The following is a 61,816-nucleotide window of genomic DNA, read 5'->3' on the forward strand; positions in this document are numbered from 1 at the left end:
AAGCACAAGCGACTGAGAGTAGGCTCGCTATAATATACTTTGCCATTGACATGAAGTGAAAAAAGGGAGAGAAAAATTCTCCTTGCAAAACAACAGAGGCTTTAACTCTAAGGGCCCTATAGTTTGGGTCTAGAAGAGCTTTTTTGGTAGACTTCTTTTAAGTTATAGTGTTGTATGACAATGTAATGATGTATGCACTATGTTCCCGAGGGAAACAACATTCATTTCGTCTACTTTGTTCCTCAGGGACTGGGCGTTCCCCATGATCACTGAGCGCAGAGGAATCTGGGTGAGCTGGTATTTTTCTTAAACGTAGATGGCAATGAGACACAGGGACGGATCTGCCAACCGAACCCGTTCCTTTGTCCAAACGCACATCGCATAACGCATCTGCAGCCATAAGGCTGAAACACACCAAACGCGTTTTTAAAACGGCAGACGCTTCAAAAACATCTTGGCAAAGTGCGGCGGGCAAAACAGCCGCAGGGGCACTAGGCTGTTTTGCCCGGCGCCTAGGAAGCGGAGCTGCGTGCGCAACCTGCCTGGGCCGAGTGTGACATTGAATAGTTCAACTTAGGGCCGAAACACACCAAATGCGTTTTTAAAAACGTGACACTAGCAAAACCATTGTTTCCTATGGTACGGCGCGCCTTGCGTGTGCGGCTTTTTTTGCGTCTTTCTAGGGTTTTTTAGGTGCGCTTAAAAGTTGAAATATTCTCAATTTTTCAGCGCAAGGCAAGGAGGCGCACACCGCTCATCAATGTCACACTCGGCCAAGGCAGGTTGCGCACGCAGCTCCGCTTCGTAAGGCGCCGGGAAAAACAGCCTGTTGCCCCTGCAGCTGTTTTGCCCGCCGCACTTTGCCAAGGCGATTTTGAAGCGTATACGTTTTTAGAAACGCGTTTGGTGTGTTTCAGCTCATAGGGCTCAGTCCTCCGCGTTCCAAATGCGGCACGAATCCGCTTACCAGATATCAGCCAGCTCTGACGGCTTCATCAAAGGCATTTTAAATCATTTACTATGCTGGCCAAATATTAACATTATGTTCCCAATAGCTCAATTTGTAGGACAATGTAGACAGAAATACTTCAGTCTTAATTTTTGTATGTGGTTATCGGATTTGGGCTGAATCTGTAAGCCAACAGAAATACCGCACTCTTGGGATGTTTCAGCTGAAACCTCTATCTGGAACGGATCTGGCCCATACTCAGAAACCGTGTGTGAGCTACAGACGAATCTAAAAGCTTTCGTGCGGATTCAGCCCAAAGACAATTGCTATCTGTGACGCCTCTTCGCTTACCCCGCCAAATGTTTCCATTTGTCAAATCAGTGTCACGTCAGTTATATACCGCTCAACAATGTAATAATGCAGCAAGAAGAACAATTAGGCTACAATACAACAACCACACCAAACTAAAAGACCTACTACAACTGCAACTGAGAAATGGAGGTGGTTAGGCTACTAAACACAGATCTCATCATGAGATTAAAATATATCAGCGCAACTCACCAGCGATTGTTCAAGACCCGTCCAAGAAGTCTGTGTGCAGACTGTGCAGTTCCTCTCTGTGTATCCCTCACTCTTATATATAAGGCACTTGCTTCGATTCAGTTTCACTTTTGCTTTTACATTCGTGTAGAACATGGCCTTAAGTCTTTGTAAGATACTCCGTTATCGGGGAACCCCTGAATCTTCGTGGAAATGAACAAGTCAGCACAACACTTTGAAGCTGTGTTTAGGAACACATTATCTGTATTGTTTGCTTTTTGTATGTTACGTTTGTTAATATCAGTAAATCAATTCAGTTAATAGTAGTTTATTCGAATCAAGACTCCCTTTGCTTGTCCGGGACGGCAAGAGTAGCTTATGAATCAATCAATCAATCAATCAATGAAGCACCATGTATTAGCTACGAGTATCATAGAAGTTTTAGGATGATATTGCAATGTAATTCGTTTATATTCATCAATGCGAGCATAATAGTTCACAGAAGACAGTTAAGTTAAGAGGACCTAGTTTGCCCGCGGCCAGGTTGAGGTCGGCGTTCAGCACGCCTTGGGTGGATTTAGATTAAATAAATAATACAAATAAATAAAATGCATCTAGAACAGCTTTTTGGTATACTTCTTTTAAATGAACGTGGTGTATGACAATGCAATGGTGCATGCACTATGTTCCCTCCGAAAGATGTGAGGTGTGAAAGAAAAAAAGGTATGGTCGAATCATTGTGATTTGCTGCTAAAGAATGAGTTGATTGCCATACCCACTAATTAAACCCACTCAAACCAATTATGTTTGATTGCGCAGTATCCTCGCCTATTCTCACGGCGCAGTTACTGCTGCATGAAGCCTGTTTGCAGTGCTTGTTGCTTGTTGTTCTGTCGAATTGTTTTCTCAGGTCAGCACTAACCACAAGCGACCGAGAGTAGGCTAGCTATAATTCACGTTGTCATTGTGACATGAAGTGAAAAAAGGGAGAAAAAAATGATCCTTGCAAAAAAAAAAACAGAGGCTATAACTCCAGGTCCTAATTTGCGTCTAGAAGAGCTTGTTCCACGAGGGTTACAACATTCATTTCGTCCACTTTGTTCCTCACTGGACTGGGCGTTCCCCCATGACCAACGAGGGCAGTTGGGCAGCGCGCTTTAAATAGCACTCCACAATGAGAAAAAAAACACACAAGAGCGGTTTTGAGTAGAATATATATATAAAAAAACTAAGATTTATTTCATGAAACCACAGTGCTCAACACTGTCCATTAACAACTCTGAAAAAACTGTAAAATTGGGCATGAGAGGTTTAGAGCAGAACGGTTTAAGAAACATTGGGTTGGGTTCCAGAGGTTTAAACATTGGGTAGTAGAGGTTTAGAGTAGACTAGATTCAGAAACATTGTGTACAATAAGTTTAAAACAGAGTAGATAAAAAAAAACACAGGGTTTAGAGCAGAATAGAGTGATAAAGACTGGATGATACCAGTGGTTTAAAGCTGAATAGATTCAGAAACACTGGATTATACTAGAGGTTTAGAGCAGAATAGATTCAGAAACACTGGATGATACTACATGTTTTCGAATGCCAATTCGGTACCCTTCGTCCAACTGCTCTGCAATACTCAGTCTTCCAAAGAGGTTTAGCTTCAGTCTGTGATTTAGATGGCTAAGGCCAGATTCATGCTTTTACATTTTTCAGTAAAGTGCTTTAGATCCCTTATTCCCGTTGTAATCCAGAGTGTTTCAGACCCAGGACTTTGGAACAACAAGACAGGGGAACCAAAAAAAAGCATTACTAACTGAACAACCAGCTAACCAACTCTGCTTAGCATAGCCTACAGGTTTGACGAGAAGCTCCGGGTGCTATCAGTGGTCTGCTGCTGAATGTTTATGTAATGATTTTTGACATGTCTTTTTTATTTTTTCATCTCAAAATGTTAAGAGGGGCGGCGCCCTAGCGCCCTGTATTGACGCACCGCCACAGTTTACAGTAGAACTCGGTGTTGACAGTCTGACCATGGGTGACGCGCAAGTGACCTGAACTGTGGCACGCTGGCATTTGCAAGCAACAGTTTTCGCTTCAATACCTACCTCCAAAGTTGTAAATGTATTCCCTTAAACGAATTTAGATCATTAAATTGAATATGTAGCCTATGGTTTATTATGCTTGTTTGGACATTTTACATTCTAGTCCAAATATATTCTCCAGAATGTAGGTATATGTGAGGCGTCATTTACATCTAGATGCTTGGGACATGTCCCAACCACTTTTTGCATTTTGCATTTTGTGTATTCCTATATCATACATTCCATATCATGATATTTATTTTGTTTATCTGGCATTTCACATAATCTTTCATCTTAGAAGACTTCCAGAACCTTGTATGTTTATGGCTCTCAACATCCTTAAGTGAAAGGACTGCATATTTACCTACTTTACCTGGGACTTCATGTTCTGAATCATCGATCTCAATGATCTCAAGATGATTGGTCCTTGACTCTGGTTCCTCCACAATATCTTGCACCCCTTTTACTTCTGAATGATGTCAAAAGTAATTGCATTATTTAATTTTTCACCACAAAAAAACAACGATGAATTAACGTTTCAAATTATGATTTTTTGTTTTTGTTATTCATTCAACATGTAAAAACAACGGAGTGGAATGTCTGTTTGTGTTTCGGCCTCTGTGATTCTGCCCACTGCCCATTTCTGCAGTACCATTTTGACACCCTGGGTTGCCAGATAAGAACGGGAACAGCGTGCAACCTCCATGTAAGTAAGCAAATTAACTTGACCAACAGAGATACTATTTGATTCTACCTGACCAAAAAAACTGCATGACCAGAGATGCATTTGAAAGATAAGCTCTTTCAGAACTATACAGATAGCTGATACATCTGGTGTGGTGTAGGTGAAACCGGGGTTATTACATTAAGTTAATTAAATCAGTCTCATAAAATGTAATAATCATTAAATTTAGTATTTAATATTTTATAATTAAATTACTAAACAATGGAAAGTTCTAGTTGTATCACTATGCTACAATCTATGTATGGTATCACAATACTAAAGTACTACAATATCACTACACAGTCTATAACACTTTATGAAACAACTAGAAAAGTGAAGGCATTTGAAGTACTTGATTGGCGGAAAATGGCATTCAGTGTAATATTGGAACAATAACAGGCAGGACAATTGTTTAAGTATAATATAAACAATTTATTAAAAGTAATAAACGGTGATTAACAGTAATATAAAATCAGGTATAATCACAATACACTGCAGTAACAAAACGAGCAAGGCAAAAAGTGGAGTTGTGAAACGAGGTACGCTGTTTCAGCAAGGCTGAGGAGAGTGCGTTGGCTTCCTCGTCTCTGTCTGTGTGTGTGTGTGTGTGTGTGAGCGGATGCGTGCGTGTGTGAGCGGGTGCGTGTGTGGGTATGCGCAGTTGCGAGTAAACGCGGTCGCGCGCTCAATGGAGAGATGGGGGAAATGAGAGGAAGGCTATGCGCAAGCGCACAGGTGAGAGATGCTCTGTGCGCGAAGTCAATCGTGTCTCCGGCTTCAACTAGAGTTACGATAGTCACCGGATGCGGCTGCGGGTCCGAGACAGGAAACTTTAGTTTGCTTAGGCGCAACTTTAGTTGGGGGGAGGTACACGAGTATGGAATGCCTAGAACAAAGGATTTTGCCTTAAGGACAAATCCTGGCTGGGCCTTAATTCAAATACTAAGACCTTCGACAACACGGAGATTGCAATGTGTGCGTGTATATGTTCGTGTGGTGATGCAAAAGGGAGTTAGAGAGAGAGAGAAAGAGATAGAGAGATAGTGCATGCACAATCCTATCTAATTAACTAGCAAAAGAACTAAGCAAGATTATTAACGGTCAAAGACCGGGTAGCTTGTGAAATTACAGTTTGCATTTAGATCTTAAACGAAATCAAATAACAAAACTTATCACACAGATTAAAACATACAGGTAAAACTAAATTCTGCCCAGATATCAGCCTTACTTCGATCGCTCTTGCGTGGCGACCAAGATGTTTCTGCGGGTTTCCTGGGAGCAGCGTGGAACGCAGGCTTCTGGAAATGCCGGGTTTCTTCCTTCTTAATCAGTCCGTCGACTGGATTCTGGTACGGCCTGGTGAGGGTCGGGGTGAGTCGTGAAGGGGATGAAGAATTCTTTCCGTCGAATTGAATAGCAGGGAGGAGGGATCCGGTCGCCTTCTCCTATTCAATTAAACTGCGGGGCTGCAGCGTATTATATCGATATACTCAGGGTTTTAACTAGCGATTTCAAATAGATTAGAACTTTGATCAGAAGTCCTATAAGCTATGAGTCGTCGTGTCGTCCTTTGTCCTGATGAAGGGTCATCTGCAGGGAGGGGTGTCTCTATAAGATGGATGGACTTCACTGCAGCGAATCCAAACGAGAGAGAACGAGTTTTGGGTTTGCCGCGGTGATAAAGGGCAAAAACGCGTCACCAGTTTTATGACCTTGTTTGCGGCCAATACCGAGTCAGTGAAAGGTAGATAATGAATGAAAGGTGATAAGGGATCTCTGGGTAATGTAGTCTATGGTTAGACCACCTACAGTAGTCACGGAGCAAACAGGTTTTTCTGGAGTTCTTCTTGTTTGGTTGATTTAAGGGCATGCGATTTTCGCCACACTTTTCAGCCTAGTTTTCATTGAGCTAATAATCAAGCTAATATTGCTAGCTGCGTTTTCTACACGGTCTCATCACATTCGCCTTGCTTCGTGTCAAGTCTAGTGTCAAGTTATAATAGCAGTGCATTTTCACTTTACTAAAGTGAGACTTGTTTCTTTGTTAACAGATTTTCAAGAGAACTTTGAGAACACACAACTGGTAAGAATATTTTTGTTTAGCCGAACTGAACAAAATGGTTGTCGTCCATATGATATTTAATTATTAATGATATGTGAACCAACAGACTCTGAAATAAAAAATACTACGCAAAATAACAAATTAATTGAAAGTGGGTGTTTGGTTCATCAGCTCCTTAGTAAAGTAACCTAGAGTGGTGTCAAATGGCCCTCTGATACGTTTATTGCAGGGTCATCACTTGCACTGTGTCAGAAAGGCTGTTTACTTAAGAGGGCAAACTGAGGACACTACAGATCCCCAGGAAAAACAAAACATTGCACAGCATCACATCGAGGTGTGATCTGTAAACATGTGATGTTCACATAATATTGAGTGTCTTATCATACCATAGGTGCTGGAAAATGAGTCAGTTATAGGCTCTCAGGCACCTTACATATGAATGCTGGAGATAATATAGTCTGGCCATATGATATGTGTACCATATCCCACTGATCGAAATACTTATCAGACAGTAACTTAGCGATCACTTAGGCCTACACATAAGGATGCTATCACTTTAAATAGGTACGCTCCTGGGTTGTAGGGAAGCAGGTGAACGCACAAAAGGGGGAGGTTTGTTTTCCTCACGGTGGTGTGTTAAATGGAGAAGTGGCGGCAACCTACGTTTTTGTTATGTAAATAATCACACACTGAAAAACAGGAACAAAGACAGTATATGTGTAACCTAGACCAGACTGAAGCTTGGTAAGAATCAGAAGTGGCTAGGACAAGGGGGTCTTGGACCCGGTATTCCCCACTGTGGGTTATTCAATTAAATGAATGAGGAAAGCAGGCGGCATATGAAAATAATGCACTTTATTTTCTGATATATAAATAGATGCTTATCAATACATACTTAAGTTCAGTGTGGCAATAAATAGCTTGCATATAAATAGTGATACAATATTGCACAATTCTCATAAAGTGCTTACACAAGCCACTAATACCAAGCCAGAGCTGTGGTTAGGCTACTATGGCTGCTACAAACTTAACAGGATAAAGAAAGGACACGAATGTCTCAATAGTCACAGAGCCATCAAATCATAATTAATCCCACCAAAAGAGAGCACCCTCACTGCAACGGAATGAAAAGAAAGAGTAGGCTCAGCCAAACACAACAAATAAATACATAAATAAATAAATAAATAACCAAACACAACTTGGAGGTGGTTTCACACACACACACACAGAGTCAAAAGGCACACGTTGTAGCAGAACATAACCGCCAATGCAAGCCTTGAGCTTGGAACAGCAAATGTGGTGTAAATGTTCCACCCCACTAATTTCGTATTCGATCTAAATCTAAGGTAGGGAAAAACAGTGGCTACAAATGACTCCTGCAAGTAATAAACACCACATTAGCCACATGCCCATCAAACGTACTTGATTTACATGTTAATCGTTTAAGAATTCATTCAATTAGTACCTGTACGTCTGTGCTGTTGCATAGAATGTAGACCAGAACAAAGTATTTTAAGCACGGTGCACTACAAAGACAATAAGTGCATATTCAATACAGAGCAGTACATACATTTCCCATTTACATCCCACAATTTACAATGTGTAATACACATCACATTTACCGTCATAAAATCCCATTTAAAACACAAACACCGGTAAGCATAGGCTACATGTTAATTGAGCTATGCATAACCTCTTTAAAAGAAAGCTTCTCCTTACCCGCTTCACGTTAAAATCACCACCGGCAGAATTCCCATTCCAACAGTGCTCTCACCACTGCGTTTGCCGCGCTCCTAATTCAAACAACAGAATTAACTCGCGGTGTGCTATTTTACCTGCGTTTCTTCTGGCCACATGAAGTGAGTGTCGGGTGACTCCTAGGCTTTGTCACGTGAAACAGAAACAGGTGACTCACTTATCCCACTCCCACCCGTCACATATGTACTGTATTATTTCTGTGTATGTGTGTCTGCATTAACTGCTATTACTTCATTTAAATTAAGAAACATGCTTATGTGCATAAATGGTCCCTTAGCATGACTCTGATTTCAGAAATGAGTGCACAGATTTTCAGAAAATGCCAGTCTGATTAACATAATTCTCTCAGTTTTTGATACAAATGACTTAGGTAATCTGCATTTAAACAACTATCTCACCAAACTTTTGTGTCTTTATGACTGTATTACCTATGTACATTTGAAGTTGTACACACAGAAATTACAACATCTTCAGCAGGTCTACTGCAAATCTGATCAAACAGTAATTTGGAAAATACTGGCTTATTGTATTTACTGGTATTCGAGCAGTTTCAGAGGAGATATCAGTGTTGTAATTGTTTACGGATGACAGGTGTGGCACAACCACATTGTCTGGGCGTTTTTCAGACAGCAAGATCTCTCACATCAGAGCACTTGGCTTGCAACGTCGTTATGTATTCGCAAAGCTGTACAATGTCATTCTGTTATGTTAGATTTGGTGAAGGAGAATACCTGGTATGTAAAAGGATTTTAAATTCACTGTAGGCCTTCACTATACCCTGCTGATAGTGTGCATTTTAGATATATATTCTTCTACCAGCTTAAAATGGTTCACAAAAGACTTTTCAAATGCAGAGGGGGGACTCTGCAAAAGTATCCACAGTTTAGTTCACATAGTCTACTGATATGCTGAATGTGTGAAAAAGGTCCATGTTTGTGTCACGTCTTACTTGTTTCTACAGGAGTGTTTTATTGTTCTTGTATGTTTGGGTTGCCTTGTCTTTACAGTTTTTCTCGATTGCTTTGGCACATTTTTCCAATCACTGTTTACTTTTTCAAAACAGCTCACACACAGCCCATAACAGAAGATGAAATAACCAAAACACTATTTGATGTTTGCAGAATGACACCACCTTCTCAAAACTTATCACACACCCATCAAAACCAAACATTTCCATAAAAACCTACAATTTGTGCTCAATTGAAAATGTATGTTTTCTCATTTATTTAACAATGGATAACAAAATTCAAACTACAGCTATCAAAATCAACCTCTGAATCCATCACTTCAACTTTTGTGCAACACCCTCACAGCATTGACTATTTTACCACTGACAACATACTACAATTTGGGTTTTGTACTGAGCACTCTTGACAATATACTGTCAGAAAGTATTTGAAATCTGATAATTTGTATACATAAAATATTGTAGTTCTGTTTTTGTATTGCTAAATACTGTAAATATATTCTAAACAAGGACCTGTCAACACCATTGATTTTACATTTGTTCTACTGTGTACAAAATGGCAAAGATTCTGACAGAAATATTTATTGCAGTCATTTTTCCACATTAGATTGGATACTGTAAGAAGTCAAAATGACAGGTTTCAATATACAGTAAAAAGGTCAAATCTGTTCTGCAGTGAACAGTCTCCCCCTGCCACCAGTGTGGGCCAGTGTGTACCTCAGCAAGAACTAGGACGAGGACAAGGAAGAGGCCATAGTAGAAATAGAGGGGCCCCTGTGTGGCATTCATGTAAGATGCTCTAATGAAATTAGGGCAACAGTCATTGATCACGTAGTCAATCATGACCTCTCCATGAGAGAGGCTGGCCAAAGGGTTCAGCCAAACCTGAGCCGTCATACTGTGGCATCAATTGTTTGTACGTTCGGCAATGACAATGACACAACCATTTCTATACTTTTGTAAAGTGTATTGCCACAATACAATGTAGTACTGTAGTTTCACTAAAGTAATTTACAACATATACGGTAGAATTCTGATTACTGTATATTTACAGTATTTACAGCCTATTGCACTATTTTTGGTGGCGGCCTCCTCGATCCAAGCTTGGTATCAAAATCAATCTATTGACCTCTTTTAGAGGTTGAGAACTACTTGATTAGTTGTGCACAGAGAGTTCACACAGGTGCTGACGATATTTAGAATATAGAGAGCAGTTTCAGTAGGCTGCTACTAAGTGTCTGCAATGTGTTGACATGGTTATTCAATAAGGTTCTGTGTCTTTCTCTGAGAAGTGTGTTAACTGTTTTGAAAAGTGTGTTAAAACTCAAAGAAATTTGTGTGAAAGCAATGAGAAATAGTTAACCCATTCGCCAGAGAAGACTCTTGCTGTGCAAAGAAGATGTGAGCATTAGATTAAGTTGACCCATGATTCGCTAAATGTGTCTAAGCAATCGAGAAAAACTGTAATTAGGACTACTCATTGTTGGAACTCTCTGTCAGGCACCGCCCTCTTGAGGATATCCCCTTAGGATTCATTAAGTTGTCGCGCGGAAGTCAGAGTCTGCTCAACGAGATCCCTGTTCTTAGTTTGTCCGCTGTTTCACCATCAGACAGCGGCCCAGGGGAGCTACGTTGAGCAAAGACTGAGGATTGTCTGTCTTGTCTGTCTCTCTCTCTCTGTCTCTCTCTCTCTCTCTCTCTCCTGCAGTGGATGCTGACGGTCTGATCAGGAATTACACTGTGGACTGTGCTCCATTCTGCTGTGGTTGTAAATGGACTTTAGATAGATAGATGGTGTACCTTTACAGTTTTTCTCAATTGCTTACACACATTTTTTTTAAGCATACCTCATTTTCTCAAAACTCTAAACACATATCCAAAAACCACACACATAGAATGCAAAACCCTCCATATCTCCTGCAAAATGCTACTTTGCCTTCAAAACAATATTATGTCTCCTCAAAATGGTATTTTGTGTTCAAATGACACACACAGACCATCATATGTGTAGACATTTCTCCTCCTCGTCCTCATATTACTCCTTTGCCTATCTGATCACCTCTCACTTCAATGTTGCCATCCATTGTTCTCCAAAACAGGAGCTCACCTGTGGCCCTTATATTGCTAAAGCAATACACAAGGAGATTTGGCATTGATTAAGTGTGCAAAATAGAGAGGATTGTGTGTAGTGTTTTGAAGAAAGTGTGGTTTAGAAATGAAATCTGGGTCTAAAGCAGGAAATGTGTTTATAGTTCAGCAGAATTGGTTTAGGGAGTTAGCACATGAGTTACAGGTTGTGGTCATTGTGTCATAAGTTCCAGTTTTTGTGTATAAACAATTGAGAAAAACTATAAACACTCACTCTGATATAAGTAAAAAGTAAAGGCAACTTTACATTTGAGACTTGACCATGACTTGTAATGTCTGTCCACAAAGCTACATTTACAGTTTTTCACAATTGTTAACACACGTTTTTCAAAACAATAGCGGCTTTCTCAAAACTGCACACAGAAAACTGAAAACCTCACACACAAAATGCTAAACCTGACACTCCCTATGCAAGACGACTCTTTGCCATCAAATCTCTTAACTGTTCACAAAATGGAACTCGTGTTTTCATTTGGTACACACAGCCATATTTTCAAAAGACACACACATACATTCATTGAGTACACACAACTAAGCATTTGCTGTACACTACCAAGCATTTACAGCACACTGAAGTGCAAAATTGAAAACACAATCATCGAAATGGAACACACTATATGAATGAGCCATTTCTCCTTTTGTAAAATGTCTCAGTGTAGGCCTACTTTTTTCATAGTCAAACATAAAACAGCACACAAATATGCAGCAAAAAAAGTTTTATTTCGGTAAACACAGAGAACAGTACAGTACTGTAAACCGTGTGATACCGTTGTTCTCACAAACCATTTTTACAATTTCAGTCTCCTGTTCGGCGGTGAAAGTGTGTGTTCTTTCTCCACGGTGTGGTTCTCTTTCAGTCCTGCAAAATACAAATACTGTGAGCACACTGTATTATATTGATATGCAGTATTACAGTACACAAGGCAAATATATTTTGTACCTGTTCTCCATCCTGAAGGTTCTAATGATGGCAGCAACTGTGAAGCGGCTGAGAATTGGTTGGACACTCTGGCCCAGCCTCCCTCATGCTCAAACCATGGTTGAGCACATGGTCTACCACAGCGGCCCAAATCTCATTAGATTACCATTCTTCTTCTTCTTTCTCCTCCTCCTCCTCCTTCTTTTCCTTGTCCTTCCCATCCTCTTCCTCCTCCTTGTCCTCCTCCTCCTCCTCCTCCTTGTCCTCCTACTCCTCCTCCCCCTTGTCCCCGTCCTTCTTGTCCTCCTCTTCCTCCTCCTCTCACTCTTACCCCTCTCCTTCTCTGGTTGTTGATCTCTTCAAAGTTCTCCATTGTTTACCAAACAAAACAGAGGCTCAAGGCACTTTTATGCTGCAGTCCTCATTGCAAATTGCTCAACCGACCTGAATGTTTAGAGATTTTACTATTTGTGTGTTGTAGGTTGATGCTTTGAGATTTTACTTGAGAAGTGTGTGCAACAACTGAACATTGTGTGTAGTGTTTTGACAACAAGGTGATGTGTAATTGACATCAGAGTGTAAACAAGGAATATCAGAGTCCAATGCAGATAAGGGAGTGTGAAGTAGTGCCAAATTGGGTTGAGAGATTGGTACATGAAGTGAAGGTTGTGCAAATTGTGCTGAATTTTCGCTTTTTGTGTGTTAACAACTGTGGAAAACTGTAAGTGAAATAAAATCAAACCAAGCACACTGATAAAAACACTAATGTAGTGACCTGATAAAGCATGGTTTATATTTGGACTAAAACTGTAAAATGGTAAATGGATTGCATATGTTATACCTTTTCTACTTTATATTATATGAATGTACTGTCATCCCTAACTAATGTCTTTATTGTTGGTTATATTCAGATATTTGTACATGTCTGTTTTTTCTTCTTCTTTCTCAAACTAGTCTGTCATACTTCAGACCATTAGACAAGTACAACCTCTCAGATGATACAGTACATAGATGTGGAACTCCTGCCCTGGCTTTTTGTTCCTGTTTTAAAGATGAAATCATGTTTATGCATCTAACCACATTTCTATGAAGGATGCTAGGCTGCGATGGCAGTAGACATTTTTCTTCTTGCCAATATTAACATTGTCATGTTATGAACTTCTGACAATTAAGGGGTCTGTTTGTTGTTTAAATGCACAATACAAAAAAGCTTTCCAACTTTTTCCCATGCTAGCTCCATAAAAGATACATTTTCACCTAGATGTGAAATGTCATATTTTCCATCACCACTAGATGGCAGCACCAATTAGGGGGAAGTGTATTGCTCACAGAAACAACAGCATTCTAATAATGTACCACCCTGATGATGTTGGCATTGAATAAATAAATGACAAGCAACATGTGTGCCTAACATTGGATTGAGTGTCACTGGCATCAACTAGCATTAGGATATTCTGGTGCAACGAGCCAAAGCTTACAGTAACATCCACCAATGAAGGGGGAAGAGGTTAGTTGGGTAAACTGCTCCAGGACACCAAAGTGCATGTCCGTAGTGTAGAATATTTGTATTTTTAATTTATTTGTACCTACATTTCCCTCGGAATTAATAAAGTCTCCATCTATCTATCTATCTATCTATCTATTTTCTAAGGAGTTGCAAATCATGTGAAATCTTCCCCCACAAGAATGTATCACCTCAATTAACACACAAATGGTCAGCAAGACGCTCCCTGTCTGACCTTCACACCTTTCATATCTAGGCAGACCCCATATTGTTGCCTTTCCTTACATGCCCCCACCTTACACCTTGACCTAGACCCCCAGACACACCCATTCCCCATCACATTATGACCAAACGAGGTCCTTCCTTATGACCAAATAAGGTTATTACCATGACCATGCATGCATACACCTTCACACCCATCACGTTGTGACCTACTATGCCATTATGTAAATATGTTAATTCTGTAGCCCTATAATAGTTACGGAATTCTGTTACCATTCGGTGAAGAATATTCTCAGTAATAATCCCTACCTATACAATCTGAGTTTATTGAGCTGTGCGTTGGAGATACTGAGAACATCACATTGTGAAGACATCGTTGTGTGCTAAGCTTTGCTAAACCTTGTCATTTGGAAAAAACAGATCTTTCATCATCCGACTTCCTAAGTCTTTGCTTACTCCATCTAAGATCAGCTAACTTGAATTGAATCAAGCAATACAGCTTTGGTGTTTCATCAGGGATTCACCAGAAACTCTTTCAGTAGGTTAAGGTCATTGGGAGGCATGGGAAAATGTGAAATGTGAAACTAACCCACGCTTTTGTCCTTGTTACAATTCAGTTTTTTTCTGTTGCTGTGGTTGTGTCCCCTGCACCACTAGTCAGCCTCACCACACCTCACGTCACGGGGGTGAAGAGTTCATCCTCCCAGACGTCAACGGCTCTAACCTCGGCCTTAACCTCTCACTGACGAGAACTTGGAGTACGTGACGCCACACTCATCTTCACTTCACTGTGTCTAAAAAACCACAGCGCAAAAAGGAAAGCATTTTATCAGCATTTTGGTAAACAGTCACACGTCCTTGTCAATCTTTTTGTCAAAGTTGCCGGTAGTGAGAATTTTGCAGACGCCTCACCGTTACAAGGTAGGTGCATATCCATTCATGTATAGTCATAATTATGACAGAGATGCCTTTATTTGAGAGACAGTTCTTTGTTTTATTCTGAAGTTTCACTAATTTCACTATGAATTCCTCTGTTAGCATGTTTGTTTCTGCACGGATAGAAACCCATGTCATTTTTGTAGAGACCTTTCTACTCTTAACTCTGTGCCCTCTCTGTATATTACATTTTGGAAGGACAAATAATAGCATGTCATGTAGATTGTCAGACTGTTGCAGAGCAGGGTACAGTTGCCATGTTTCATGCTGCTCACATTTGAAGTAAAATATCAATCACGTTAATTTTCTTCTGAAGAGTTAAGAGGTTTTTTTTCTCTCTTTTATACATATAGCATTTTGTTCTGTTGTATTTATGGTATCAGAGTGTCCTTTACTCTCCTGTAAGCATGCATGCTAGACTTTTCACTATTCTGACTGAAGTCCAGTGTGTAGTAGTTGCTTCCACCTTTTCTGATGTGAAAGTTACACTGAACCCTCCTGATACTAGTAACAGATCAAAACCTCATTACATTTTCTAAAATCTGCCTATAATTGAACAGTGTGAGTATGTGATGTTTTAATAATGCAGGGAAAGTGAGAAACTGGAATGCTGTTATTTGAGAGCATTACATTTTCCACCTAAATGGTGCTACCATCTACTGGTGATGAAAGATATGACATTCCACATCCATGTGAAAATTAATCTTGCATGGTAAAGTTAGGAACGCTGGTGGCTATGCTTGGTGGCTAACAGTCATTGTGTATTTAAACAACACACAGACCTATAAGTTATCAGGGGTTCATAACATGACAATGTTTATATTGGCATGAAGAAGAATGTCTACTGACACCGCAGCCTAGCATCCTTCATAGAAATGTGGTTACATAAAGATGATTTCATCTTTAAAACAGGACCAAAAGCCAGGGCAGGGGTTCCACATATATTTACTGTATTATATGAGAGGATGTGCCTGTATAAAGGTCTGACAGACTAATGACAGAGTATGACTGACTAATTTGAGAGAGAAGAAGAAAAAGAGAAACACAGAAAAACAGGACCATCACACCATAGCCCTGGCTGCACATTTAAATATGCACTAATGTGGCATACAGTGTGTGAGACACCAGCAATTAAGACATTAGTGAGGAATTTCTGTAAATTAATAGAATATGAAGTAAAAAGGTGGGGGATATGCAATCCATTTACCATTTTACAGTTTTAGTCCAAATATAACACGTTTCTTCAGAGGACACTAAATTGGTGTTCTTATCGGAATTTCCAGATTTTCAATGTGCTTGGCTTGATTTTATTTCACTTAAATGTAGCTTTGTGGACACATTTTGCACATGGTCAAGTCTCAAGTGTAAAGTTGGCTGAACTCGTTACTTATATATGAGTAAGTGTTTAACATCCACCCATAAAGGGGGAAAGAGGTTAGTTAAGTAAGCGTTGTCTTTATCCATAGTCAGTTCATACCAAATTGTTACTCTATATTTATTTTGATAAACAACTTTTGCAACTTCTATGCACTATTATGTGCCTGCATTTTTTTTTATCTCACACAATCTCATGAAATTAACCCACAATTTAATCCTTGTTATGTTTCAGTTTATTTTCATGCTGATGTGGTTGTGTCCCCTGCACCACCCCTCACCTCACTTGGGTGAAGAGTTTATCCTCCCAGACGTCAACTGCTCTAACCTCGACCCTGATAGAAATACACTGAGAGCAAATTGGAGTACGTGACGCAACGCTCATCTTCCTTTCACAGTGTAAAAACCCACAGTGCAAAAAGGAAAGCATTTTATCAGCATTTTGTTTCAACAGTCACACGTCCTTTTCAGTCTTTTTGTTGAAGTTGCCATTAGTGAGAATTTGACAGACGCCTCTCCGTGAGAAGGTAGGTGCCTTATCTGTTCATGTATAGTCATAACTATGACAATGATGCCTTTATTTGCTTTGTAGTTTCAATGGTGATTTTTAGCTTTCTTTCTCTTGATCAGATTAGGTGGACTTCATCCAACGCAACTATGAACAGTGATACCTTTATTTGAGAGACAGTTCTATTTTGATGTTTCACTAATTTCACCATGAATTCCTATGTTAGCATGTTAGTTTCTGCACAGATAGAAACACATGTACATTTTGTAGAGACCTTTCTATTCTAAACTCTGTGCCCTCTCTGAATATTCAACTTTGGAAGGACAAATAATAGCATGTCATGTACATTGTTAGACTGTTGCAGAGCAGGGTACAGGTGCTATGGTTAATACAACTTACATTTTAAAGGAAAATATCAATTCACATTTTTAACATTCATTTTCTTCTTAATAGTTGAGTTAATACTTAAATATTTGTTTTCTGTTTTATACATAGCATTTAGTTCTGTTGTATTCATGGCATCATGGTAAATGTGTCCGTTACTCTCCTGTAAGCATGCATGCTAGACTTTTCTCTATTCTTACTAGAGTCCAGTGTGTGGTAGTTGCTTCCACCTTTCCTGATGTGAGTGTGAAAGTTACACTGAACACTACTGATACTAGTAATAAAGTAATAGTAGAGTAAGGATATCCAGACAGCAACCTAAACTCTTTAAGATCCTCTCTGTTCTTAATGTATCTTCCTTAATCAAAATCCAATACTTTTTCTAAACTCTGCCTATAAAAATTGAACAGTGTGAGTGTGTTTTATTATTGCAGGGAAAGTGGGAAATGTGTTTTAAAAGCATGCTCATGTTGACGGCAATATTTCTCCTGAGGCTGTCAGGTACAGTGGACATAATATAATACTTCCAGGATATGCTAGGATGATATGGCCTATGAATGTGTGTATTTAATAAATGTATACTATTATTTGGAATCATGTAATAATATATACTGTAACAGTGTTATTTTAACATATTTATTTGACACTCCCAAACTCCCCACACACGGCCCTCAGAAATTATAATTACGATACTTGATCAGTGCGAGGAATATACTCTTCTCAAAGCTGTCTGCATTTCAATCTTTCATCCAAATTGATCCTTCAGTGTGACTGTGTTTCAGGTGTTCAGTGTGGAGGGAGTGTGACCTACCCCTCCACAGGAGTCTGTGGCCTTAAAGGGGCATCAGTGGTCCTGCCCTGCACATATGATTATTCTTGGGTTGGATATTATAAAGGTGGAGAGTGGTATAAAGAGAAAAGAGGGAGAGTCAGAGAACACAGTAACTCTGATTATCCTGACTGCAGTCTGACGATAGACAAACTTTCAGATGATCACTCTGGTGTTTATTACTTTCGGTTTTACACATTTCTTCACCCGAGTTGGATAACAGGCCTCACGTCTCAAGTTACAGTCTCAATTACACGTAATGATAAACATATACAACTCACAATTTGTTTTCTTTTTTCTGATCATAATGGAAATGATATTCAAGGTTGAAGCCACAATGACTTCTAACCTCTCTTCTCAGACCTGCAGGTGAAGGAGGGTGCTGTTGATGGGAAACAGACTCAGACTGAACTGACCTGCAGCACCTCCTGCAGCTTGAGCTCTAACACTCAGTATGTCTGGTACAAGAATGGGCAGCTTCAACAAGACAAAACCACAGCCTCTATATTACTGGACTCAAGCAGGCCATCAGAAGAGGGAAACTATTCCTGTGTTGTGAGAGGTTATGAGGCTCACCATTCCCCTGCAGTGTGTGAGTAGGGATGTAACTCAAGAACATTGCATGACTATTTCATAACATTTACAAAGGATACTTGGATCTAAAGTTCACTTTTATTCAGATTCATCAAAAAGCATATTTTTTCTAGTTTTACAACTTGATTTTTTATATACAGATAACCACATAGATGTCTTTCTCACAATCATAATGTGCATGTGTACGTTGATATATATGGTGTTTAATACTCATATTTTACACTTGGCCATAGGTGCTCCATCTAAACAGTGTTGGGGTGTGACCTACTGTGTATTGAATGGTTCATCGGTGGATATTTCTGGATCACATGGAGTCAACATCTCTGTTACAGGTAAGCCCTTTAACTATTTTGATAATGAAATGTGTGTACACGTAGCACTGTGTCCCCTACACATAATATATTCTCCAGTTCTGCAGGTGTTGATAACTCCTGAAGCAGTGAAAGAGGGAGAGAGAGTGACACTCACCTGTAATACAACCTGTATTCTGAGTAACAACCCCACCTTCATCTGGTACAAGAACGGAGAGCCTGTGACCTTGAACCACACAACCAGAGATAACAGGCTGCATCTGAACCCAGTCAGCAGTGAGGATGTGGGCAGTTACTCCTGTGCTGTCAGAAGACACGAGAGTCTCTTCTCCACTGATGTGTTTCTCAAAGTCCGATGTAAGTTACTACAACTGACTGTTAATGTGTACAGATGTGTACAAATATGGTTAAAAACATATTGCATATAAAATATATTGTGTCTTTTTGTCTATTTGTAGGTCTATATGTTCTAAATGCTACCAAAATCAGACACATCAATGAATTGTCTTAATTTGTCACATGATTGCTATTGGTATTTATTAAGATAAAACTTGTACACATCTTAACAGACAAGCCAAAGAATGTCTCAGTGTCTATCAGTCCTGGGGAAATAGTGGAGGGCAGTTATGTGACTCTGACCTGCAGCAGTGATGCCAACCCACCAGTGCACAACTACACCTGGTATATGAAGACTGGAGCTGAATCTCTTATTAGGGGCACAGGTGACAGCATCAGCTTCAATGTGACCTCTGATTCCAGTGGACTTTACTACTGTGAGGCAGAGAATGAAGTTGGCTCTCAGACCTCTACTGGAGTTGCAGTTCCTACAGAAGGTCAGTGTCGTGTAGTTTTATGAGAATACTAAAAATGTATCTCTGCCTGTTCAAATTCCGCTGTTTGTTTACAAAATTCTGGCGAAGAAGTGATTTAATGCTTGTGTTGATGATTAGAAGGAGGAGATTCAATACAGCTTTGACTGTTGTCATCATCTTGCCACATGATGGCAAGTCAGTTAGCTCTGCCTGCAAACTATCACCTACAGCCCTTTTAATAATGTTGCATGCATTTACTGTTTCATTATAAAGTCTTTCATTTTCCCTCAGCAGTGGCTGGCATCATCCTGGTAGCTATTATCACCATAATCATCATTCTTGCTGTCCTGCTGTTATTTGGAATTGTGTATATGAGGTGATTTTTTTTCCTCATATACATAATGAAAAATGAAATAATGTTGTGCAAAAACAGGCATGCCCTTCATATTGCTAACTGCATATTATTTCTATGAATGAATACAGTATATATAATGTTCTTTCTTTGGACTAATCTGACAGGGCAATGCAGAATGTTCATCCCTAAACTGTAGTTTCATCATAGGAGCACTGACAGCAGATTGTATGAGGCTTACTCTGTTTCTTTATTCAGTAAACATGAAGGAGCTGAGAGTAACAGCAGAATAAACCAAAGGGTAATAAGAACCTTTTAAAATCCCTCAGATAAACATTCAAAAAGCAACATGCTTGGTGACAGTGATTTGGCTTTGTCAAGCTTTAGAATCATCTCCTTCTACCAATATTTTCATAGGCTGTCCATTCTGATGCCCACGATGAGACATACACAGCTCTCAACCCCAGGAGCACATCCTCTGAGTATGACAATCTGCAGGTAAGTCATCATAGATAGATGTTATCAGCCTTATCATGTTTGTTAGTTAAATCAGTAATAGCACTGCCCTATATAAAACCTTAACCACCATCTATCAAAAGTGTTCAGTCATGACATTGACAATGTCTTCTGTGTGTTAACATATTTCAGAACGTGAGGAATGTGAGTGACACCTACATACCCTTTCAGAGAAGAGCTCAGGCCTCAGTGTATGAGGTGGAGCTGAAGGATCTCGGGATGAGATGCCAACACCAACCATGACTTCTGGACTCTCCATCTCATACTTACTGCTGCCACAGTCTTACATTGATAAGGGATCTTATTAATCGGTCCTAACTCTTCCCTTGATTCCCATGTTAAAGATATTTAAGGTTTCTCCATTGGTGTAGGTTTCTTTGACTCTCATCATCATTTAGCACCAGTAAACCTCTAATCTAATCTTTCTTTTGCTTTGGGTAACGTATGCATTGTGGAAGTTACATGTCTGTTTATTTTTTTATTGTCTTTTAACTTACACACCCTTAGTTTACCCATGTGGTTTAGTTTAGAATGTGGATTATCTGCATTATTTGTCAGGAACTGTGATGTCGCTGTCTCTGGATTCTTATTTGATTTTCTTTTCTTTAATGTAGTATATCAGGTATATTACAATTCTAGTCTATTTGTGTATTTGATTCTATTTATTGTTCATTTTATATTTTAAATGAGTCTTGTTTTTTTGTAAATATAAACTTTGAAATGAAAGTGCTTCATGCTGAGATATTTTGTTAATAATTCTCAGTATCTTAATATAATAATTAAATATAATAATAAAAAAAGAATGTTGTGGCCATAATGTTGTAAATGTCCTTTGTTGAGGGGCGAGTGGACTTTATATTTATGGGGCCTTTAAGGGGGGATTCAACTTGTGTACAGATCAAACAATATACAATTCAATTCATTAATGCTGTAGCATAAAGATAGCAGAAATCCTTAGACTGGCAGTTAGTTAGGGTTCCCTGTATTCTTTTGAACATGTATTTTCCAATTACAGGGGACCAAAATGTTTCTGTTTTTTTGTGTAGATATCACAAAACAACACCTTGTGGTAATTTATCAATAGCATAAGAAAACATGACAGACATAAGGTATCAGAAATGTAACATGTCTGTGTGTATATTTTGGATCAAGTCTTCAGCTTTGGTGTGTCCTAATGCCAGTTTATTGCCACTGACACTCAATCCAATGTTAGGCACACATGTTGCTTGTCATTTACTTCTACAATGCCAACATCATCAGGATGCTTCATTATTGGAATGCTGTTGTTTCTGAGAGCAATACATTGTCCTTTTAATTGGTTCTGCCATCTAGTGGTGATGGAAGAATTGACATTCCATATCCATGTCAAAATGAATCTTGCATGGAAAAAAGTAGGAAAGCTGGTGGCTATGCTTGGTGGCTGACAGTCATTGTGTATTTAAACAACACACAGACCTATCAGTCCTCAGGGGTTCTTAACATGTTAATATCGGCATGAAGAAGAATGTCTACTGCCACCACAGTCTAGCATCCTTCATAGAAATGTGGTTAAATGTATAAACATGATTTAATCTTTAAAGCAGTACCAAAAGCCAGAACAGGGCTTCCACTTATATTTACTGTATCATCTGAGTGGTTGTACTTGTCTAATGTTGCGAAGTATGACTGACTAGTTTGAGAGAGAAGAAGAAAAAGAGAAACACAGAAAAACAGGACCATCACACCACAGCCCTGGTTGCACATTCAAATATGCACTTATGTGGCATACAGTGTGTGAGACACCAGCAATTAAGACATTAGTTAGGAATTTCAGTAAATTTAATAGAATATGAAATAAAAAGGTATAACATATGCAATCCATTTACCATTTTTCAGGTTTGGTCCAAATATAAATCGTGCTTTATCAGGTCAATACATTAGTGTTTTTATCAGTGTGCTTGGCTTGATTTTATTTCACTTAAATGTAGCTTTGTGGACACAGATTGCACATGGTCAAGTCTCAAGTGTAAAGTTGCCTTTACTTGTTACTTATATTAGAGTGAGTGTTTAACATCCACCCATAAAGGGGGAAAGAGGTTAGTAAACGTTGTTTTTAATCCATAGTCAGTTCATACCAAATTCTCTATATTTAATTTGATGAAGAACTTTTGCAACTTCTGTGCACTATATTGTGACACAAAGCCTGTATTCTTTTCTCTCTCTCCCTCTCATGAAGTGATCCCATGCTTTTGTACTTGTTACGTTTCAGTTTATTTGTCTGTTGCTGTGGTTGTGTCCCCTGCACCACTAGTCAGCCTCACCACACCTCACCTCACAGGGGTGAAGAGTTCATCCTCCCAGACGTCAACTGCTCTAACCTCGGCCCTCATAGAAATACACTGACAACAAATTGGAGTACGTGACACAACGCTCATCTTCATTTCACAGTGTAAAAACCAACAGTGCAAAAAGGAAAGCATTTTATCAGCATTTTGTTTCAACAGTCACACGTCCTTTTCAGTCTTTTCAGTTTCAAGTTGCAGTTAGTGAGAATTTGGCAGACGACTCTCTGTTAGAAGGTAGGTGCCTACATGTTCATGTATAATCATAACTATGACAGTGATGCCTTTATTTGAGAGATAGTTCTTTGTTATTCTGATGTTTCACTAATTTGACCTTTAATCCCTATGGTGGAATGTTTGTTTCGGCACGGATGGAAACCCATGCTATTTGACCTTTATAGACCTTCCTACCTTAAACTCTGTGCCCTCTCTGTATATTCGACTTTGGAAGGACAAATAATAGCATGTCATGTAGATTGTCAGACTGTTGCAGAGCAGGGTACAGGTGCCATGTTTCATGTCGCTCACATTTTAAAGTAAAATACCAATCACTTTCTTCAGTTAAGAGTTTTTTTCTCTCTTTTATACATATAGCATTTTGTTCTATTGTCTTTACTGCATCGTAGTAAATGTGTCCTTTGCTCTCCTGTAAGCATGCATGCTAGACTTTTCTCTATTCTTACTGAGGTCCAGTGTGTAGTAGTTGCCTCCACCTTTTCTGATGTGAGTGTGAAAGTTACACTGAACACTACTGAGACTAGTAATAAAGTAATAGTAGAGTAAGGATATCAAGACAGCAACCTAAACTCTTTAGATCCTCTCTGTTCTTAATGTGTCCTCGTTATTAAAAACCCATACATTTACTAAACTCTGCCTATATAAATTGAACAGTGTGAGTGTGTGATGTTTTATGATTTCAGGGAAAGTGAGAAATGTCTTTTAAGAGCATGCTCATGTTGACTGCCATGTTTCTGCTGAGGCTGCCAGGTACAGTGGACATAATGTAACACTTCGAAAATATGCTAGGATGATATGGCCAATACACAATGCATTTATAAATGTGTGTATGTAATAAACGTATACTATTATTTGAAATCATATCATAAGATATATTAACAGTGTTATTTTAACATATTTATTTGACACTCCCAAACTCCCCAAACACGGCCATCATAATTTATAATTACAATACCTGTTCAGTGCCAGAAAAATACTCTTCTCAAAGCTTTTTAAATGTAAGTATTTTATCCAAATTGAGTCTTCATTGTGACTGTGTTTCAGGTGTTCAGTGTGGAGTGAGTGTGACCTACTCATCCACACAAGTCTGTGGCCTTAAAGGGGCATCAGTGGTCCTGCCTTGCACATATTACTATTCTTGGGGTGATACATATTGGAAAGGAGAGTGGAATAAAGAAAGAAAAGGGAGAATCGGAGGACACAGTAACTCTAAATATCCTGACTGCAGTCTGAAAATAGATAAACTTTCAAATGATCACTCTGGTGTTTATCACTTTCGGTTTTATACAACCCTACACTGGAGTTGGATAACTGGATCTGGTGTTACAGTCTCCGTTACACGTAATGATGAACATATACAACTTATAATTTGTTGATTTTTTTCTGATCATAATGGAAATGATATTCAAGGTTGAAGCCACAATGACTTCTATCCTCTCTTCTCAGACCTGCAGGTGAAGGAGGGTGCTGTTGTAGGGAAACAGAATCAGACTGAACTGACCTGCAGCACCTCCTGCAGCTTGAGCTCTAACGCTCAGTATGTCTGGTTCAAGAATGGACAGCTTCTACAAGACAAAACCACAGCCTCCATATTACTGGACTCAAGCAGGCCATCAAAAGAGGGAAACTACTCCTGTGTTGTGAGAGGTTATGAGGCTCACCATTCCCCTGCAGTGTGTGAGTAGGGATGGAACTCAAGAACATTACATGACTATTTCATATAATTTACAAAGGATACTTGGATCTAAAGTTCACTTTTATTCAGATTCAACTAAAAACATATTTTTTTCTGGTTTTACAACTTGTTTTTTTCTATACAGATAACCACATAGATGTCTTTGTCACAATCATAATGTGCATGTGTAGACTGATAGATATGGTGTTTAATACTCATATTTTATACCTGGCCGTAGGTGCTCCATCTAAACAGTGTTGGGATGTGACCTACTCATCTAACAGCATCTGTGTATTGAATGGTTCACCAGTGGATATTTCTGGATTACCTGGAGTCAACATCTCTGTTACAGGTAGGCCCTTTAACTATTTTGATAATGAAATGTGTGTACACGTAGCACTGTGACCCCCTACACATAATATATCCTCCAGTTCTACAGGTGTTGATAACTCCTGAAGCAGTGAAAGAGGGAGAGAAAGTAACACTCACCTGTAATACAACCTGTATTCTGAATAACAACCCCACCTTCATCTGGTACAAGAACAGACAGCCTGTGACCTTTAAACACACAACCAGATACAACAGGCTGCATCTAAACCCAGTCAGCAGTGAGGATATGGGCAGTTACTCCTGTGCTGTTAGAAGACACAAGAGTCTCTTCTCCACTGATGTGTTTCTCAAAGTCCGATGTAAGTTACCCCAACTGACTATAAATGTGTACAAATGTCGTTCAAAACATTTTGCATATAAAATATATTGTGTCCTGTTGTCTATTTGTAGGTCTATAAGTTCTAACTGGTACCGAAATCAGACATATCAATGAAATATCTTCATTTGTCACATTTGTTATTTATAAAGATAAAACTTACACACATTTTAACAGACAAGCCAAAGAATGTCTCAGTGTCTATCAGTCCCGGGGAAATAGTGGAGGGCAGTTCTGTGACTCTGACCTGCAGCAGTGATGCCAACCCACCAGTACACAACTACACCTGGTATATGAGGACTGGAGCTGAATCTCTTATTAGGGGCACAGGTGACAGCATCAGCTTCTATGTGACCTCTGATTCCACTGGACTTTACTACTGTGAGGCAGAGAATGAAGTTGGCTCTCAGAACTCTACTGGAGTTGCAGTTCCTACAGAAGGTCAGTGTCAGTGTTGCGTCTGAACGCGTTCATTGAACGTACTCTATTACTGTCTGATGAACGATACTGTGAACGCATTCATTCTGGTGTCTGTGAATGGCACGTTCACTCTTTTTAATTTCGTTCAATAAGGTGCCAGATTTCTAGAGACTTCCAGGTGAAAAACACACCGTTAACAGTCCTGTATCCAGGGTTGCCCAACCAGTCAATCGCTGCGTGTGCTTTCTTCAACTGTCTATGGGCCGAAACACACCAAACGCGTTTTTAAAAACGGGACGCTAGCAAATGCATTGTTTCCTATGGTACGGCGCGCCTTGCGTGTGCGCCTTTTCTCCGCCACGCGTTGTGTCTTTCTGGCGTTTTTTAGATGCGCTTAAAAGTTGAACTATTCTCAACTTTCCAGCGCAAGGCGCGGAGGCGCACCGCTCATCAATGTCACACTCGGCCCAGGCAGGTTGCGCACGCAGCTCCGCTTCCTAGGCGCCGGGCAAAACAGCCTGGTGATCCTGCGAATGTTTTGCCCGCCGCACTTTGCCAAGGCGTTTTTGAAGCGTCTGCCGTTTTAAAAACACGTTTGGTGTGTTTCAGCCCTATGCCTGGCAAGTGTGAGAGCGCCGAAGTTGCATAGAGGCCGAGAGCGGTATCGCAGACAGATAGAGATTTCAATCTGGCAGCGGCAGCCACCAGTGTCGCACCGCCGCATGCAACAACAAGCTTGCAACATATTGAAAAAAATAACTGAACTAGTTCATTTTTTGGAGCTGTGAACTTAGTTCAAAATTCTGAATTATGCACTATGAACTGAACTAGAGTATTTTAAAATTTGTGAACTATGAATTGAACTAGTTCATGTAGAAAGTGAATTTTCCCAACACTGGTCAGTGTCATGTATGAGAATACTAAAATGTATCTCTGCCTGTTCAAATTCTGCTGTTTCTTTACAAAACTCTGGTGAACATGTGATATAATGCTTCTGTTGATGATTAGAAGGAGGAGATTTAATACAGCTTTGACTGTTGTCATCATCTTGCCACATGATGACATTCAGAATGTAAACCCAGTTAACTTTTCCTGCAAACTATCGCATATAGCACTGTTGAAAATATTGCATGTATTTACTGTTTCATGATCGAGTCTTTCATTTTCCCTTAGAAGTGGCTGGCATCATCCTGCCAGCTATTATCACCATAATCATCATTCTTGCTGTCCTGTTGTTACTTGGAATTGTCTGCTTGAGGTGATTCAGTGAAGTTTGCTTCCTCTGAAATAATGTTGTGCATAAACTGGCATGCCATGTATATTGCTAACTGCATATTATTTCTGTATATGAAATTATATAACTTAACCTCTTTAACTAAACATTCATATGTCCCATCTGCAAAACAGAAAGAAGAATGCTGAAATTACTGCAGATACAAGGAACACAATTACTGACATACAGGTTTGGAACTTGGTGCTCAAAGTCTTCAGCTGTAGTCTGTTGTGCAATGATTGCGCATGTACGTATCTCCCCATGTGAAATATCTGACACCATCCAAACCTAAATAACCTTAGGAACTCTTGCACCTGAAATCAGAGTTGTATGTCATAATTGCGTCTTATTGTCTGTTCACTTCTGCATCAATCATGATGTAATCTCTTATTTTTCCTGATTAGAACGACTCAAGTCTCGTGTACAGCACCGTCACAGCAAGAGCCACGACCTCTGACCCCGCACAGAGAGTGCCCACACCTGATCAAAATGACGTTCACTATGCCAGCGTTCAGATAAATTGCTCCAAAACACAGGAAGTACCTCTATACGCCACCGTCCATAAGCCTCAAACCTCCACGCAGGACGGCGATGAGTCAGTCCAGTTTCTCAGAGGAAGTCATTCTACCAGGTGGGCATTTCTACTCATTATAACAAATCATGCAGCTTCTAATCCATCTACAGCCTCTGCATGGTACATTATGTGCTCAGGCTAGGAGACGTTAATAGTGTTTCTCAGAAGTATTAATTCCCAGGCATCCCTAACATTGCCCAGAATCCAGCATTTAGCTTCAGTCGATGCTGTGCACCAGTTGCTCACAGACAAATACAATGTTGCTGGTCATGTTGACATGCTAGCTGTCTTAATGCTCAGTAGTCAAATTGTAGCAATGCAGTCACCTCTCACATATCATACTGAAGACGTTGCTGCTTTCAGTCACAATCCAACCCTTATTCCTCAGACTAGAGGTGTAATAGTAACAGTTGTGTGTTTACAGGGCTGAGATTGACGTGATCTACAGTGCAGTCATCAAACCCTGACAGGCCCGTGAAACAGCAGAACAGAATTACCCTCAGGTTATCAACGCTGTCCATCAGAACAAGACACGCTCAGTCCTTACAAGAAATAATTTTTCAGTATTTCCTTTAGTGTGAAATTTGTTAGTGTAAATTTATATGTTTTTTATGTTTTTACTGCCAAAAGCCATAGAGCATTGCATTTTGTCTTTGTTACAATAGTCATTCAGAATCTCTTTAAATGTTCCATAGATTTTGAATATAACGTTTTATTTTATATATACAGATATTAGATATTCCTCAGATGTTAGATTTTCCTTAATTTCCTCACTGATCCCCCTATTACATGTTACATTGAGAAACATTCAAAACCACCTCATCTCACATAAAAGAAGAGAGGATAAGTTAACGTCATGGACGGAAGCAACTTTATTTTCTATGATGTATACAGAATCTGAACCAATGGGCAACAACATTTACATAATACCTTAAAGCTGAGAACTTAGAAACTGAAAGACATTGACATGGACACAAACAGTTACTATTGAATGAAGAAAGAACTTCAAGACTTTAACAGGCTTCATTGCTGTGTAGAAACCTTACCTGGAAAATGTACAGCTATATTCTAACCCTCTCATTTTAGATAAATAAAAGATTATTTTAGCACACTGTGTGTTCCTCATACTTCAGCCTTCCTTCACTAAATAGAGGATCATATGTATCTCTTCAACATCTGTCTCTGTCATCAGGGAAATGTATAAACTACCTGTCCACTTTCTATTAAACTTGGTGGAGGGGTGTAGCATGGGCCAAGGAAGAACCAATTATATTTAGGAGCGGGTCCAGGAAGATTGTAAGATAGGGCATTTGGCCTTGGCAGAGATCTGCATTCTCTGAGTGTGACCTTGAGACTGAGTGCCCCTGTAGTTTGTTATGAAACACTTCATGCTCAAATCATCTTTAAATTAAAATCACTATAATGTCTACTATGAGTGTGGTCTGGAAAAAAAGCACTACCTACTGGGTGATGCCCTTAAGCTCCACTGCAGAATGGTGGGTCAGTGCTCACCTCTGAGTGTTCATATGGTGGGAAGGTGGTGATAAACCCCTCACACAACACAGAAAATACTTAGAGGTACATAGACATGAGGGAACAAAAAGCATAGGCCTAGTAACACAAAGCATCATAACATAAATCACTTCAGTGGAAACACAAACAGGTAGCGTCTGACGCAAACACTGAAAACAAATATTTAAAACCACAAACAAAACAAACAACTCTGATATAACTGTCACTGATAACACTACCAGTGTAATATCAGCAAATAACACCGAAGGTTAAACTCCACACACTTGTTCTAGTTATGAAAGGCACAGTGCTTGGTGTGCTTATACCAACCTGTAATGAGTGAAAATTAGTACTGTTGAGAGAATACATAAAACAGATGTTTCCAGAACTACATTTCCCACAATGCACAGCATGCACATTGTCACCCTAAGAGACACTGACCTGAACGACCTGCCGCATGGGACATGGCAAGCACTGCTCCCCCTTGTGGAAGAAGCAGCCCACCACAAGTCAGCTCTATTTAATAGCTTTTTTGCCCATGAATGGCATGCCCATGGAGGGTGATATGATTGATGACTATCCCCCCAGCATGCCCTACCAGTACAACGAGCCCTACTAACAGGTCACTGCTTACCTCCACGCCTACACACTCATACCAGAGAACACAGGCAGGCACACACAAACACACACACACACCAGGAGATGCAGGCAGACATGCACACATACACACATGCATACACACATACACCTCCCACCACTGGACACAGGTAGATATACACACACACACTCACACCAGAGGACATGATAAATACACCAGAGGATATATACATACATACATACATACATACATACATACATACATACATACATACATACATACATACATACATACATACATACCTGCCTTAGTGGACTTGTGAGATCTGTAGATAGCAAATATCGTTTGTACCCCCGATATCTGAATGTCTTCCTGCAATCATTTATTCTGTAAGGTCTTGAAAGCTCCCACACATTTGATGGTCACAGGCTAAGGAAAATGTCGCATTGAATTCATAAAACGTTTCTGTGAACACCCTGCGTATGCCTATAAACATGTGGCCATAATAGAACAATCCATCCCTAATTTCCTGAAATAATAATAGAAGCTGTGTCTCTGGGACTCAAATGAGAATTTGGGAAATGCTTTGAGACATTACAACAAGTACTTCCTTCCTGGGCATTGGGAGTAAGTTTCAAAAGAAAAGCCATTCATGAAACTGGCAAATGTAAGCAAAATGTTAAAATGGCAATCAATGTAACTATTCATTTCAACTGATTCATCACGTGCTCACATGTACTGTAATTAACACTTTCAAACAAGCAACCAATTAGCCACTCAATCAATGAACCAGTCTGTCAATTCATCAATTAAATGGCATCTGCATGTAAGTTATTTCTCTGCTTGTCTTGTTCTCTCTCCTTCTTTGTTCTGCACAGCATGGCCTCTCTGGCTGTACAGCACCTTAACCATGAAGTGAGAAACAGGAAGTCGTTTAAGACCCTCTGTGCAACAAACACACCCACACACTCTGTAACAGTCTGCTGGTGTGAACAAGTCTACACTTACTGAGGATTTTATTTTTTATATCTTTCAGCTTTGTAATTTGGTTAGAGATTCTGAATATTTACTAGTGAAGTGTATTCACTTTGCACTATTTGCAAAAAATATTGCATCCTGGCACCCAATATACAAGACGGGTGGATGATTAGACTGGGGGGAGAGTGGTGCAAAGAGCAGAGAGGGAGGGTAAGAGGACATAGCAACTAAAAATGTCCAAAGTGTCACCTGACTGTTGGAAGGTGACAGACTTGCAGAAAAGCCACTGTGGTGTTTATCAGTTTCGGTTTTACTGAAGCCTACAAACGAGCTGGATAACAGGCAGATCTTGTGTCACTCTCTCAGTCACATGTAATGATGAATGCATCAAATCTACACATTAGTTAGTTCATACTGTCAGTGGATTGCATTTTAGGATGAAGCTTTCATGGATGCTTACCTGTCCTTCCAGACCTGCAGGTGAAGGAAGGGGCTGGTGTAGGGAAACGGAATCACACTGAACTGACCTACAACATTTCATCATCAGTTTGTTTCAACAGTCACACGTTCAATTCAGTCTTTTTGTTTGCTTGTTTGTTTGTTTGGTTACCGGTAGTACGGATTTGGCAAACACCTCTCCGTTAGAAGGTAGGTGCATATCCGTTCATATATAGTCATATCTATGACAGTGGTGCCTTTTTTTTTTAGATAGTTCTTTGTTTTATTCTGATGTTTCACTAATGTTACCTTTAATCCCTATGTTAACATGTTTGTTTCTGCACGGCTAGAAAACCCATGTCATTTTTGTACAGACCTTTCTTCCCTAAACTCTGTGCCCTCTCAGTATATTCAACAGAGCAGGGTTCAGGTGCTATGTTTCACGTCACTCTCATTTGAAAAAAGAAAATATAAATTTGTTAACATTAATTTTCCTCTTAAAGAATCAAATAGTTTTTTTCTCTTTCAGACATAGCATTTTGTTCTGTTGTATTTATGGCATCATGGAAAATGTGTCCTTTACTGTCCTGTTCTCTAGTCTTACTAAAGTCCAGTGTGTAGTACACTGCGTGAAAAGAGGGGTATCCTGGAATTTTAGAACAAAGTAAATGCCTGTCAAACCCTGATGTTTGGCGGACATATTTATTTTTTAGGAACCCGCCTGACCACAGTCGTTAGTTGATGGCTTGGCCTTTCAAACGCTAAGAACAGTCAATGGTCTGAGGGGGGCTTGGTACTGAAGGCTGCCCCCCCATGTGTAGTTCAGGGAAGTAGGTGTTAATGTTGTATTTGTGCTTCAGAACTACTTCTGTTCTAGCATCTGACTGACACTTCTCTATCTTGAATTCTCTAAAAAGTCTGACATGAAGTGGTTTTTCACATACTGTATGTTGTTGGAAAGAAGTCAAAAGCAAAGAAACTGTTGTGGAAAATTCTAAGAGTTCTCAAGAAACTTCACGAGGCAAACAGGTATGAATTTACTGAACGGTTTAATTCAGAGAAGTCAACTACTACTGAGCCGGTCCATGGAGCATCTCAAAAACTGAAAGCATATGGCAAGAGTGATCAAGTAGATAACCTGAGTACCAAGTCCTCGTGCCCTTTTTATAGATCTAGCCCCCTTTTGTTCTCCCCTGTTCTTGCTTACCTAGTCAGACTTAACCACATTGAGACCCGTTGGTACATCTATTTTGAACAGCGTGCATATTGCACAGTTTCCTGTGATAGCAGGTGTCTCAGCTTTTTCAGGTATGGGGTCTGGAAACTGCCTGTCGTGGCATTTCAGAAGCGTCTTAGAGGGACCTGTGACCCCTTCATGGCCTTTCAGATGCGCCTATCTGGAGGCCTGTGACGCAGTCAAGACCCTCAGAAGCGTCTTGGCTTGTCTACCATGTGATTTATCAGAAAACGTATCTCTGCCATGAGGTTTATAAGAAAAGGTATCTCTGCAACTGGGTTTATAAGAAAAGGCAGGTCTGCCACGTGATTTATCAGAAATGGCATGTCTACCACGTGATTTATCTTCTGCCTTATGGCAGCCTTCTTGTCTAACTGCTACCTCTATTTGTTGAGATGTCCATGTTCCAGTACCAGCAATACACACATTATTCAACAATACAGTCATACGTAGATCAAAATACGACAAAACCCTGATAGCAGAGACATCTAGGTGTTCTCTGGCTTTTTTACAAAGGAGAAACACTAATATGATTTAAAACAGTTTATTGTAAAATGAATCAAAAATATGTTAAATCCACAAAAACATTCTGTTTCTGTCGCAGATAACTGGGTTTGTAAAAAATAAAACTTCATAGCACTGACATAAAGTAAGTAGTAATAGCTGAACGTAACCTCCAGAGGAATTTAAATGGTGCCATACTGATGGGACTTGTAAAACAATACTCTCAAACTTTGTTACATGTGTTTAATTAATGTGGTTTTGGGAAGAAAGCTCATCTTCACAGACTTAACACTGGGTCTGTCTCAGCAACGCTTATGAACCTTTGGCTGAGCAGTCAGGAGAGAAAATGGCTGTCATAAATATCAGTCGCCACACTGACATTCTAAAAATGGTGTTCAGAAGGTGTCGCAACCACTGTCTGCACTTCGGTGCACTAAGTTCTCACCTAGTTTATGCATGATGTGATGGGCTAGTGCAGAGTGAATAACACCATGTGAGTTAATGTGCTTTGTAGTTTCAATGGTGATTTTTAGCATTCTTTCTGTTGATCAGATTAGGTGCACAATGGAGTGGAGCACACAATGGAATGTTTAAAATCCAACAACCTTTGAGCACAGTGTATACCCACTTTGACAGTGATGCCTTTATTTGAGAGACAGTTCTATTCGGATGTTTCAATAATTTCACCATGAATTGATATGTAAACATGTTTGTTTCTGCACGGATAGAAACCCATGTCATTTCTGTAAAGGACTTTCTACCTTAAACTCTTTGGAAGGACAAATAATAGAATGTCATGTACATTGTCAAACTGTTGCAGAGCAGGGTACAGGTGCCAATGTTCATGCTGCTCACATTCTAAAGGAATATATCAAATAACTTTATTAACATTAATTTTCCTCTTAAAGAAATAAAGAGTTTTTTTTTGTCTTTTATACACAGCAGAGGTGCCAAAAGTATTCACATTCATTACTCAAGTAGAAGTATAGATACCAGGGTTTAAAAATACTTCTGTAGAAGTTGAAGTATCAATTCAAGCTTTTTACTTAAGTAAAAGTGTAAAAGTACTTGGTTTCAAAACTACTTAAAGTATAAAAGTAAAAGTAATGTAAGGGGGAAAAAAATTCTATTAAGGACAAACTCTTAAGCCGCGTCTCAGGGGCCTATAGTGCACTACCCCACCCCCCCCCCCTCCCCAAAAAAAAACATTTTCTAAAGGCCATAATGACTATAATGTTATATTAAAATGTTGCATATATAAATAATAAAGGCACAGATAAAATTTGCCTCAAGTCGAATATCAAATCTCACACAGATTCCACCAAACAAACTTGCAACGTAGAATCATAGCCTAGCTACTGCTAGCAAGCAGACCATGGCATGTCTTGGCATGCACCTAGCCATAGAAAACATGGTAAATTTACGTTACTAGGTTACTACAATATTTTGTCAATAATCGACTGATAAAAAAAAAAATAACTTTCAGCTTACCTCAATATGCTTTTTCAAATTCGACGGCGAGTTTTTAAAATCCATTAGCTCTAGTACTTGGGTGCGCAGAGCTTGCAGCGCATTCGACATTTGTTGTTTTTGCACCCAACCATCTCGAAAAATTCTTCCAGGTACGGCCAGGGATGTACAAGGGTTAGCTGGTCTTCATGGCTATCAACCTCCTCGCTGATACTTGGTTTGGAGTGGGACATTTCGCTCGAGTTCTCTGCCACGGACATCTTAGTAATAGGCTTTTATGCTGTCCTTGCTGGAGTGTGATGTGATTTGTCACAGTTGATTTGTGTCATCTGCAGGTACATCGCGTAGAAAACCAATAGGGTGTCGGAATGGTATATGTTTATGCCTCTCATCCAACCACAATCAAATTCACTCTATCCGGATGGCGCGATTTATCTGGATAGGTTTTTGTGTGTGTGTTTTTTGAACGATGACAAGCCGGAATGAAAACAAGCCAAAATGAAATAGGAGTAACGAGGCTATTTTTTAAATGTAAGGAGTAGAAAGTACAGATATTTGCGTGAAAATGTAAGGAGTAGAAGTAAAAAGTCGTCTGAAAAATAAATACTCCAGTAAAGTATAGATACCTAAAATTTCTACTTAAGTAATGTAACGAAATATTTGTACTTCGTTACTTGACACCTCTGATACACAGCATGTTGTTCTGTTGTATTTATGGCATTGTAGTAAATGTGTCCTTTACTCTCCTGTAAGCATGCATGCTACACTTTTCTATAGTCTTAATGTTCAGTGTGTAGTAGTTCCTCTTCTGATGTGAGTGTGAAAATTACACTGAACACTACTGACACTAATTCAGACAGAGTAAGGACAGAGGACAAAAATCATTACATTTCCTAAACTCTGCCTTGAAATTGAATAATGTAGTATGTGGTATTTTATTATTGCAGGGAAACTGAGAAATGGGTTTTCAAAGCATGCTCACGTTGACTGCAATATTTATCCTGAGGCTGCCAGGTACAGTAGACATAATGTAATAATTCCAAGATATGCTTGGATGATGTGGCCTATACATACACATGTATGCTATTGTTTGAAATCATGATGATATACTAACAGTGTTATTGTTACAGTGACACGTTTATTTGACACTCCCAAACTCCCCACACACAGGCATCAGAATGTATAATTACAATACCTAATCAGTGCCAGGAAAATACTCTTCTCAAAGCATTCTGCATTTAAATCTTGTATCCAAATTGAGTCTTCATTGTCCCTGTGTTTCAGGTGTTCAGTGTGGAATGAGTGTGACCTACTCCTCCACACGAGTTTGTGGCCTTGAAGGGGCATCAGTATATATATATATACATATATGAGAGGAGAGTGGTATGAAGATAAAAGAGGGAAAGTCAGAGAACACAGTGACTCTTATTATCCTGACTGCAGTCTGAAAATAGACAAACTTTCAGATGATCACTCTGGTGTTTATCACTTTTGGTTTCACATAAACCGACACACAAGTTGGATAACAGGCAGATCTGGTGTTACAGTCTCCATTACACGTAATTATGGACATATACAACTTGCAATTTGTTTTACTTTTTCTGATCATAATGGTAATGATATTCAAGTTTGACGCCACAATGATTTCTAACCTCTCTTCTCAGACCTGCAGGTGAAGGAGGGTGCTGTTGTAGGGAAACAGAATCAGACTGAACTGACCTGCAGCACCTCCTGCAGCTTGAGCTCTAACACTCAGTATGTCTGGTACAAGAATGGACAGCCTCTACAAGACAAAACCACAGCCTCTATACCACTAGACTCAAGCAGACCCTTTGAAGAGAACAGTTATTCCTGTGCTGTGAGAGGTTATGAGGCTCACCGTTCCCCTGCAGTGTGTGAGTGGGGATGACTTGACTATTTCATGTCAATGACATAGGATACTTGGATTTGAAGTTCATGTAGGATATTTTCTTAAACTAAGAGATACATGGATTGATTCAGCAGTATGAAAGGCTATGTTTAACAATTACATAGGCTGAACAGCTGAGAAAGATATACAAACTAGATAATTGACGTTGCAGAGGCCCCACCAGGCACCCTTGGAGACAGAACCCTCGTGAGGGGATAACGCTCACAAAAGAGCTCATATAAGGAAATATATAGGCTAATATTAGATAGGTAGTTCAGGTAAACAGCCATACAGGAATAACCACCTAAAATAAGGGTATAAAGGAGCCTGCAGAGCGTTCACACTTGGAGACAATCCATGGATCTCTCCTTGTTGTAGCTTATTGATTACAATAATAAACTTCCAGATTCCAGCAAGCAGTCTCCGGTCTTCTGATTGAAAGAAAGGTGTAGGGAGATTCAATCTCGCCACAACATTCACTTTTCTACAGATTCAGAAGAAAACATATTTTTACTGAAATAACTTGCTTTTTTTTAGATAAGCACATTGATTTCTTTCTCACACTCATGATGTGCTTGTGTACGCTAGTAGATATGGTGTTTAATACTCATATTTTACACTTGGCTGTAGGTGCTCCATCTGAACAGTGTTGGGGTGTGACCTACTCATCTAACAGCATCTGTGTATTGAATGGTTCATCGGTGGATATATCCTGTACTTACAAATATCCCAGAGATCACCGCATCAGCACAAAATTCTGGTTTAACAAGCAGAAATCAAGCCGTCTCCCAGTAGATCTAACTTTGGATGAAGACTATCAAAACCACACAGAGTATGTTTGGAAAAAAGAGAATAGTTGTACCCTGAGACTGAAAGACATGAGAGAGAGTCACTCTGGAGAATATGCCTTCAGGTTTACTACAGAACAGGGGGAGAGTTACTCTGGATTACCTGGAGTCATCATCTCTGTTACAGGTAGCCCCTTTAACTATTTTGATAATGAAATGTGTGTACACGTAGCACTGTGTCCCCCTACACCTAATATATTCTCCAGTTCTGCAGGTGCTGATAACTCCTGAAGCAGTGAAAGAGGGAGAGAAAGTGACACTCACCTGTAATACAACCTGTATTCTGAGCAACAACCCCACCTTCATCTGGTACAAGAACAGACATCCTGTGACCTTGAAACACACAACCAGAGACAACAGGCTGCATCTGAACCCAGTCAGCAGTGAGGATGTGGGCAGTTACTCCTGTGCTGTTAGAAGACATGAGAGTCTCTTCTCCAATGATGTGTTTCTGAAAGTCCGATGTAAGTTACTAAAACTGACTCTTAATGTGTACAGATGTGTACAAATGTGGTTCAAAACATCTTGTATATAAAATATTTTGTGTCTTGTTGTCTATTTGTAGGTCTATAAGTTCTAACTGCCTACAAAATCAGACAAAGCGATGAAATGTCTTCATTTGTCACATGCTTGCTTTTGGTATTTCTTAACATAAAACTTCCACACATTTTAACAGACAAGCCAAAGCATGTCTCAGTGTATATCAGTACTGGGGAAATAGTGGAGGGCAATTCTGTGACTCTGACCTGCAGCAGTGATGCCAACCCACCAGTCCACAACTACACCTGGTATATGAGGACTGGAGCTGAATCTCTTATCAGGGGGACAGGTGACAGCATCAGCTTCAATGTGACCTCTGATTCCAGTGGACTTTACTACTGTGAGGCAGAGAATGAAGTTGGCTCTCAGAACTCTACTGGAGTTGCAGTTCCTACAGAGGGTCAGTGTCGTGTAGTTTTATGAGAATACTAAAATGTATCTCTGCCTCTTAAAATCCTACTGTTTGTTTACAATATTTTGGTGAACATGTGATTTAATGCTAGTGTTGATGATTAGAAGTAGGAGGATTGAAACAGCTGTGATTGTTGTCTCATCTTGCCACATGATGGCATTCAGAATATAAAGCCAGTTAGCTCTACCTACAAAGTATCATTTTGATAATGTTGCATGTATTTACTGTTTCATGGTCAAGTCTTTCATTTTCCCTTAGAAGTGGCTGGCATCATCCTGTTTGCTATTATCATCATAATCATCATTCTTGCTGTCCTGCTGTTACTTGGAATTGTGTATATGAGGTGATTCAGTGAAGTTTGCTTCCTCTGAAATAATTTTGTGTAAAGACAGGCATGCCATGTATATTGCTAACTGCCTATTATTTCTATATATGGATACATATACGTTTTCCTCTGTAACATCAACTAAACATTCATATGTCCCATCTGCAAAACAGAAAGCGGAATGCTGAGATTACTGCAGATACAAGGGGCACAATTACTGACATACAGGTGAGGAGCTTGGTGCTCAGAATCTTTAGCTGTAGTCTGTTGTGCAATGATTACACATGTACATATCTCGCCATTGAAATATCTGGCACCAGCCAAGCCTAGATAACCTTCGGAACTCTTGCACCTGAAATCAGAGTTGTATATCATTGCGTCTTATTGTCTCTTCACCTCTGCATAATTCATGATGTAATCTGTTCTCTTTCCCGATCAGAACGACTCAGGTCTCGTGTACAGCACTGTCACAGCAAGGGCCACGACCTCTGACCCCGCACAGAGAGTGCCCACACCTGATCAAAACGATGTTCAGTATGCCAGCCTTCGCTCCAAAATAATTTTGTGAAAAAATGTTCTGCCATGTATATTGCTAACTGCATATTATTTCTTATACATTTGTATTCATTATATATATTGAATATATATAACTTTCTCTCTTTGGCCTACTCTGGCAGGGCAATGCTGAATGTTCATCCCTAAACTGTAGTTTAATTCTCTGAGCACTGACAGCAGATTTTATGAAGCTTACTCTGTTTCTTTATTCAGTAAACGTGAAGGAGCTGTGAGAAACGCCAGAGTAAACCAAAGGGTAATAAGAAGCTTTTAAAATCCATAAAATAAACAGTCAAAATGCTGCATGCTTGGTGACAGTGAATTGGTCAAGTTTAAGAATCATCTCTTTCTACCAATATTTCCATAGGCTGTCTATTCTGATACCCATGAGGAGACATACACAGCTCTCAACCCCAGGAGCACATCCTCTGAGTATGACACTCTGTAGGTAAGTCGTCCTAGACGGATGTTATCAGCCTTATCATGTATGTTAGTTAAATCAGTGATAGAACTGCCATATATAAAACCTTAACCACCATCTATTAAAGTGTTGTCATGCGATGACAATGTCCTCTGTGTGTTAACATATTTCAGAACGTGAGGAATGTGAGTGACACCTACATGCCTCTTTTAACATATTTAGGCCCCAGTGTATGAGAATCTGCAGAGAAGAGAGACGCCCCAGTCAGAGATGGAGCTGAAGGATCTCGGGATGAGATGCCAACACCAACCATGACTTCTGGACTCTCCATCTCATACTTACTGCTGCCACAGTCTTACGTTGTTAGGGGATCTTATTATCAGTGCTAACTTTTCCCTTGTTTCCCATGCTGGGGACATTTAAGGTTTCTCCATTGGTGTAGGTTTCTATGACTCTCATCATCATTTAGCACCAGTAAACCTCTAATCTAATCACCTTTCCATTGCATTGGATAATAGATGCATTGTGGAAGTTACATGTGTATTTTTCTTTTAACCTACATACCCTTAGTTTACCCATGTGGCTTAGTTTAAAATGTGGCTTACCTGCGTTATTTGTCAGGAGCTGTGGCGTCACGGTCTCTGGATTCTTATTTGATTTGTTCTCTAATGTATATCAAGTATGTCACAATTCAACGTTTTGGATCATTGTGATCTATGTTGATGTCCATAATGACGTTCTATCCTTCAGAAAATCTGTTATTCTGTTTGTGTATTTGATTGCATACTGAAAAAAATGTCTGTATCTTAATAAAACTGTTGTGTGCATAATGCTGTAAATGTCCTTTTTTGAGGAGATCGCGGCCTTTATATGTATGGGGCCTTCAAGGGGGGGGATTCAACTTGTCTACTCTACGGATCAAATAAAAGACATTTCTTCAACATTCATTAGTGCTGTAGCATAAAGATGGCCCTGGTCCTGGTTCTCCCTCCTGGGCCCGTCTTGCTCCCTGTGGAGCTCTGGTGCCTCAAAAGGCAGAGGGCCGGTGAGCGGGGGGCTGCTGATGTTGTCGACGTTCTGGCTCTTGCCTCCACTGCTGACCAGGCTGGACTCGCTGGAGATAGTGTTGGTTTAATTCCAAGTACAGAGTAAAGGGGTAGCCGAAGAGGGGTGGATCCAGGGAGGCCTTGGGGAGACTGGGGGCGTGGGGGGACTCTGTTTTTTATGTTAGATTAATTTAGCCTTTCAGGAGACGTCAATACAGCTCCATTGCTCAGAAGTAGAAACCCAGCAGCCAGCTTTAGCATTAGCATAATTAGCATTAGCCTTTAAGAAGACAAAGAGCTACGAGGGGCAAGGGGTAATGGTCAGAGTGGAGCGAAGCTTTTCTTGGTCTTACACAGGGAACGACGGAAGAAGGACCTGGCTCTGTCTTTCTCCTTCTGTCTGTTCCACATGAGGGGGAACATTTTCAGGATGGTAACTTTTGCAGCATTGCAGCAAAGGAGGGCGGATTGAGAGAAGAAAGAAGGAGGAGAGGAGAGGGGAGGAGAGGAGAGGAGAGGAGAGAAGACAAAGGTGTGTTTCAAACACAAGTACATTCAGTAATGCACACGTAAACACACACACGCTTACACACACATATGAAACATGACACACATCACAGCACAATGGGTGAAATGGTTTGACATGTAACAAAACCACACAAATGAACAGTCAGTCACCAACAAGCACTTTTATTCTCTCTGTTCCCTCTTATCTTCTTGATAAAGGTTTATATAGAAAAAAAAAATACGGGCCGCCCTTGCACGACTTTTAGCGTGTGGGTTTCAGCGAGCGAATGTGGTCGCGGCCTTCTTCTCGAGGGTGAGGGGGTCATAGAACTTGTACAGGTCCATGATCTTTTCCTCCAGTTTCTCATTCTGCCTCCTCAGTTCATGCTGTTTGTCTCTGAAAAAGAAAAAACTGCACCCTTACGTGAGACTAAGATATTATTGTCTATAACACCTTTATTGTCCCTCAGCTATGGATGGGAACAAAACAACTGTCTTAATCAGAAACAAGAGCCTGTTTGTTTGCTAATTACATGCACCTTTGCAAAGCATAACATCGTCAGCTTGGTGTGTAACCAACATACAACCAGGTGAAAATGCAGTGTAGTTTAACCACAACTGCTATTCTAAGTCTAACATCAGTTTACAAAGAGTGATGAGGGCCATCACTATGGTTGTGTGCGAGTTCTATCTCTGAGACTGAGACTGGCTCTTTGGTGATATGGTTAGAATGGATGGCTATTAGAGGCTGAGGGAGACTGCTGGGGGATTACACGTTTACACCAATAAGGCCTTTCCTTACATATACTGTCTCTGCTCCACGTGGAACAGGTCCTTGCTCTCCACGGTCTGCTCCAGTAGAGTCCGGTTTTGTAGCATCAGTGTCTGGATCTGGTCCACAAGGTGCCGGTTCTCCTCCTCCAGGTTCTTCTTCAACTGGGTCAGCAGCTGGGCAGAGAGTCAGGTGTTTGAGCCAAAATGGCAGCCAAAGCCACATTACATAGGGCCCAAATGGACTTCATTGTATTGATGCAGATGGAAGCAGTTATGGGCATGACCTCTAGGGAAGACTTGTATGCCTCTACTTCAGTACAATTCAATACATTCAATTTGAACTGTCAGTGTAATAGACCCAATATGAATATGATGACAATTCAATAGATACAACAAATAATTAATGTTTCCCCTTGCCCTGAAATGGCTGCCTTTAAAGCTGTATCTGAATAATCAATTTAAACTGGTGCCATTCACATTAAAACAGTGCCAATCACAGCACTGATTCACATCCATCCATCCATCCATCCATCCACAGCACAGTGCTTTGGCTCTACTCAAAATCACTGGCATTGACCTATACTTATCTAAATCTTAGGATGTTCTATGCAATCCAGAAAGTCTCCACAACAATAGTGTCTGCACAGCACTACATTCATATAAAAGAAGACTTTTCAATAATTCCTAAGCAATACTTAGCTCAATCATATGTTGTCCTACGCAATGTAGAGAGCAAGCTTTACACAACAGTAGTGTCTGCTAAGGGCCTATAGGATTCTAAAACCTGACTGCAATTGGCATGGTGCTGTGTGGCGCCCCCTGGTGTCCATGTACCTCACACTGGTTGGTGAGTTTGGTGGAGGTGATGTCCAGTTGCTGGTGCTGCTCCCTGAGCTTGGAGAGGTCGATCTCCAGGTGCGTCTGCTCCAGCCGGGAGGCGTTCAGCAGGCTCTCCAGGCTCTTGTGCTCCGTCTGCAGCTCCTCATTCTCCCCCAGAAGCTTCTGGTAGGTCTGGTTCAGCCTGCAGGATGGAGGAGATGGTCGTGGGACAGAGAGCATATAAGTGATGTACACTCCTCAGCACAGGAACAGCTACAATCATTAGCATTTAGTCATGTGTACACTGTGTGTGTGTGTGTGTGTGTGTGTGTGTGTGTGTGTGTGTGTGTGTGTGTGTGTGTGTGTGTGTGTGTGTGTGTAATGTGTGTATGCATGTAGATGTGTCTGTGCACGTGTCTTTGTGAGCCTACCCCTCCTGTCCTCTAGGGGATGGTGCCCCACCTGAGTTTGTGCTTTTGTGTGTGTGTGTTTCTGCACCTCCCTCTACCTTGTGCTCCAGCTCAGTGATCAGTGCCTCGTACTCGGCGCTCATGCAGTGCCGCCAGACGCTTGTGGTCGAGCTGCAGCAACTTGTTGATGGTGTGCAGGTCCTCGTGGTCGCGCACTGCCCCATCCCTCTCGCTCTCAGCACTGTACTACTAACGCTGCAGCTGCGCATTATCCGCCAGCAGGGCGGCGCTCTGAGAGTTAAATACGGACTTCTCCAGAGAGAGAGAGAGAGAGAGAGAGAGAGAGAGAGTGAGAGAGAGACAGAGAGAGAGAGAGAGAGAGTGGTTGTGACAGAAGCGAACTTCTACCCAGCCTACATCAATAGTTTAAGTGATAATTCTTCCCTCTTTGAAAAACCCATACACACACATGCACACACATGAACATACACAGACATACACACACATGCACACACACACACACACATGAACATACACAGACATACACACACATGCACACACACTCACACACATGAACATACACAGACATACACACATATGCACACACACACACATCAACATACACAGACATACACACACACACACACACATGAACATACACAGACATACACAGACATGCACACACACACACACACACACACACAGAAACCCTGACCTGCAGCTGCACATTCTGTCATAACAGCAGTACAGCTGCAACAGCACATGTATATGTACATATATGTGTGTGTGTGTGTATGTGTGTCTGTCTGTTTCACTGTTCTTCATTCTTAGAGACATTTCCTCTGCTGGATGGATGACAGACAGCTGTTGTGCCCACTCACATTCCTCTCCACATCGATGAGGCGGTCCTTAACCCTGAGCAGCTAGCAAGTGACCTTCTGGCTCTTCCGCTGCCACTCTCTTACTGAGCCCTCCCCCTGGGCGGAGACTGAGCATGGGCCACGCCCACTCCCTCTTGCCCACTCCTCCCCCTCCTGCCTCTGCAGTGCCTCATAGCTCAGCTTCACCTGGGCAGATATCCAAGGTCAAAGGTCAACATGAAGCGATGCTGCATCTTGAGAATGCTGTGTGTAACCAATGAGAATGTGTGAGAGGATTTGTAGTGTTTCTCTCTCTGAGTGTGTTTGTGTGTCATTACCACAGCAAATGAAACTTGTGTACAGATCAAATAAAATGCATTTATTCAACATTCATTAGTGCTGTAGCATAACGTTTGAATAAATCCTAACAGTGGCAGTTAATTGTGGTTCCCTGTCTTCTTTTGAACATACAGGGGTCCAAAAAAATTTTAAACTCTTTTTTGTGTGTGTACATATCAGAAAGAAATACAGTGTAGTAATTTATCAATAGCTTAAGAAAACATGACAAACATAAAGTATCAGAAATATATCAGGTCTGTGTGTATATTTTGGATCACGTGTTCAGCTTTGGCTTGTTGCACCAGAATGTCCTAATGCTAGTTGATTGCCAGTCACACTCAATCCAATGTTAAGCACACATGTTGCTTGTCATTTACTTCTACAATGCCAACATCATCAGGATGCTTCATTATTAGAATGCTGCTGTTTATGAGAGCAATACATTTCCCCCCAAATGGTGCTGCCATCTAGTGGTGATGAAAGATATGACATTCCACATCCATGTGATAATGAATCTCTGGAGCTAGCATGGGGAATAGTAGAAAAGCTGGTGGTATTTAAACAACACACAGACCTTTTATTCAGCGGTTCATAACATCACAATGTTACTATTGGCAAGAAGGATGTCTACTACAAGCGCAGCCTAACAGCTTTCAGAAAAATGTGGTTACATGCTTAAACATGATTTTATCTTTAAAAACAGGAACAAAATCCAGGGCATATATATCATACAAAGGTTTGACATATATTTACTGTATCAACTGAGAGGTTGTACTTGTCTAATGGTCTGTAGTATGACACACTAGATTGAGAGAGTAGAAGAAAAAGAGAAACACACAAAACTTTTTATCTTTTATATTTTATCTTTGAAACAGGAACAAAAGCCAGGGCAGGGTGGAAAAAGAGAAACACATGAAACGCCTCTTGGTTGAATAGAAACAGGAACATCACAGTGTGGTTGACACCAGACATGTGCAAATATCGGAATATGTGACGAGGGCTAAAAAACACACAGTTTGTGAAACACCAGCAATTAAGACATTAGTTATGAATTACAGTAAATTCATAGAATATAAAGTAAAAATGTATAACATCTGCAATCCATTTACCATCTTAAAGTTTTAGTCTAAATATAAACCATGCTTTATCAGGTCACTACATTAGTGTTTTTTTCAATGTGCTTGGTTTGATTTTTTTCACTTAAATGTAGCTTTGTGGACACACATTGAACATGGTCAAGTCTCAAGTGTGAAGTTGCCTTTACTTGTTACTTATATTAGAGTGAGTGTTTAACATCCACCAATAAAGGGGGAAAGAGGTTAGTTAAGTAAACTGCTCCAGGAGACCAAAGTTCATGTCAGTATGTTAAGGTCATATGGAGGCATGGGTTAATGTGAATTAGTCTAATCCATTTTTCACCTCATGTGGGTGAAGAGTTCATCCTCCCAGACGTCAATCACACCAGCCTCTCCCCTGATAGAAATACACTGATGATGAATTGGAAAATGTGACGCAAAGCCTGTTTTCACCTCACAGTGTTAAAGAACCACAGCGCAAAAGGGGAAGCATTTTGTCAGCATTTAGTTTCAAGTCACAGGTTCTTTTCATTCTTTTCTTCGAAGTTGCCGTTAGTGAGAATTTGGCAGACGTCTCTCCGTTAGAAGGTAGGTGCCTATCCGTTCATGTATAGTCATAACAATGACAGTAATGCCTTTACTTGAGACAGTTCTTTGTTTTATTCTGATGTTTCACTAATTTCACCATGCATTTCTATGTTACCATGTTTGTTTCTACACGGATAGAAACCCATGTCATTTTTGTAGAGAACTTTATACCCTCAACTCTGTGCCCTCTCTTAATAGTCAACTTTGGAAGGACAAATAATAGCATGTCATGTAGATTGTCTGACTGTTGCAGAGCAGGGTACAGGTGCCATGTTTTATGTCGCTCACATTTTAAAGTAAAATATCAATCATTTTATTAATATACATTTTCCTTTTAAAGAAACAGAGTTTTTTTCTCTTTTATACATAGCATTTTGTTCTGTTGTATTTATGGCATCATAGTATATGTGAATTTACTCTCCTGTGAGCATGCATGCCAGAATGTTCTCTATTCTTACTAAAGTCCCGTGTGTAGTACACTCCCTTTATACATCCAGAATACATGTTACGCGACTATGGAGAAATATGCAGATCCCCATAAAATCTCACTGATTGACCTAAAACTGGAAAGAGATATCCTTCTGGTGTTTTTATGGCTTCATATTATTTCTAAGTACATATTGTTGTTATCTATAACATTTGGAATAAAAAACTATTTCTTTTATCAAGAAAAGTAACAATGTGATGAAAAAAGTTGATATTTCTTATATATTTTATACAATTAAAACAGCCTGGGGTCAAATTGACCCCAAACAACACCTATGCGTAAAGTATGTGTACAGGACATTGAAAACATATCATCATGTTAATTTTGTGTTTACCCAGTTGTCCCCATTAAATTAGGAAAAGTCATTAAATATGAAGCAAAACAAATTATGTCAAACATTTATTTAGAGACGTTAAACATTGAATGGGGTCAAATTGACCCCAAACATAATAGGAGGGTTAAGCCAGACAATAGCCAACCATGGTGGTCTCTGCACACCCACCTAGTAGTCCCTTGCCCTTCCCCAACAGCCTGAAGTAATAGAAAGTACAAGTTGGCACTGGCCGGTCTGTCCCTACCGACCAGTATTAAAATCCATGAACAAGGCAGTCCATACAGTCAGCACCGCGATAACTCGAGTAGGCGAGGCGTGCAGTCACTACCGGCCAGTATGGCAGGCCCTCGCCTTTTCCCGTTCGAGCACGGGGACTGGTCTGCGCTCCGTCTGTCCCTGGGGAACTCCTCAGTAGTACTGATGACGTGTAGCTCCGCCCACCTCGAGGAAGTTCCAGACTGCAGGAAACACAATTCAAAACACGAATGCTTAGGCAAACTCACACGCCATTAAGCAGGCGGAACTAGTGGCACATAACAAATGGAGTGGAATAACGAACTTCCCTTTCCAGGCAATCGTAGAGCGTTTAAACGGTCGCCTCGGAACCAGCCAATACAGAGCGTCCGGAGTAGTAAGCAGTGTCCTCGCTCGAGCCGTCTTCAGCTGTAAACACAAGGGAGCTGTACACAATATGCCAGCATGTGAAGCTACATATCCCCAAGTACCCACACACAAAGGTAGAAACAAATACATCCCTTTTGGGAATACTTAGCGTTCGTTGTGTTACAGCCGTTGAACTTTGATTGCCAATGTCAGTCATATGGCTCTCCGTCTCCCGTGTCAATATCCACCGTCAGTTCATCCTCTCGTCACCGTTTGGATTACCCTCTTTACAGGGATGGATTAACGAACGGGCCTACCGGGCCCAGGCCCAGGGGCCCATGAGCTCAGGGGGCCCCTAAGCCTGAGCCTTTGCGTGAAGTCGCTGTTATGTATCTCTTATTTGTGGTTGAAAAAGGTGTATTTTGTTAATTTGCTAATGGCTTTAATTGAGTGTACCTGTGCTGTGTTAGAAAATGTGCATGTGCGCCAGGGGCGTAACTATAGACAATGCAGCCAGCGTGGAAGGTTCGTAGGCAAACCAGACCCTGCTTTCAAAATGTTTCTGATCATATGGATGTCAAAGTGTCACTTGTTTAATGCGACAATGATTGAGGAAGATTTTATGCTATATATTCCCTCAAAATGACAAACCTGGTTTTTATAATTTTTAGGGGGAAATCGTCAGTAGCAATCTATAACACAATTATATGCTTATCGTACATACACTATAGAAACTATTAAAAAACTGATTCAATTAAATTCATAATTTCTTATTTAATTTGTTATTTTTGTCATTTACAGATATGCAATGATGATTGCTGGGTAATATGTATCTTGTTCGCCAATGTCAAGTCTCTATTTGATCATGTGACGAGACGATACGATATAGCTAGTTTAGGCGCAGAATCTGAACGTCAAGACCTACAAGCTGACAACACAGTCAGAGGCACAGTACACTTGTCAAACGACGCCTTTCAAACATAAAAGTGGTAATGCATGATTTGCTCTTTCAATGGACAGGAAAGCCAGCCCATTCAACCTCTCCTGCCCCATGCTGCTCAGGTAGGTCTTAATCAGTTTCAATTTGGAAACGAATCACTCGGCTGTTGCCCTGTCACATGTAATGTCAGAAACAATAGCAGGGCAGTGCACCGAAGGTTGATGTTACGGAGTAAACTTTGACCTGTTTACTTTACCAATACAATAGCCAAAGTATCTAATTCGACCGTTAAATCCAACACATATAAAACATATATATAAATACGCCTAATGGTGTTTGTGTGTGCGTGCGTGTTTTGCGAGCGCACAATTATTTTTTTCGCGAAGGGGGGGGGCCTTTAACATGTCCAGGCCCAGGGGCCCGTGGTTTCTTAATCCATCCATGCCTCTTTATACAGGGAAGGGACCTATCCCCATGAACTACTCCACTTCCAGTCCATCACGCTAATTACCATGCAATTGGCAATTAGGTGAGCAGTAAGCGTTTGCAGCCCAGTGTTCACGTCATAACAAACGCCACCATGACAGTCGCACACAATACATAACGTCCTCAACCATCAGTCCATGGCAAAGTATTATAAACCCCATACCCCAAGGTCCCAAACAAGCAGTCCATTGCATAATACATAACACATTACAATCAGTCCATTGCACAGTACACTTGACATCAGTGTTGCAGGAACCTGCCTGACCACAGTCGTTAGTTGATGGCTTGGCCTTTCAAACGCTAATAACATTCAAAGGTCTGAGGGGGGCTTGGTAATGACCCCCCCCCCCTCCATTAGTAGTTCAGGGAAGTAGGTGTTAAATGTTAAAGATGTGCTTCAGAACTACTTCTATTCTTGCGTTTGAATGACACTTCTCTATTTTAAATCAGTAGAATTCTCTAAAACCGTCTGACATGAAGTGCTTTTTCACATGTTGATGGAAAGAAGTCAAGTTTAAGGGACTCTGAATGACCCAGCAAAGAAACCCTGATAGCAGAGACATCTGGGTGTCGTCTGGCTTTTATATAACAAAGGACAAACACTTATAAGATATGAAACAGTTTATTGTAAAATGAATCATATAAAATCTAGAAAAAACATACTGTCAATGTTGCAGATAACTGGGGCTGTAAAAATAAAACTTCATAGCACTGACATATAGTTAGTAGTAATAGCTAAACATTACCTTAAGAGGAATTTAAATTGTTCCATGTTGATGGGACTTGTAAAACAATACTCTCAAACTTTGTTACATGTGTTTTGGGAAGAGAGCTCATCTTCACAGACTTAACACTGGGTCTGTCTCAGCAACTCTCATGAATCTTTTGGCTGAGCAGTCGGGAGAGAAAATGGTTGTCATGAATATCCGTCACCACACTGATATTCTTAAAATGGTGGTCAGAAGGCGTCACCAACTACGGTTTGTACTTCGGTGCACTAAGTTCTCACCAAGTTTATGCATGATGTGATGGGCTAGTGCAGAGTGAATAATACCATGTGAGTTAATGTGCTTTGTAGTTTCAATGGTGATTTTTAGCATTCTTTCTGTTGATCAGATTAGGCGGATTTCACAATGGAGTGGAGCACACAATGGAATGTTTAAAATCCAACACAACTATGACAGTGATGCCTTTATTTGAGAGACAATCCTTTGTTTTGTTCAAATGTTTCACAAATATCACCATGAATTAAGATATTAGCATGTTTGTTTCTGCACAGATAGAAACCCATGTAATTTTTGTCACCTTTCTACTCTAAACTCTTTGCCCTCTCTGTTTATTCAACTTTGGAAGGACAAGTAATAGCATGTCATTTACATTGGTGCCATACTTCATACCACTCACATTCCAGAGCCAAATATCAATTAACTTTAACTTTAACTTTTACATTTAACCCGGTTAAAGAAAAAGCATTTTTTTTCTTTTTTATACATTTTGGATTTTGTTGTGTTAATAATAGTACATGTGTCCTTTACTGTCCTGTAAACATGCATGCTAGATTTGTCTCTATTCTTACTGAAGTCCAGTGTGTAGTAGGTGCTTCTACCTTTTCTGATATGAGTGTGAAAATGACACTGAACAAGACAGAAGACAGAATAAGCAACCTCAACTCTCTGATAATAATGTATCCTCATTAATCAAAAAAATTATTACTTTTCCTAAACTCTGCCTTGAAATTGAATAATGTAGTATGTGGTGTTTTATTATTGCAGGGAAAGTGAGAAATGTGTTTTAAAAGCATGCTCATGTTGACTGCAATATTTCTCCTGAGGCTGCCAGGTACAGTGGACATAATGTAATACTTCCAAGATATGCTAGTATGATATGGCCTATACACTATATATCTATACTATTATTCGAAATAACATTGTAAGGTATACTAACAGTATTATTTTAACATATTTATTTGAAACTCCCAAACTCCCAACACACGGGCATCAGAATTTATAATTACAATACCTGATCAGTGCCAGGAAAATACTCTTCTCAAAGCTGTCTGCATTTAAATCTTTTATCAAAATTGACTCTTTGTGCCTGTGTTTCAGGTGTTCAGTGTATATGGAGTGTGACCCACTCCTCCACACGAGTCTGTGGCCTTGAAGGGGCATCACTGGTCCTGCCCTGCAAATATGAATATTCTAGGAGTGATACATATTTCGAAGGAGGGTGGTTTAATGAGAAAGGGAGAGTCAGCGAACACAGTAACTCTGAATATCCTGATTGCAGTCTGAACATAGACAAACTTTCATATAAGCACTCTGGTGTTTATCATTTTTGGATTCGCATAAACCCAATTGGATTTAAAAATTGGATAACAGGCCAATCTGGTGTTACAGTCTCCGTTACACGTAATGATGAACATACCCAACTTACAATTTGTTTTCTTTTTCCTGATCATAATTGAAATGATATTCAAGTTGGAGTCACAATGACTTCTAAACTTTCTTTTCAGACCTGCAGGTGTTGATAACTCCCGAAGCAGTGAAAGAGGGAGAGAATGTGACACTCACCTGTAATACAACCTGTATTCTGAGTAACAACCCCACCTTCATCTGGTACAAGAACAGACAGCCTGTGACCTTGAAACACACAACCAGAGACAACAGGCTGCATCTGAACCGAGTCAGCAGTGAGGATGTGGGCAGTTACTCCTGTGCTGTTAGAAGACACAAGAGTCTCTTCTCAACTGATGTGTTTCTTAAAGTCCGATGTAAGTTACTACAACTGACTGTAAATGTGTACAGATGGGTACAAATGTGGTTAAAAACATATTGCATATAAAATATATTGTTTCTTTTTTGTTATTTGTAGGTCTATAAGTTCTAACTGCTACCAAAATCAGACACATTAATGAATTGTCTTCATTTGTCACATGATTGCTATTGGTATTTATTAAGATAAAACTTGAACACATCTTAACAGATAAGCCAAAGAGTGTCTCAGTGTCTATCAGTCCTGGGGAAATAGTGGAGGGCAGTTCTGTGACTCTGACCTGCAGCAGTGATGCCAACCCACCAGTGCACAACTACAACTGGTATATGAAGACTGGAGCTGAATCTCTTATTAGGGGCACAGGTGACAGCATCAGCTTCAATGTGACCTCTGATTCCAGTGGACGTTACTACTGTGAGGCAGAGAATGAAGTTGGCTCTCAGACCTCTACTGGAGTTGCAGTTCCTACAGAAGGTCAGTGTCGTGTAGTTTTATGGGAATACTAAAATGTATCGCTGCCTGTTAAAAGTTTGCTGTTTGTTTACAAAATTCTGTGATGAATATATGACTCAATGCTTGTGTTGATGATAAGAAGGAGGAGGTTTGAAATCGCTGTGACGGTTGTCATCCTTTTGCCACATCATCATGCATTCAGAATGTAAAACCAGTTAGCCTTTCTTGCAAAGTATCACTTACAGCACTATTGATAAAATTCACCTGTTTCTTTACAAAACTCTTGTGAACGTGTGATTTAATGCTTGTGTTAAGGATTAGAGGGAGGAAGTTTGAAAAAGCTGTTCTCATCATCTTGCCGCATTATGACATTCAGAATGTAAATCCAGTCAACTTTTCCTGCAAATCACTTACAGCACTGTTGATAATGTACTTGCTGTTTAATTGTCAAGACTTTCATGTTCCCTTAGAAGTGGCTGGCATCATCCTGCCAGCTATTATCACCATGATCATCATTTTTGCTTTCCTGCTGTTACTTGGATTTGTGTGCTTGAGGTGATTCACTGAAGTTGGCTTTATCTGAAATAATTTTGTGCAAAAACAGGCAGTATATTGCTAACTGCACATTATGTCTTTATATGAATACATATGAGTTTACCTCTCTAACATCAACTAAACATGCATAGGTCCCATCTGCAAAACAGCAAGAAGAAAGCTGAAATTACTGCAGAGAGGGACACAATTACTGACATGCAGGTGAGGAACTTGGTGCTCAAAGTCTTTAGCTGTAGTCTGTTGTGCAATGTACACATGGACATATCTCCCCATGTGAAATATCTGGCACCAGCCAAGTCTAAATAACCTCAGGAACCCTTGCAAGTGAAATCAGAATTCATGAGGTAATCTGTTCTTTTTCCCGATCAGAATGACTCAGGTCTTGTGTATAGCACTGTCACAGCAAGGGCCACGACCTCTGACCCAGCACAGAGAGTGCCCACATCTGATCAAAACGACATTCAGTATGCCAGCGTTCAGATCAATCACTCCAAAACACAGGAAGTACCTCTATACTCCCCTGTCCAGAAGCCTCAAACCTCCACGCAGGACGACGATGTTGCCTACTCATCAGTCCAGTTTCTCAGAGGAAGGGCTGCCACCAGGTGGGCATTTATGCTCATTACAACAAATCATGCAGCTTCTAATCCATCAACAGCCTCTGCATGGCACCTTATGTTCTCAGGCTAGAAGACGTTAATAGTGTGGTGTTTCTCAGAAGTATTCATTCCCAGGCATCCCTAACACTGCCCAGAATCCAGCATTTAACCTCAGTCGATGCTGTGCACCAGTTGCTCACAGACAAATGCAATGTTGCTGGTCATGTTGACATGCTAGCTGTCTTAATGCTCAGAAGTGAAATTGCAGAAATGCAGTCACTTGTCACATATCATACTGAAAAGGTTGCTGCATTCAATTACAATCTAACCCTTACTCCTCAGACTAGAGGTGTAACAGTAAGTACTGCATACTGTTGTGTTTTTACAGGGCTGAGATTGACGTGATCTACAGTGCAGTCATCAAACCCTGACACGTCCGTGAAACAGCAGACCAGAATTACCCTCAGGTTATCAAAGCTGTCCATCAGAACAAGACATGCTCAGTCTTTTACAAGAAATGCTTTTTAAGTATTACCTTTGGTGTGAAATTTGTTAGTGTAACTTTCTATGTTTCTATGTTGTTACTGCCAAAAAGCCATATAGCGTTGCATTTTGTCTTTTTTACAATATTCATTCAGAATCGCTTTAAATGTTCCATAATAGTAAATCATGACTTTGAATTTATGTTTTATTTTAAATATACAGATATAAGATATTCCTCAGATGTTAGATATTCCTTAAATTCTTCACTGATCCCCCTATTACATGTTACACTGAGAAACATTCAATACCACCTCATCTCACATAGAAGAAGAGAGGATAAGTTAACGTCATGGGCGGAAGCAACTTCATTTTCTAAAATATGTACAGAATCTGAACCAATGGGCTTTAAAAACAACATTTACATAATACCTTATAGCTGAGAACTCAGAAACTGAGAGACATTGGCATGGACACAAACAGTTACTATTTTTGAAAGCATGAAGAAAGAACTTAGACATTGAATGATATTTACATGGAACTGGAACACAAAATGTGTTGGAATGAAGAAGAACTTTACACACTGATACGATGTTGATCATTATTTTACTATGCATTGCTCTTGCTGCTTGATTTTATTGATTTTGTGTAAAGCACTTTGAACTGCAACTCTTGTCTGAAATGTGATAAATAAAGTCTTACTTACTTACTTACTTACTTACTTACACTCTAAGATTTGCATTATTGCTATTTTGTTTAACAACCTTGCATTTCATTGCCTAGTCGTACTGAATGATCAGCTGGATAATGTCATTGTTCCATACATACAATTGCTCAAGTGAAAATGAAAGTAACATTTTCCTTATAGAAGAAAGATGTTTAAGAATGTATACATTTAAGCCTTTAACAGGGCTTGATTGCTGTGTAGAAACCTTACCTGAAAAACGCACAGCTATATTCTAACCCTCTGATTTTAGATAAATAAAAGATTATTTTAGCACACTGTGTGTTCCTCATACTTCAGCCTCCCTTCATTAACCCTTGTATGGTATTCGGGTCTGTGGGACCCGTTTTCATTTTTTATCCTAACAAAAATAATATGATTCATTATTTTTTCAAACTCAGACTCATTGGCTTTGGCTCATTCTCTGCGAAGAACATATATCAGACCAAATTTTCATTGACCACACACCGTAACCCCCCCCTACACATTTATATTACATACAGGGTGTTCACTGGACCCGGGCAAATAAAAGTGTGGAAATTGTAGGTCCTGTGTACCTAAAGTCTGCTCTCCTCCTGTCTGGGTCTGCTGTAAGTGTGTGTGTGTGTGTGTGTGTGTGTGTGTGTGTGTGTGTGTGTGTGTGTGTGTGTGTGTGTTGTGTGCGCGTGTGTGTGTTTGCGCGCACGTGTATGTGAGTGGGCCTGCTGTAAGTGTGTGTGTTTGTGTGTGTGCGCACACGCTTATGTGTGTTTGTGTGTATGTGGGCCTTGTGTGTATGTAGGCTAAGTATGTGTGTGTGTTTGAGAGAGTGTGTGAGTAAGTGTGAGTAAGAGTTTTGTGTTTCTGCCCCTGCCGCTGATGCCATTTAGGGGCCGCTGCCCCTTTAGACATTATATACCATCTAAACTTGCAAAATATGGTATAAAGATCTGGGCTGCCTGTGATGCGACTTCCTCATATGCTTGGAACTTACAAGGCTACATAGGGTAACCTGATGAGGACGCCCTGAGAAAAATCAAGGAATGAGAGTTGTCCTGGACATGACTCAGGGACTCAGTGGACACAACATCACATGCTACAATTTATTTTACATCGTACAAGCTGGGACAGGAGCTGACCATGGTGGGAACGATGAGAAAAAACAGGTCTGAGCTCCCACCCCAACTGCTGCCTACAAAGAACAGGCCTGTCAACTCTTCCAAGTTTGTGTACACGGCTGACACGTCCCTGGTATCCTATGTGGCAAAGAAACGCAAGAATGTGATACTCATGAGTACACTGCACTGGGATGGGAGAATCTCTGGCCTGGAGCATCAAAAACCAGAGATCATCATGGATTATAATGCCACAAAAGGAGGGGTGGACAACATAGACAAGCTGGTGTCTGCCTACAGCTGTAAAAGGAGGACCCTACGCTGGCCACTGGCGATTTTATGTACCATATTAGACATCATGGCATACAACGCCTTTGTCACCTGAGAAGATAACATGTTCCAAGAACCACAGCCTCTGCAGCTACTATTAGGAGGATTCAGGAGGACAGTGCTGGTGCCCCATCCACCCATGTTGTGCTATGTAAACTGACCTGATTTCAAATGAAACTCACAAAAAATCCAATAATTATGAAAAACCTTGCTTCATTTGTAAATGTGTTGAATTTTGTCCACTGATATCTTGATTATAATTGATTTTCTTGATTTTGTAAAAAAAAAAAAAAAAAAACGGGTAGCACTTAAATTCATAAATGTGATATAACAAAGTTAAAGGGCAAATATTAACCATATTTGCTGTTCATATTGCTTCTAATTGGAATGAAGTAAATATCTGTTGAATATTTTACCATAAAATTGTTTGATTGTGTTGAATTAAACACCCAAAAATCGAGCGGGTCCACCAGACCCCACAACACCTTCTGAGTAACAAAAAAATGAATACCATACAAGGGTTAAATAGAGGATCATATCAATCTGCGCCAAGAAGGTAATGTTTTTATTGCCGTTTCTTGGATTGTTTATTTGTCTCTCTGTCATCAGGAAAACGTAAAACAGCTACCTGCCCGCCTTCTATTAAACTTGGTGGAGGGGTGTGGCATGGGCCAAGGAAGAACCAATTATATTTAGGAGCGGTTCCTGGAAGATTGTGAGATAGGGCATTTGGCGGAGATCTGCATTCTCTAAGTGAGACCTTGTGACCTTGAGACTGAGTGCCCTTCTAGCTCGTTATGAAACACTGCATGCTCAAATCATGTTTAAGTTATGTTCGCTATACTGTCTACTCTGGGTGTGGTCTGGAAAATAAGCTCCACAGCAGAATGGTGGATCAGTTCTCACCTCTGACTGTTTATATGGTGGGAAGGTGGTTATAAACCCCTCACACAACACAGACAATACTTAGAGGTACATAGTCAAGATGGAACAAAAATATACAAACATAGGCCTATTAACACAAAGCAACATACGATAAATAACTTCAGTGGCAACACAAACAGGTGGTGTCTGACACAAACACCTAAAACAAATATTTAAAACAGAAAAAAAAAAAAAAAAAAACTGTGATATAACTGTCAACAACTGATAACACTACCAGTGTAATATCATTGAAAAACACTGAAGGTTAAACTCCAAGTACTAATAAGTTCTTGTTATGAAATGCACAATGACTAACACAAACGCTTCCCCATCATTGTATAGGTGACTCCCAAATGCTTACAATGAGCATGCACACTGGGCATGGAAGGATGGATTGAATGAATTTAGAAAAACAGGAGGTTGTGGTGATTATTCATTTCCTCCTAGTTACTCATCCCATACACTATAGTCAGTGATGTTAAACTAAATATAAACATGAAAAAAAGGAAAGAAAACTTTTCATGCAGGTGCCTGATGTGCTTGTATACCAACCTGTAATGAGTGAACATTAGTACTGTTGAGAGAATACATAAAACAGATTATGCCTGTTTCCAGAACTACATTTCCCATGATTCACTGCATACATGCCGCATGGGACATGACAATCACTGCTCCCCCTTGTGGAAGAAGCAGCCCACCACAAGTCAGCTCTATGTAATAGCTTTTTAGGGTAGTCAGTCATAGCTGTAAGGCTCGACACTAACAGGTTGGTGTTCAGTGAAATGGAGGTGAATTTGCACACCAGCTAACTTGGCTGCAGGAGACCTAACCTTTTGTTCTGACCTTTGACCCTCTTGCATTCCCAGGCACAGATGGACGTTGGCTACGCAGCTGATGTATAGTGTTCCTCTTGTTGCCTATGTTTCCAGAACTACATTTCCCACAATGCACTGTGTACTGTACACATTGCCACACATTTCCACCATAAGATTCACTGACCAGTGTTGTGCATGGTTTTGTTCCACAGAGGTGTGCCGATACAGCTTCGGCGGCTATCCTGAGGGTATGCCCATGAATGGCATGCCCATGGAGGGTGATATGATTGATGACTATCCCCCCAGCATGCCCTACCAGTACAACTAGCCCTGCATCTACTTTCTGTGTACTGTGTACACCAGTCACGCAAACACATATATGCACACACACACACACAAACACACAGAGACACACACACACTTCCACAGTCTGACAATAGTATATGCAAATAGACACTCACCCACATACAGATACAGGTATGTATTTGTTTTACATATTTTTGAAATGCCACTCTGGCTTCACTGTAGCTGTCTAACCAAGTCTGCAGCTCTGTGTATTAATGCCTTTCTCAAAGCTGCTCTTGCTCAGAGCTTCTGTGGCGTATAACATCACTCAAATCCACCTCTGGTCAGTGAGTACACCTCTTTGTGCTTCTTGGATGACGTGAAGAGGCTGATGTGCGGTTTGCAGCAAGCAATAGCAGCGCAGTGGAATGTTCCACCACCACTGTTGTGGACCGAGGCGCCTTTTTCTAATAATGTGTCCATTCCTGTCCCAGATACATGAAGACGAACGGAGAGATGAGAAGAGCATGGAGAGAGGGATCTATCGAACGAGGGAGGAAGCGTGAGGAAAGAGTGAAAGAAACGCGTCATTCCTCGTCTTCACCGCTGTAACACGACTCTGATGTGATGCTCTGTTCTGTTCTACTCTCCGCTGCAGACTTTGCCTGCTGTCTCACCAGTGCCACCACACGAGTTCTTATTTTCCCAAAATAATATAATTATTTTATTCTTCTCTATTTAGTTTTGTCTTCTTTTACAGAAAGATTGCTGTATTGTATTAAAGGGCTTTTAAGGGTGTGCAATTGTTTTTGTTTGTTTTTCACTGCGCTTAGGCGAAAGAATGGGGGACACTGCTGTTTGCCAAAGAGAATTGTGTTTTATTTTGTAATAATAATAGTAATAATCATTTCACTTCTGATCTTAGTTTACGCTGTTGTTTTGATAATTCTAATCAAAGAAAAAAATGTAAAATGTGCCAGCAATGTGACTGAAGACATGTTAGCGCGTCGTAGCCCAGGTAGCTGACCTCAGACCTGCCTTGGGTCTGATGGAAAGCTCAAAGATTTGAAACTTGTACTGGCAAAACCGATCGTGCGTGTAGGTGTGTGTATGATTTTGTGTGCGTGTTTGTTTGTGTGTGTGTTTGTGTTTGTGTGTGTGTGTGTGTGTGTGTGTGTGTGTGTCTGTGTGTCTCTGTGTGTGTGTGTGTCTGTGTGTGTTTGTTTGAGCATCAGAGAGAGAGAGAGTGTGTGTTCATTTCATTTTCCTTTCCCTAGTTGCTTTTCTTGAAATGAATGAGGTAGCGCTAAAAATCTGCTGAGTGACAGTAATGGTCTTATAAAGTCATGTATATGAAATGCTTTTATTATTTGTGACAATTAACTCTGTACATGTCAAGATTAAGGAAATACTGTCAGAGGGAAACGTGCTGAAGGGACATTGACAAATCTAAATGACAAGAGGTTTGGTAGGGGTGTAGCAAGCAGGTGGAGAAAGACCAGGAGGGAGAGGAGAGAGGAATGTCTTGCTGTAGCCACTTCCTGACTCCCTGGACACAGAAAAGGTCAGGCTTTGACCTTAGGATATGCCGGTTAAGACACGTAAATAAACCTATTGACAGGGAATTGTTTTGTCTTTCTTAGAATGTTTTTACTTAATATTTTGTGTCAAAAACTTGTCTAACAACGTGGTTTGCTGTGTGTGTGACGGTGTTGAAATGATGGTCTGTGGTTATCTGAGAGATTTTGTGTGTGTGTGTGTGTGTGTGTGTGTGTGTGTGTGTGTGTGTGTGTGTGTGTGTGTGTGTGAAAAGGTGAAGTCCCTCCCCCTTCTCACTGTGGTCCACGAGAGGAGGAAGGCCGGACTCCCCAGCGTAATGGTTGGGTCCGGGTTCCCCTGCACCCGTGGATGCTGGCCAATTGGGACTGATTGGGTCAAATTAGCCCCATGGGCTGCCTTATTAAAAGGTGCACCTCATTGTTGAGGGAGAGACAGACTGGACAGGCTGCAAGAAGCTGAGGCAGGTACATAGACGAAACCTGTCAAGAGTACAGAGTTGTACCTGGCCTGTTTTAAACGCTTTAGTTTTGTTCAATGTATGTTTCTCTGTTTGTGGGGTTGTGATTACCATGGTTTTTGTTGTTTTGTTTTTGGGGTTGAAGTCCCTTGTTTTTTGTATATATGTTTTTGGGGTTCGAGTCCCTATTTTTGTAAATAAATATAGCTGTATTTTTATACGTAAGCCACTGGGCCTCATTTATAAAATGTACTTACGCACAGATTTGATCGTGACTTAGTTTTCAGCCTGATAGTGACTTAGTTTTCAGTAGGAGATATGGCCGTTTTCTGCGTAAAACAGGGTTCTGTTAAATTATACTGTAATTGCGTGTTGGTTTCAGAGAATCAGAGTAAGAGACCGCCAAACGAAGCACTTAGTTGAAACAAGTTGAGTTTACTGGTATAAAGGTTGTACAAAAGTTCACTCAAGAGCTCCATCACCCAGATTGAGAGAATGCATTCTGGATATACATTGAGAACTTAGTCTTTTAAGTCCAGATTCACTGAGATTACTTCCTGGGGGCCTCCAGGTACACGCCTCTCTGGGACTGCATGTTTTAGTCGTAATTTCTGGCTGACAATTATGTTTCTGTGAGTCTCCATCCTCCCTTCTGCAGATGGCCATTATCTGTCCTACCAAATTGAAAAGGCCACTGGCTTGACCTTGTACCCGGCTAGTGAATGTTATCTTTAGGCCCCTCTGTCTGCAAAGCCACATGGCAGAGAGAGAAGAAAATCCTCCCCTACACTACAATATACTGGTTCATATATTTGTTAATAGGAATAAGCTGTTTAATAAATTCGTACTGAACTGAATTTATCTTACAGTTCCCAATGGCTTCTCACCCCGATTGCGCACACTCAGACAGTCTAGGAAGCCCACTTCAATACAGCACATGCCCGTGCGTGGTCGGTAGTGGAGCGCAGCATAGGCATGCTGAAGGGAAGGTGGCGATGTTTGGACGCATCGGGAGGGAGACTGCTATATGACCCCGAAAAGGTTTGCCAGATCATCCTAGCCTGTTGTGTGCTACACAACATCTGTCTAAGCCATGGCATAGAGCTAGGAGAAGACGAAATGCGCATGGACCAAGATGACCACCCTCCTATCCCAGCTGGCTGGAACACGCACATCACTGCGCTGAGAAGATGGGAGCTGATTCCCCAACTATACCAACAGTATAAGAATAAATGCACACAATGTTCACATTTTCTTCAGAATGTTTTATTTAGGCACGTTTGTTCAAATAACCCTCAATAGCGGACAGAGTTCGGTAACAACCTCACTAACAGACTCATTCAAGTCCCTTTGTGAATGAGAAGAGGAAGCTGGTGATGGCCGACGAGGCCCCGATGCTGGTGCAGCAGGTGCTGCTGCCGCAGATGCGGCTTCTGGTGCTGCTCGTGCCGCAGGTGCGGCCGCTGGTGCTTTGGAGACGTGTCTTCTACCATGCCACATACTTTGCTTTTGCCATTACGCCACCCGACAGGCTTTTGAACAATGTTTTGGCCCGCATCTGCTCTTCCATCAGCAGAACGTCGATTTCAGCCTCACTATAATTCTTCTTTTTACATGTTTCTTTCTTGCTTGCCATTGTCACAGAGAGTTTGTGCATTGAGGATGCGCTCCGTTTGTGCATTGGGAATATGCTAATTCGATTAAGTAGGGGCGTTTTGAGGGAGGAGATTCAGCTGCGCACAATTCGACGATCATTTGTGATTTATAAACGCAGGAATGGCATACACGTGTTTTTTGGGGCGTACATTAGTTTTCTGTGAATAACACTTACGACCATTTCAGAAAACGTCTGAGATCAAATGTAGGATGGTTTCTACTTAACATTTTATAAATGAGGCCCCTTGTGATGTATATTAAATGGACGAAAAATGTGAAATTACGAATGTAACGTTTCTGTGAGCAACTGTACCAACAATGTAACAACAAGCCTCAAGCAGAACATCAGCTGGAATGTAGGCCGTTAATAATCCCTGGTGATGGTCGTTTCTTCATTTACTTCAAAAATA

At 40.4% G+C, this 61,816-nt stretch overlaps 1 long non-coding RNA gene across 1 annotated transcript; it reads left to right on the forward strand.

The window, feature by feature from the left end:
- Positions 1 to 35,947: 35,947 nt before the first annotated feature.
- On the forward strand, positions 35,948 to 51,724 carry LOC122130507. The gene is made up of 3 exons (XR_006151905.1): positions 35,948 to 35,982; positions 51,215 to 51,472; positions 51,685 to 51,724. It is a non-coding gene; the product is annotated as an uncharacterized LOC122130507 (long non-coding RNA).
- The last annotated feature ends 10,092 nt before the right edge of the window (positions 51,725 to 61,816 follow it).

This window comes from Clupea harengus, unplaced genomic scaffold (genome assembly GCF_900700415.2).
Source record: "Clupea harengus unplaced genomic scaffold, Ch_v2.0.2, whole genome shotgun sequence".
NCBI classification, from domain to species: domain Eukaryota; kingdom Metazoa; phylum Chordata; class Actinopteri; order Clupeiformes; family Clupeidae; genus Clupea; species Clupea harengus.